Raw genomic sequence first — 72,089 nt, 5'->3', positions numbered from 1 at the left:
GAATGTCGTAAAAATCACCTTGTAACCAAAAAAATTGAAAATTTTAGGTTTGTGGAAGCCCCCCTTGGACATAGATTTTACTAACAATTTGTTGTTTGTGCAGGTTTAAAACTCACCATAAAAAAATCACAAACTTGTCTTTTTGGTGCTTTTAAAACTTGAACAAAAACAAATCTTCCTTGTTTTCTAGTTAGGGTCACTCGTCTTTTGGTGCATTAAAAATTGAACAAAAGAAACATTTGCTTTCATTGCAAGTTAGGACTCATTTTCTTTTGGGGCTTAAAATCAACAATTTGATTTCCTTGCATCAAACTAAAGAATTTACAAGCCACACTTAAAATTTTGGTGCAATTAAAAACTTACAATCCACTTGTTCCAATTCTTGCAAGCGATTTACTTCAAGCAAAACGTGCTTTTTGTTAAGTTGACTAGGACTTCCCATTTCTAGATTACAACATATTGCCTTTGAAGTTAAAAAGAACATCATGATTGTTGGAGCAATATCTCCAAATAGTTAGACCACAGTTGCGATGATGGGTTAAAAAGAACAAGTGTTTTTCGTGTTTGGCACGCTTGTGCAAAAAGTCGGTCGAGTGGTCCTACCTCTAACACACACTATCCTCTCCCTTGGCTTTCGTGGTCCTAGGTGCAAGAGAAAAGTGTTAGTAACACTCAAAATTTTTCTCTTTTTAAGAGAGGCCTGCCAAGGGATCAATACTCTTGGGAAGGACCTCGAGCGGTAAATCCTTCGAGCCGCTATAGAAATCAGGTGAGAGCGAAAGCTGTAGCCTTGGGTATAGTTGTTCCTACAGTGTAACTGGCCGAAAGGACAAATGGGCCCCACCACTAGTTACAAGGCTCTTAAGTGAGTCACTGCAAAATGAACTTATGTCCAAAAACATCGAACATGACTAAACACCTTTAATAGTATCCCACCCATTCTATTGATTGAGGATATTTGCGATATAATTTAGTGCAAGAGCATAGATGGTTTTTCTCCCAAGATACTCACCATACATATTTCCTTGAGTAGAGACATAGCTTTTTGAAAAGTCACTTGTGGCTTGATAAAAGTGGTGACTCCCCCATCATAGGGATCATCTATTTGTTATGCTCTTGCAAGACTTAGTATATCACATCCTTACTTGCCACGATGGGATTCATAAGGTATGTAGTACCAAAGTCGAAGAAATATCAAGATGTGGGCTAAATTTATCACAACTGGCCATTTGACCTTAGGGATAAAAAGTGTTTGAAGTGTGTTCGTTTAGTCAAGACCAAGTGCAAATTGAGCCGACTTCAGGCTTTGGAAATACACCTTAAAATACATCTAAAGGAAGGGTCATTTACAAGTCCAAGGATTGGGTTGATCTAGACCCATACTCATTTGTGCCTTTGAGGCTACATTCTTATGTTTGTGTGTTTGCTTTGTTTTCTTGTCAAAGAAAAATAAAAAATCACTTTCAAAACAAAGTATTCATCCAGCCAAACATTTTTCAAAACAAACAAACACATCAAAAACAAAGTGCAAACAACAAAGATTCAAATTTTATGACCATTCTTCACATCTTGCGAAAGAAGAAGCGTCATCAGAATATCAACTTGAAAAGAAGACCATTAAGCTTAAAGGCTTTGATCAAAAGGAGGAAATTCTTCTATATTAATAGACAAATCCTTGTCTCCCATAGAGTTTTTCTGCATCACATGCGTCTCTACCTTCAAGGCAAAACAAACGAATTTGATTCAGAGACATTGAACCGCAGAGCTTTTATGCAATATAGAGCTCTGAGTTATCACAAAAACTAAGGAGATAAGATTAATCCCAACTTTTTCCCAAACATCTGTATCACATACAATACAGCTCGAGAAATACCACCAACACCTGAAAGGGAAGAGATAGAGTTTGTTCCATTTGTGACACAAAGTTTTTATTGAAGTTGAAAACATTTTCATCCATCATCTTATTCATACATCATCACTTCATCATCAATTCATTCCAAACTCTCAAAACATTAAGAGGTTCTTGTCCCAAAGTTCTCTTTTAGATATTGCTTGAATCAAACACTTCACATCACTTTTTAGATTGTTTCTACATCTAGGATAAGCTTATCCTAAGAGACACATCTATGCAGGTTAAAACTAGTTTATGAGTGAATCCTCTCATTACTAGGTAGTTCAATCTGTAACACATCTCAGATTTCTCTACACCTTATCACATCCAAACTTATCAAACAAGCAAGCAATTCAAAGAAGGAATTTCAGTTACATCTACCTTAAAAGTGCTAGAGATCCACATGCAACACAATTCACCAACCATCAATCTTTCATTTCATCAAAAACTCATCATCATTTTCACACAACTTCAACAAAAGCTTGTAAACAAAATGGCTCAAACCCGATCACAGTCAAGGGAACGAGAAATAGAAATGGAAGAAGAAGAAGAGGAAAATCTCAATGAATTTCAAGAATCACTTGGAGGAAATGCAAATGATGAAAACCCAAGTACTCCCACTCCTGCAACAATAGAAAGGGCCCAGCATAACCCTCTCTTTAACAGACTTTTTGACGAAATACTCAGGAGCAATGCGGATGCTCACTTTTTAAAGCTCGCTCAAGAAGGAGCAAAACTCCCCTCTGACTTTGATCTTGCCCAATTAAGACACGCATCCAAAAGACAAAGTCACCATGAAGAGGAAAGAGGTAGAGATCCCATCAGATATAACATTCCTCGAGGTAACCCACCACCTCCTCCTCCAAATGAAATGGAGATGTTGTGGCAACAAGTCGAGAATCTCGCCCAACAACTTCATAGTGGTGTCAAAACTAACCAATTCTCACTCAATGACATCTGTCCCTATCCTTTTGATAGGAATATTTATATGCCACCCTTTCCACGAGGATTCGAAACACCCAAATTTGAAAAATATAGAGGAAAGGGAGATCCCTGTGATCATGTCAGAGAATTTCATTCCGCTTGTCTTGAAGTGGCATATGAAGACACATACCTCATGTGCCTTTTTCCCCAAAGCCTGGGAGGAACAACCACATCATGGTTTTCCCGACTACCAGGTGGCATTAGAACATTTGAGGAACTCATCCAGAAGTTTCTAGCTCATTACTCTCATAACATTGAACGCGACATTACCATGGCTGATCTGTGCAACACTAAACAAAAACCAGGTGAACTATTCTTAGTATTCCTGCAACGATGGTGCCAAATGTCTAGCAGACGTTCTCTTCAGTTACCTGATCGAGAACTAGTGGAAATATTCATTTCCAACTTAAACGAAGAAATGGAATTTCACCTGGATGTTAAAGACACAGACTCTTTTAGTGATATGATCACCAAGGGTTTGAAATGTGAAAGGGCACTTATCAAGAAAGGACTCATCAAAATCTTTAATGAACCAAAAGATGGTCCTCGCCCATGCTTCAATAGCGATAAACCAAACTTCTGGAATAAAAATAAGAATATCGTCAATGATGGGGTTATGGATGCTCGAACTATCCAAAATGCACAACCTGTGGTTCAGTTTGCAGGGCAAAATCCTCCACCTCAGAATAACACAAATGTTCCTTCCAATCAAGGTCGCATCACATCTCATGATGAACCTAGACCTCGTCAGCAAAAACAGAAATGAACATACACTCCCTTAGGGGAACCCATTGAAATAGTATTGCGACAACTCATTTCTCAAAATTTGGTCACTCTAACTAAACTATCAAACTATGAGCCTCAGGTCAAACCCGCATGGTGGAGAGATACTGAACACTGTGAATTCCATCAAGGAAGAGGACACAAGACAAGTAATTGTCATCGATTGAAAGATCTTATTCAGGATCTTATTGACCGAGGAGAAATTGAAATTGAAGGACATGACCCAAAAACAACAAATAATGATCATCTAATGTTCAAAAATCCACTTCCATCACAAGATCAAAGGGGTCCTTCCACTTCTAGGCGAGGCACTGATACCACAGATTATACGTAGGCTGTGTATAATTACACTGTAAATCATCTGTATGATGCTAGTGAACAAGTTGCAACCATAACCTTCAAAAATCCCAACTCAAATTGCAATGTTGTTACACGTCGCGGTAAGGTTACCATAAAGGCAGCTCCACAAGGCACCACCTCCATCCCAAAGTAGTACAATCTTGTGGAACAATTAGATAAAACACCTGCGCTTATATCCATTTTAGAGCTATTGCGCCTATCGCCCTCTCATAAAACTATCTTGGATCAAGCACTCCGAGAGGCGTCAGTCCTTGCAAATCTGAATACAGACCAATTTCAAGCCATGGTTGGAAGTCTAAAGTCATCACCTTGTCTCACTTTTTCCGAAAGTGACAACTCTTCCTTCCAGCAACCTCATAACGCCTCACTCCACATCGAAGGATTTATTAACCAGCATAGGATCAAACGAGTCTTGATAGATAATGGAGCAGACCTAAATATTTGTACACTACAGTTGGTCACAACTTTGGGATATGCAGTAGAATCAGTGGATCCTCGTAAGAAGATCACAATCAAAGCCTATGATGATGCAGAGCGTTCTTCCAAAGGAGCTGTGGTACTACCAATCCGAGTGGGCCCTATGGTAAAACACATCATTTGTCAGGTTTTGGACCTTCCTTTGCCATACAATCTGTTGTTAGGAAGACCCTGGATACATTCCATGCAAGCCGTTCCATCTACCTACCATCAATGTATCAAGTTCCCACATAACGGTGTAGAGATCACAATCCTGGGCGACGCAAATCCCTTTGCATATTGCCATAATATCAGCCATCAACCAGAGATTACCATTCCTAATAATAGAGAAGCCATTTCCTCCACATCATATATAAGTCCCGCCTCTCTTGCTAGTTTGAACACCACTATACCAAAGCAAGAAAAGCTTAAAATGAAGATAGCAGAGGAAGGTCCTGGGGAATACAACTTGAGTCAACTCTTTTGTGTGGGACAAATGCCCACTTCTCCTAGAACACATGGTAAACCATAGTAGTTACTCCAGCAACCACTAATCACACCAGCATGTGCTTTGATGCCTTTTATCCTTGGAAAGAGTCAAGAAGAAGAAACCCAAGATGAGGACTTAGCAGACTGGATCTATAAAGATCCCATCACCACTGATATACCGCAAGTAAAACTTCCTGTAGATCAGTATGGCAAAGGTCTCCTCATTATGCAAATAATGGGGTATGATGGTCAGAGTGCTTTGGGATATTGCAAACAAGGACGACATGAACCTCTGCTACCGGAATTAAAGCCCAAAGGTAATACAGGCCTAGGCTTTGAAAAAGAGATCTTTCCTAAACTCAAATTCAAAGGAAAACCCAGCAAACCATTATGTTAGCCTACTACAAAAAGGACACCTTTCATTATCAAAGTAGCATCAAGCACCATCCCAACTGCCCCACCGAGGCTCAAAACCCCAACACAACCATCACTAATGACACTCATTCCACCAATCAAACCAATAATCCCATCCGCAGCAGCCATTACATCCATAGTACCATTAGCAGCAGGAACTATATCAAAGCCCGTAGCATCATCTATGGCACCAGCAGTTCTAGCAGAAGCAACTGAGTCAACACTATCGATACTCCTTGTACCATATTCTTTTATCCCCATCAATCTTCCTGCAGCACCGATCACTACAAAGGTACATCAACCAATCACACCTACAGTATTTAACTCAAAAGATATCCCAGTATGGTATAGTAATCGGATGCTGGAAAGTGACTCAGAGACCGACTCACATGAGTGGGAATTTGATTCTGTATAGCTTAACACTTCAGATGAGGAAGACACATCACCACCTCCACCACGCAAAGACATCCCTATTTACGAAGAAGCACAGATAAAGACTTCTTGGGTTCCTGAGCTGGAAACATCTTCCATAGACCCTACGTCTCATCCTACGCCTGATTTTGATAGGGAGAGTACCATTAATGACCTTCACCATAACATCTTAACCCTCACTGATACATCTAACGCACTTAACCTAATCGATGAAGTAATGCCCATTATCCACCCTGAACTCATCGAATGGAACCAACCAAATCCCCCATGTCTTGACTTCTTCCAAAATGATGAGGCCATCATTGACTTTTTGGAATTAAGGGATAACCTACCAAGCAGGGATCACAAAGTTGGATTCGCCATTGAACTTAATAGCGCAACATACTTCGGGGTGGATGCCAAACCTTTCAGCTGCAAAAATATAACAATAAAACATGGATCTTCCAGTGAAAACCACACTGTGGCACTGTTTGATCCAACAAAAGTAAAAAGAAAGAGTGTATCCAATGGTGAAAACCTCTCTGAGGTGCCTGAGGATGAAGGGTTTGACATTCTCCCTGATAATACACAATAGGAACGATCAACGATTCTCATCAAGGAAACCAAAGAATACAATGTGGGGACTCATGAAAATCCTCACCTCATACATCTGGCATCTCTTCTCACTCTAGAAGAACAGCCTAAGTTTATAGAGTTCTTCCAGAAGCGTCAGATCAACTTTGCATGGTCATATGCGGACATGCCTGGGATTGATCCTGATTTAGTCATGCATCACCTTACCATAGCAGAAGGAGAAAAACCTATCAAGCAAAAACTTCGTAAGATGCATCCTCAGATTGCAGTGCTAGTCAAAACAGAACTCAAGAAACTCCTAGATGTTGGTTTCATTAGACCAATTGATTATGCAGAATGGATCTCCAATATTGTGCCTGTCAGCAAACCAAAAGGGGGCATCCACATTTGTACCAACTTCAGGGATCTAAATAAAGCCTATCCTAAGGATGACTTCCCCCTTCCAAATATTGACATCATAGTGGATCTGACAGCAGGACATGCCATGCTTTCACTTATGGATGGCTTTTCAGGATACAATCAGATAAAGATCACACCAGAAGATCAACATAAGACAACCTTCACCTGTCCATAGGGCACATATTGCTGGAATGTAATGCCTTTTGGTCTAAAGAATGCAGGAGCGACCTATCAACGAGCAATGACCACCATCTTCCATGACATGATGCATACTATAATGGAAGATTATGTTGATGACTTACTAGAAAAATCACTCACCAGAGAAGGGCATCTCCACATCTTAGATAAAATCTTTGATAGACTGGAACAATACCATGTTCAACTTAACCCAAAGAAATGTGTCTTTGGAGTAACCTTCGGGAAGCTTCTAGGATACATTGTCTCAAGCAAAGGCATTGAGGTCGATCCAGCAAAGGTTAAGGCAATCATGGACATGCCACCTCCAAAGAATATCAGTCAGCTAAGGACATTACAAGGGCGACTTCAATCCATCCGAAGAGTCATTGCACAATTGGCTGATAAGTGTCACCCATTCACACACCTGCTACACAAGAACATCCGCTTTCAGTGGGATGCCCAATTCCAGCAAGCATTTTAGATGCTTAAAGACTATCTCATGAATCCACCATTGCTGATGCCACCAGATCCAAGTAGATCGTTGTTACTCTATATCTCAGCAACAAGTACAACATTGGGTGTACTACTGGCACAACATAATGTAGAAGGAAAAGAGTGTGCTGTTTACTACATCTCTCACACACTGGTGGGCTATGAACTCAATTATACACCTATTGAGCGAGCTTGCCTAACAGTAATCTTAGCAGCCACTAAACTAAGGCACTATCTGTTAACACATAAGGTACAACTCATCACAAAGATTGATCCACTCAAGTATTTACTCAGCAAAGCAGCATTGACAGGTCGCTTGGCCAAATGGGTAATGATTCTAAGTGAATTTGACATCGAGTACGTGGACCGTAAAGCTATAAAAGGTCAAGTTATTACAGATCAGTTGGCCGATGCACCTCTCATAGGTGATCATCCTCTCATTTCCAATTTTCCAGATGAAGAGATATTCATGATCACAACAACACAACCATGGAAACTTTACTTTGATGGTTCATACACTAGGCATGGCTCGGGGGCAAGCATTCTATTTATCACACCCCAAGGTGACAGCATCCCGAAGTCTTACAGGCTCACATTTCCATGCACCAACAACATCGCAGAGTATGAGGCCTTGATCACAGGACTCAGGTTAGCCGTACAATGGAAATTACAAGAACTACAAGTATATGGTGACTCCCAATTGGTCATTCGACAAGCAACCGATGAATATCAGACCAAGGATGATAAACTCATGCCATATAAGCAAATGGTGGACACTCTAAAGACATCATTTACTACTATCACTTTTGAGCAGATATCAAGAGATCAGAATCGAGCTGCTGACGCCATGGCTACCATCGCATCTCTACTAGATCTTCCACAGAATTCAACACGCTACGAGTTCTTGGTCGAACAGCTTTGGATTCCCGCTTATGATATCCCCGAATCCGAAATGATATGTTGCCTTGTCGGTTCTGAATCCCTATGGTATGGTGAATTTTACACCTATCTCCGCGATCACACCCTTCCTCCCAACCAATCGAATAACCAACGTAAAACCTTCATTTGCCAAACTGCTCGATATACCATTATTGCCGAAACCCTATACCGATGCGGTCTTGATGGTACTCTCCTTCGATGTCTAGAACAAGGTGAGATAACAAAGGCTTTAGAAGAAGTCCATGAGGGAATTTGTGGGACTCACTCGAGTGGTCCGTCACTAGCCAAGAAACTCCTGCACAATGGATACTATTGGCCATCTATGGAAAAGGATTCCTACTACTTTGTCAGAAAATGCAAGAAATGTCAAGTTCATGGTGACCTGATACATGTACCAGCTGAGGAACTACAACCAATCACAACACCATGGCCTTTTTGTCAATGGGGCCTTGACCTTGTGGGTAAGATTCATCCATCTTCATCCAATGGCCATAAATTCATTATTACCGCCATTGAATATTTCACAAAGTGGATCGAAGCTGTTCCACTTACCCAAGTCACCGACAAGTAGATCGCCTCCTTCATCCTCAACTACATCATCTGCCGGTATGGTGTGCCCATGTCCATCATCACAGATAACGGTCTTCCTTTCAAAAATCAGGATGTCCGTGAACTTTGTGAGAAATTTCATATCCAACACCGCTTTTCCACTCCCTATTACCCATAAGGCAATGGTCAGGCCGAAGCATCGAATAAAAACATATTATGGATCCTAAAGAAGACAGTTAATGATGCCGGTCGTGATTGGCACGTTCAATTGAATCCAGCACTATGGGCATATCGAACTAGCATTCGGACCCCTACAGGCGCAACTCCTTATTCGTTGGTCTATGGTGTAGAAGCTATCTTGCCTATTGAGGTTGAGATACCATCATTACGGGTTTCCTTGCACAATCTCATCGATGATGAAGCATACAGAGCCTCACGCCTCCAAGACTTAGAATTACTTGATGAGAAGCGACAAGCTGCATACAATCATCTCAAAGCTTATCAGTAGCGCATGAGTAGAAGCTATCATCAACGAGTTAGATCTCGTACATTTGAGGTAGGTGATCTTGTTCTACGAGAGAATCCTCGCAACAAACCAAACAAAGAACATCAGGGCAAGTTTGAATCAAACTGGCTGAGCCCATATGTTGTCATTGCTATGTTCGGGTCTGGGGCATATCAGTTGGCTACATCAGAAGGAGAACCGCTTGCAGATCCAATCAACAACATGCACCTAAAACGGTTTTATACCTAAGCTGTACAGAGCATCAGGCTCCCCTGCATACCAGAAAATACTAAAAAAACATTCGGAAAAATGTCCTGAAGAAAATACAAAAACATTCAAAAAAGTAAAGAAAAATCATGCATCCAAACAGTGAACAACCACTCCGATGGCACCTTGGGTAAGTACGATGGTGAAAACCTGGCAAACAGGTGCCACTCGTAAAGGCTATGGATCCATTGTCTTTTAGACTTGTTGCGATCACATCTACTTCATACATACATTCATCCATCCAAAACCATGGCTTGTTATTCATCTGCAATTATGATAGTACTCCATACATCTTGCATCTCGCTTTTTCATAGTCATGTCTAAAACCGGGGGCAATGCCCTTAACCTATTGATGGAAGTGGATTCTACATTGTCTTATGATTCATTAAGTTCTTCATTCAGATAATCATCAAAATACCAAAAACATTGGAAAATGTCTCATTCAAAATCCAAAAACATTCAAAACAACACAAAATCCAAAAACATTCAAAACAACACAAAATCCAAAAACATTCAAAACAATTCAAAATCCAAAAACATTGAAAAAACCATTGAAAAATCACACAAAAACATGGCAACACTTTGTACATACTCATCCATGCAGATACCAAAGCAAACATTGACATAATACTCACACGATGACCATTTATCAATCAAACCACACAATCAACATCAACACTCAAAAACTGTCTTCAACAAGGATGCATCCTTCCTTACCAAAACAAAGACAAAAGTGACGTTTTATTTGACAAGAAAATTATGTTAAGCTATCAAATACTTGGTTGATTTGTGAGTACAATCATTCATTTCTCTGTATCGGGATCTTTCAGCATTGTTTTCTATCGTTTGCGCATTATTTTCGATGAAGTTCTGGGGCATGTACTAATGGTGTCTACGTGGGAAGTTCACCAAGCTATGTGATCTTATGCAAAATGCAATCATAGATCATTACGGCTTGCTGACTACAGCGTATACCTCGACCATATGAGCATGAACCATTACCAAGGATCGATATTCTTTATTCTTTATGTATATACTGTTTGTTTGCAGGTACAACGCTCATTCTTTGGTTCCTCCTCATCCAAATTGGATAAAGGTTTTTATCTCTTAGTACGGTATGCACTTGTCTCAGGATATGATCAGCCTAAGATCAAGGAGGACGATCCAAGTCATGCATGAATAGAGATAATCCTTGTCTGTTCCGCAAGCAATACTCTGGTCGACTTGACCCTTATATCAAGTCCTTTGTATTAACTTGCTATATAAAATCCATGAAAGGAATACTTAGGTCATCTTGAATCATTATGTCAAGATGCTTGTATTCTCTTCCAACATTTTAAAGCTCAATGATGAAAATGGAGCACTATGGATCGTCATTTCATCTCATTTGTTTATATATTGCATTCTGTTGCATATCACCCATCCATTCATTTATTCATATATAGGCTTTTTATGCAAAAAGTGACCATTAAAACTGGTCTTGGATACAATCACGACCGAGTACTTTGATACATCATCAATGCATCATGCAAAGTCTTACAAACCTTGCATTCCTCATGGTCATCTCATCATCGCATTTAGTTGCATCTCGCATTAAGAACATTCATGTCATTTTTAACTTAACATTGCATATAGTTCATTTTGGACATTAGTTTTCATTAAAACATTTGCATCATTGCATCAATCATAAATAATTAGATTCATTCATGGGATCAAATTGTCTTTGATTGTTTTAAGCCATTTACTATGCATTCATTTAATGTCAATTATCCATCCTCATTTCATTATCCTTTATCATTTATTATTGTATACATTCATTTATCCATTCATTTAGTGAAAAAGTGCATTCATTTCATCCATTAACTAAGTATCTTATTATGCTCATTTTAGGATTCATTCACATTGCATTCATTATCCTCTTTTTTTAATTGCATTAAGGTGCAGTTATTAAAACCATAAGTTATAATATCATCACATTATCATTTTTACTTAAACGTCATATTTCAAGCATTTAGAATTATAAAATCCACTTGTTTATAAAACATTGGTTCATAACATTTTATATCCATTATACATATGCATTCGTTTAAAGGCATTATCATATAAACATTTGTACTTTACATTTTGTTTATCCATATTACATTCATCTAAAAACATCTAGATGCATATTCATACATAACATCATTCATTCGACCATTGCATTAACACCATTACATAAATCATCTCATCATTATCATTACATAGAAAACAACACCATCCTGTTCATTAAATCATCATAAGCATACATCCTCATCATGGCATTACATACATAACGCATTACATCAAAAATCAAACAAATCATACATATATAAACCTGCATTCATATGTCAGTATCCCACATCATAAATCATCATAAAAACATGCATATAAGAAACATCTCATCAAATGCATACATGTACACATATCCATCTAAGCAATAACTCATCATCCTGCATAAACATTCATACATAATCAACTGCATATCATCAAAATATGGGATCTTCTCATATATCTCATCTCATATATCAGAGTACAATGAAGTCTACAAAATCAGCTACCAAGAGCCATCCAAGATACAGTCCAAAAAATAGACAATGATACAATACATATATGCAAAAAATGCTCTCTCAAATGCCACTCTAACTAGATGCTGTACCACCACCACCATCGCCACCTGCTCTCCCACTGGTGCCTGCACCACCTGATCCATCTCTCCGTGGAGGCCTCATCGAACCACCACTCACTTCTGCATCTCCTGATCTCTCCCTCCGCAGTGGACCCATCACACCCCCACTGCTCTGCACCCTCTGCGATCGCTCTGATCTAGCCTGCCGCATCTGCGAATAGCTAAGAGCTCGCTAACTAATTGGCACCACCTGCTCATATAAACCCTGCCAGTAGTCTATCTTCGCCTATGCTCACCGCATCTCCCTCATCACCTCTCCCGTAGGCCCCTGTGCTCCTACTCCAACCCGCACTCTCTCCTGCAGCTCTGCCAATCTCTCCACTGCTCTATCCCTCTCCCGCAGCACCACTGCTCTGACTCCCATGCAAATAGCTACACATCCCTAGCTGCCACCTCCGCCTCCAAATCCTCTATTCGAGTCTGCAAACGTACTATCATTTGATCTCGTAGATCTCTAGTAGCTCCCTCCCCGGTATCCATGGCTGCCTCACCTGCACCACCCTCTCCAGTAGTCCCCTCCCCTCTGTCCATTGGGATCTCCCTCTCCATCCCCCTCCCACTCAGCTAAACTCCTCCCTGTATCAATGGTCCCTGTGATATCTGTAGAGGTAGTCCACCTCTCCCTCTCCACTGACTCCGCATCCCCAACCCTCCTCCTCCTCCTCCTCCACCTCCTCCTCCTCCATCTCCTCCACCTACCCTCGGTCCTCGACCTCCTGCCCTCCTCCATCTCCATCCCCTCTCATCCTCAAAAGCTGGGATCGGCTCTGCTAGATCAGAGATTCATAAGATCAGGTGCGCTGCCCGATACTGTGTGTACTCATCTGTAACACCTGCATCCACGACCCTCGGTCATATGTCCCACGGTCTCGCCTGCAGTGTCCGAAACTCTGCCAGTGCCTGATCATATGGTAGCACTGGCCCCCATGCATACCTCTCCCAAATAACTCAAACATACTCTCCTGATCCACTAGGCAGTCCCTGCTGATGCCCAAACTGTCTCAGCACTCTCCCAGGCACCTGTCTCTCCACAAGGTATGCGGTCCTCCCAATGAGAAATCGGGTCATAAAAATTTAAGGCAGTGCCTCTGCATCATCATCCCATGGCTCACACTCCAAGTATGGCCGCCATATAACTGCCTCCAGATCATCTAATGTCCGTCGCCACCACTCAAACTTCCCCAGGTGGGGCTGACTCATCATGCCGCTATACATAAACATGTACAGCTGATCTACTGCCCGAAATCTCAAACTCACCGGTCGAGTCACAGGTAGGTGCTCCCAAGCCCAAATATGCAGTAGCATCATGCCCACTACTAAGGAACCCCTCCCCCGGTAAACCACCTCATGGAGCTCCTGGTACAGGTGCGCCAGCACGCATGGCCCCCACACAAATTGGGTCCCCTCGGTCATCATCATCTCGATAACCTGTCCCCATCCGACGGCCAAACCATGTGATCGCCTATCTGGACAAAGAAGTCCTCCCACAATACCTGATAAAACTGCTGGAAGAGGCTCATATAATGCCGCTATCTCCTCCCAGTCAATGGAACCATCATCAATGAAAACGTCCTCATCAAAAATCCTCTGCACTATAAGAGTCCCCCAGGATTTGTCATGTGTGACCAGCTCCCCCCGAATTGAAATCCGTAGTATGCGCCACACATCCTCTAGGGTCATTGTCATCTCCCCCTGTGCCAGATGGAAGGTGCACGTCTCGCTGTGCCACCGCTCTACTAACGCTGTGATCAATCCGTGATTCATACAAATCACGGGCATGTGCATCACCTCATATAGTCTCGTCGCGGCAATACAGTCTATCTCCGCCTATGTCAATCGATCCCGCAACCCCTGTGTCGTAAGATGTCACTCACGTAACTGCAACACGCCCAGCTCCTCCTGCACATGGACATTCATCAATCACCATCAGTTGTTTTATTTTCAAACTTTCTTAAGTTTAAATCTAGACTATCAACAGATACTTTGATCAAGTATCTTCGGGTCTCAACAGGTAAGCAATCATGGCCACCTAGACTTCAACGGGAATTTATCCTAACAAATGACCTAAGTCTCATCAGGCTGCTGTGGTTCAAAACAACTCCCACTTCACCTCGCCATCCATCAATCATTGGCATCGAGAGATTTTCTTCATCCAAACTGGGGCATCTCTTTATCCTAAAGCAAAAGTGCTATTTTACCATCACAAGTGCTAGTTTCCCAACAATAGCGCTACAACCCTAGCAAAAGTGCTCAATCAGCTATCCCATAGTGCTCAAACTACAAATGTGCTCAAACAACTACACAGTAGCGCTAATAAAGTTCCATAGCGCTCACACATGCCCTCAATAGCGCTTATTAATCAACAGCGCTTAAACTTGCATACAATAGCGCTACAACAAAACAAACGTGCTCAAACAATGGGGCAATAGCGCCATTGCAGCGCAGTAGCGCTAGTTCATGAAGCAAAAGTGCCAAAACCGTAGTTCCAACGCTCTTGCTCCGACTTGACTTGGACTCAGCTAAAAACCTATCAAAAATGCATAAAAATTAACTTTTCGAATTTGCGTACCGCTGGTTCATAGTCGTCTGGACGCTGGAATCGTCGAACTTGCTCAAATCTGTGCTCGGTAATCGGTATTGGCATCCCGACTGCTGCTCGCTCCTCCAAAAGGTCACTATTAGAGCTCTGGTTTCCAACTAGTCGCGGTCACAAATGATCCTCTTTTCATCCCTTTCACCCCATTTATACCCTTCGCCGTCACCGTAACTTCTCCCCGCTCACCGCCGTGGTCCCTGTGAACTTCCCGAGCCCCCCCATTTCTCCATTTATCCCCTGTTTTCTTCTATTTTTCACCCATATGGCTAACTTCTTCTCTTCTACCACCTCGCCAATTTTCATTCTTTTTCGAGAGATCGCCCGATTTTTCAAAATTTTTCGACCCATCTCTCGAGGGGGCATACCACCCATTAAATTTACATTTTATGGGGCATTTCTTCACACCAGTTTTTCTTTCTTTGAAACGATGCGATAAATTGCACCGTCTCAAAGAAGGGCAAATGTAGTCACACAAATCTGTCCAGCCAAATTAAATAAATATTCGCTATTTATTTGATTAAAAATCCACTAGCCATCAGTTAATTAAATAAATATTTAATTAATTCATCCCCAAACATTCTTCTATTAATTAAATAAATTAGTTAATTTATTTTAATTAATTCATTAAACCAAATACAATTCAATTAAATAAATAAAATCTATTTATTTAATTAAATCCCCCTTTTCCTCTTTTAAATAACTTAAAATAAACATTTATTTAAATCATTTACCCCCCCCCACTTGCATTTTCCTACAAATGCAACTTGCACATATTTATTGAAATAAATAAATTTTTATTTTAATAAAATCCTATTTTCCCTCACCCACCAAATCCACTTGCAAAATCTAATCCCCTTCTAGATTCTTCTAACCCCTTCCTAATTAGCCTAATCCATCCCCTAATTATTGTCACATTCCTAAGCAAAATGGAGTCACTTCTCAAAGACTCCAAAGTCTTTGAAAAACATTTAATGCTTTGTGTGTTCAACAAATTAACTCCCAAAGTCCTCCAAGACCACTAATGGCTCTTACATGACCATTTATGGCTCTTACATAACCATTTATGGTTATTTCAAACTTGTATCCCCAAACATTTATTGTTTTGACCATATTCTTCCATTTCACATTTGCACAAGAGTTTATCCATTGGATAAAAGTTTTATTCTTTGAATAAAGAGTTTATTCATTCAACCAACCTTGACTTTAACTTCCAAAGTCATATCAAGCATTTAATGCTTATTTCCTCCCCTTTCAACCTATCTCACATTGACACTTGTCATCCTGGGATTGGGTTGAAAGCCCTCACATGGATTTGAAATCATTCAATCCTGACCCTTGTTGAGATTGCTCAATCTCAACCATCCATTGCTCCATTTTTCCTATAAATAGAGCCCATTTCTTCATAATCCAGATCCTGAAAACTTGTATGCATTGAAGCTATAGGCATTTGAAGCTAATATCTTGTCATTTTGGATAAAATCAATCATTTTAGTATCAATAGCTTAATATTAGCTTTTCATTTTACATTTAGAGCAATATTTCAATCTCAAACCTCCATAAGCATCCATAGTGCAAAAAAGCTACTAAGAGCTACACTATTTTGGAACTTGGAGAGGAGAGGAACAAGGGAGAAGGAGCTAAGACCATGCTAAGAGGCATTTGGAGATGCCTCATTATCTTTGTTTCATTAGTTAGATATATTAACATGATTTTAGTGTCTCTCTTGATATGCCTGTTTAGATTAGTCTTTGATTAAATAACACTAACGGTTTCTTGTGTATTTTGTGTTGTTTCTCTTAGACTAACCTTGTCCATTTTGCAGGGCATCAATTAGTTTAACTGCTATTCTAGTATCTGGTTTAAGAATTTCAGTATTAAAGTTTTAATTTGCTTAAGGTTGTGGTAATCTGTGACAACTAATTCACCCCCCCCTCTCAGTTGTCTTCCAGTTATTTGAACTATCTAGCAAGTTTCATTGTGGATTTCCCTTCAATCACCTCACACACATTACATTTAAAAGAGGGGGGGGAGGGGGGATTTACTACATACAATCTTTGAGGAAAAGGATTGAATACTAAATGAATTGATAATGAGGTAGAAATGACAAGCTAACCCCTCTTTTAGAATGAGTAATGGTTGAATTATGCATTTTGAGACTAAGTGTAAAAGTAGCAAATAACTGATTATAACTTGAAATGGAAGCATGGGATGGAGCTGTGCACCTGGATCTGGCTATAATATGTCGAGGAAAAGCTACCTTGCAAATTTGAGGAAAAGTTGCCAGGACCATGTTGAAAGTGCACACGGTCCTCCGAAAAATCCGCGAAATGAAAAGGGTTTTTTCCACGTCTGCAAAATGGACCCCAAATCTACAAATATAGTTGTGCACCTACAATGTAAACGCAAAAAAGAGAGGAAAAGGGGTTGGGATTGGGGGTTTGCCTTCAGGTCAAACCCCAGTTTTGGAATTAACCAAATGATGAAAGAAAGTACTTGCAAGTAAATGTAAATGGAAGACTGAGATGTAATTCACCTCAAGGGAGGCTGTAGATAGAATTGCTTGTGTGAAATTGAATGTTGAAAGGGATCTCCTCTTCAATGGTTGAATCCTCAACTTGAATGCAACACCTAGCCTTGAAGGGAGAATTGAGAATGCTCAATGCTTGAAAGGGATGCTTGAATGCTTTAATGCGTGATCTCATGTATTCAAACCTATGCAAATGGGAGGGAAACCGCAACTTATATATTTATCAATTAGGGTTAATTGGACCGATTTTTGTCATAGGCCAAGACAAGGATAGTTTTCCCTCTTTAAGTGCAAATATCAATGCAAAGATAGGACAAAGGGGGACCCAAAATAGGGTAGGGACAAGGGTGCCACGCCCCTGTCCTAGGGGGGACAGGGGTGCCACTTTTGGAATCCAAGAACACTGAGAGGGGGGGGGGGGGTGAATCGGTGTTCTATTGGTATAATCAATTTTAACCTTATTAACAATGCAATTCAATAACCGGTAAACATAAAGGAATATAACAACAAATAGAAATGAAGCAACCATAAGAGCATACACCATAACACAAATATTTATACGTGGAAAATCTCAAAGAGGAAAAACCATAGTGGGATTGGTGACCCACAATATCTATTCAATGGCCAAATGAGTAAATATTACGATAGGGGCCTGCACATGTAGGAAGGCCAACAACCTAGAGCACACTACTCATCACAAGAGGAGCCTCACTGACTACAAACATCAACTATAAGAGTTACAAACAAAATTCAAAACTCTGAAAGTGCATCTGCTATGCTGGATGAGTTCTGGTTAAAGCACAGTCTGTATTGGTTTTCACTGTCCTCCCTGGTATCTTGCTTTGCTTACCAAACCTCTAAACCAATATCCAAGACCAACTACAAAATATTACATTTGCATTCTGTCAATGAAGATTGCTCACACAATATCACATCACTATATTCCATTCATATATCAAAATAACCTAATCAAATTGACTTAAATACCCTTCCCAAACAAAAAACATAAATGCCTTATGTCGGCTTATAGTGATATTACAATTTATTTAGATGTCATCCTAGACAAAAATAAATTCATTAAACTTTGAGACTGATGCCTTTGATCATTGCCGTGTAGACCTGCTAGATCAATCTCCTATGTTGGCCTCATATATTGGTTCCTAGTTTGCCGGTTTCCCTTGTCTGCCGGTGCCGGTTCCTTGTGTGTCAGTTAATTGAATGCTAGTTGCCAAACAATGAGTACCGATGAGTACTGATTAAGTGACCAACCCAAAATGGTGTGTGTTACCATCAATGACAACACAACTAAACAGGATGAGTGTCAATTGACAACAATCTCCCCCTTTGGCATTGATGGCAACACTCATGTGAAAAATGGATCGCTAAAGTGTTGTTCCGGTTCCCTACCAAAAACTCCAAAACTGATCTAAAAAACTATTGGAAGACTGCTCCCCCTGAGCTATACATTACTTCTTATGCCCCAATCATTTTTCACATCAACCTCTCCCCCTTTGACAACAATGCCAAAGTCGGGGCAAATGAATGAAATAATGAGAGCAAAAATGTGATTACCAGATCTAGATGAACTTGAAAATATCCGAGTATGCATTCTTCAAAAATCCTAAGCATACATCCCAACTTGTCTTCAATGTGCTCAAAATGGATACAAAACCATTAAGAATATATGCATGAAGCTCTTCTTCGGATAGGTCTGCTGGAGTAGGTTAATTCAGTAACTCTATGCTTTCACTCTTGTGAAGTATCAGAGTGTTCAATCAGGGACTCACCAAACCTCTTAATTCCCTTGCACACTGGATTAACCTATCCATGTCCATATCTAGTGCAGAAATCTCAGACTTTGTTATCAAAATCTGACCATCAAAGGTACTGGTTAGTGTCTGAGTACCATCAAACTATTAGCCAAATGTTCTAACCAGGCCTTTGTCGCCTTCAATTTCACCTCAAGATCCGCTGTTAATTTTCTGGTGTTAGTACATGACCTATATATAGTGATACACTCATTTAGAGCCACATCTATCTTTGTTATCTCATCTGTCAGCTTAGCCTTGTCAGATGAAATCATGTTGTCACAAGTCACCTTCTGGGCTGCATTATACCGCTCAACCAATTGCCAGTTTGATACTTGTTGAAGAGTTTTAAACTCTTTGGAAATATGCTCTGTCAAACCTTTCAGTTTGCTGGATGGGATTCCAATCTGATCTACCTTATATTCCAGTGCAAGCTACTACAAAACTAGAATGACCTGCTCAATAACTTGCTTGTCTTCAGTCCCTTCCTTCCTTAACTTCTGAGCTCCAACATACATCAATTTAAAATTGCTCAGCTGCTCAATTTTCTTCTATACAAAATCAACTTGACTGGATGAGTCAAGTGTCAACAATGAAGGACTATCCAAAATATTCCCAGAGGATTCAACCTTATGACTTGCACCCGTGGCTTCGCCGCTTGGTGTAGTAACCCGTTGAACCTGAATCTCTTTAGTATGTACATTTGGTGCTAGAGGTTCAATATCCTCAACCTGCTTATTTTCTGTATCTGCATCTATAACCTCTATATCTAGAATTATTTGTTCTGGTGTATCCTTCTTATCCTATACAGTTTCAATATTATTTACCGGTATCTCTACATTTTGTATAGGTGGTTCTACCGGAGGAATATCCTCTGTTAGTTTCTGATCCAAAACTGGTGTATCGATTCCCAATATGCCTTTCCCCTTATCATCTACCAAGATGTCTGGAGTGTTAGACTTTTGAGGTACTTTCGGTGATGTAAAGAATCCAGGTTTATCTACAAAGAATTTTACCCATGCCTCATGTGTCTCCTTAACTATCTCATTTAATCTACCTACCATGAGACTCACATCTTGGTGTTTGCTCTGGAAAATTATTTTATTTGCAAACTCTAAACACTGCTGCATCTCCTCATCTATTATGGCTCCACAAACAGTTAACAACTCCTGTACCTTTATGTGTCTATCCTCTTCAACTGTAGATAACCTTCTAGAATCTAGTTTATTGTACAAGTCTGCTGGTATCTATTTTTCATCTCCAAAAGTGCTTTCTTATATATATCTAAGTGCAACAAAATTGATTCCTCTATTTCCATTTGTTCCTTATCGTCCATACTTACATAGTAATGTTGTATGTTACTCAAAATTCTATCTTTAGTTATTTGATCAATTAACTCAACAACTGAAAGAGGAGGAATGACTTCAATACTCTTACCGGATTTGAGAGATATATCTACATATTTTTTCTTCTTCTTTCCGGGAGTAGAAGTAGACTCCTTAACTGATTTTCTCTTCTCTATGGGCTTCCTCTCCTTCAAAATTTTATTTGGGGGTGCCGAAGGGGTGACCTTCACTCTTTTCTTCTTTACTTCCTTAGCGTTCTTACTTAGTATCCTGATGAAAGTCTTGGGAATCTTCGAGGGCACAACATCAGTATCAAAACCGGATGTAATAGGGGCAATATAAGTCTCTGGTTTCTTCCTCTTTACTACACCCTTGCTTGTTGCTACTGCCAGTGAGGCCTGAACTACTGCCATAGAAGATCCTTCAGCCAATCCAATGATCTATTTGATTTCAAAAGACATCTTCTGCACAACTTCCCCAACCTTCTTGATCTTTCCTTCCTTTTTCTTCTTACTGAATCCAATTTCAACTTCAGTTTATTTTTGCTTTGCAGTCCCAAAGGCTTTCTCTGCTTCATCAACTGGGGTATCAATAAGAGTCTTGGCATACAAGTCTAAGATCTGTGCATCTACCTCATAGCCCATCTTAGTTATCCATATCTTCCTTGGTTTCATTGCCTCCATCAATGTTTCATCCTTCTTTACCATAAAATAGATTTCAGTTGAATATTTATCTACAATATGCTTTGGAGCCCTTTCTCTCTTCCTCTTTGCTTTCTAGAATGATTTGAAATAACCCCATAGAATGGAGTCTCTCTCCTTTTTGTGTCCCGTATTCCGTATAGAATCTTTGATTTGTTTTGCTACTGGTATATCAAATGCCCATTGGGTCTTACCGGTTCTGGGTAACTCATTCAAAAAGAAAAGCATTAAACAAACAACAAGGTTGCCATACCAGAAAACACCCTTTTTTGCACCCTTAATCTTTCCTAAGTTTATTATCAATTCATCACACATCCATTGACATAGATCTAGCCTTTCGTCCTCCTTAATCATTTTGTGAGCACAAAAAAATTATGAACTGGAAATAGAGTTCAATCGGTTTGATTGGGTTAACTTGTAACCGATGATCATGCTTGCAAATTGAACTTCTTTGTCTCTGATAGTGCTAATTCTCATTGACGGATTGTCAGATGTTGCACTAGTTAACTTCTCCACCTCATTATTAGATATCTTCTTCTTTCAAGGGGTCAGATCGGTCTGGGGTAAACTAGTGATCGCACAAATAGCCTCCTTGGTGATCTTGTAAGGCCGATCAAGCCATATGAATTCCCCGTGGACTCAACTCAACACATACATGATCATATCATCTTTGAATTTAGACATCTCCAAAATGTCCGTGAAACCTTGATCCTTTAGAATTTGGAATTCTGGTTTCATCGACCCATCCTGGTTCAGCAAGGTGCCAATATACATGTTCTTGATCTCAACAGAACAAAAATCCTCCAAAGTGCAGTGAATATATGCTCGAACATCTTCGACATACAAAACTCCTTTAGGAACCCTAGAAAATGCTCCAACTAAATCATTGACCTTCGCAATTGGAGGGCAATGCTTGAAAACAAGGCTTGGATGGTCAAGAACAATAGGGGTAGCCACACCTATTGGAGTGAAAGATGATCCAGAAGCCATTGCAAACAAAAGATAGCTCGAAAATTGATAAAATACCTCAAAACCTTCACCGATGAAAAGCTCTTGAAAATCCGCTCTAAATGCATTGGAATTCGCTTGAAATGCTTTTGATTTCCTTAAATTGCCTTGAAATTGCTCTGCTTCTCTCTGAATGTAGTGTGAATGAAAATGAACCAACATTTCCCTTTTATTTTGTGAAACCTTAATTTTTCATTGATATTAATGCATGCCGACATATCATATCGGAGACAAAATCCATTGTCTTAGCACCGATGAATCTCCAGACTGACTTCTCCAAGATCTGAAATAGGCTTTTAGACCTCTACTAGGGGTAATGCAAGATTCATCATTAATTTGCCTCCCCCTAAGGCTAATGCCTTAGTTACTGGATGAGTTTCCTGCCAGTGCAGGAACATTCTGCTCTGTCGGTTGAGTGACTAGGTTGATTGTCTCTGCCAGTTGATCTTTTGATTTCCCACTAACTCATTTGGGTGCATTTTCCGATGAATATTTTGGACAAACTATGAGATTTCTGCTTTGTCGGATTTTACAATGCAATTTGTGTCAAATTTCCCTTTTTTTGAAACCTTGCTCGTGTTCGTCGAAATTCTGAGGACAATGGTGTTCGTTAGAAGTCCTCATCGAAATTCCGACTAAAATGGGATATGTTTAAAAAAAGAGTAATGTACGCGCCTACATTATATGCGGGAACGGTGCAAAAATTGGGAGGAAGCGGGCACATGGTGAGAATATGATGAGTGTTTTTGAAAGTTTTTGAGATTGGGTAAGTTATGATCTCTTTCCATTGCCATTGTGTTATCTATTTTTTCCCTGCAAATTTGATTTACATTTTGCATTTTTTTACATTTACATTTTGCAGGTTGAGGCAATTCCAAGTGTCAACCTGGGTTTGATTCAAGTTTTAGAAAGTTCACCGTTGTTTTTCTCTGGCTTGCATTGCATGTATACATTCTCAAATTATTTAATACATATTAAAAATCCCAAATACTTCTTGCACAAAATAGTATGAGCATTGAGAGGGCTTTTTCCTGTACACGATTGAGCTCTGAATGGTCTGTAATCCTTGATTTGCAATATTCTTATATAATCCTAAAAGAGTAAAATAATGAAAGAGATTACATTGAAAACTACCAACTCATGGCAGACTATACCATAGACCATTAGCCCCACAATCCCATCAAGCAGCACCAACATAACTATCAAATAACCCGAAGAACCTTAGCAACACCAAAAATCTATATACCCCCCATCCTAATACATACACGGACCATACATAATTCAAATGTAATTACATAAGATAGAGGATGGTAGTCGCTCAATTACCCAGATCTACCAATTTTTCTATACTTGCATCTGACAACCAATTTTCCTCAGTATTCATCATCCTCCTAAAGGGAGCCAAGTCACAGTTGATTACCTCAATTTGGAATACCTCCCAAGACTCGGCCATGAATTTTTCCTTCCTCTTTCTCTCCACATTCAACCTTTCTATCTCCTCTTCCTAAGCTTCAGGATCTTCTTCTTCGTTTGAAAAGAAAATTGTAGGGTTAAAGTAGACCCTCATAATACTAGACCATTCCTCCTCTAGTTCCATAAAAGCACTACCAACAATGTCTACATTGACTTCTCTAACAAATCCAACAAGTCGCTCAACGCATTTTTCCTTCAAGGAGAGGATGTTCACCAAAATTGTGAGCACTACTTCATACACATAACCGTCACACCAATGCCTGTTTCCACTTAGTACCTCCACCACCAACCCCCTAATCACATCCTTTCTCTCTACATCAATGTTGAAAATCCTTTCGCATTGTTCCTCCAACATTTCCTCCTTGCACATACAACTCAAACCAAAATATTGACCCATTCTAATGCCAACTCCGTTGACCTCCACAATCAAGAAAAATTCCCCCACGTGCCTTCAATAGCCTTTCTTACCACTAAAAGTTTCCCAGGAAATTCAAAGATATCTAATCCTTATTTAAATCCGACCCCTCCTCCAAGAAACCATGATCTATGTCTAGATCGGGTTGATTTCACCACGTAGCCAAAGAATCCACTTTAGTCTCATCCTCATACTTTCTTAGGATCTTCTTACAACAAATCTAATTGTTGTACATTCCAGTCGATACACATTGTACTACTCTCTTTGGAAATTCATCTCTTCTAGTTGTAAGAGATGACAACACCAATGCATGGGATAGACAAGTCACCCGTTCTGACACAAGATGCTACCTATATCTTATCCCAACAAAGCCCTTTGGTACCATTACTTCTATAAAGGCCAAGATGCTATCAATCTTTCTTGCTTTGAAAGGAATCTCGATGCACACTTGATTACCCAATTCCTTTATTGACTGCATTCTCTGCATCCCTAAGAAGAATATCCGTGAAAGATTGATCCCAATCGATGCTATTGTCAATTGTCTGATCCAAAACTGCTTCGACCCCCTTATTTGCAAGCCAATCTGTCACCCTGTTGCCTTCTCTATATGTGTGTTGCATCCTATAATCCATTAAAGAACTCAATAGCTGTTCAATCTTGTGAGTCCACATCTGAAGTCTCCAATTAGGAAAATGTCCTTTTGAAATCAGATTTCAATTACATTTATTTATAGGTAAATGCTCATCATATGAACTGCATCTAGAAAATTCTAGACTCTCAATAAACTCTCTCTTGGAGGGGATAAAAACAACAGTTGATAGAGAATATGACTAGATTCCTATCTCCATATACATGGATGTTCACTCCACTGTAAACAATGCAGACTAATATAAATTTGTCAATCATTGAATATATTTTCTTGCATGAGAAGTTACAACTTCAAGATCAATTTCTAACTATAATTTTCGTGATGTAGATTTTACAAACAAGAGAAAGGATAATCACATTAGTTTCAATGAATATACCTACATAACTATAAACATATATATGCATGTGTTGTTACACAACTTTTGAATAGTAGTAAAAGAACATCTTTGGGGAATACCAAGGAACTTTAATGTTGTATTTGAAATGTTTAAGACATCTATAATATCAAAATTTGTAGAAGTGCTTATAATATCTTCTTCTTGTCTCTTTTACCCATAATAATTAATCTCCCTTTATAGAGAGTGAAACAGTTTAACATTGAAGGGATATGCCCTTTCAAAAACACAACTAACTAACTGACAAACAACTATTGAATTCTTAACAGAGTAAAATTAAATAAACCAAGATGATGGATGTAATCTTCACTATAGTAATATTAGAATTCCTTGGTCCATTTCCTCATGGCATTCTCCAGCACATAAGACCGACCAACCACGTATCTCACAAAGGGATGTCTCCATTTTCATCAACTCGCACCTTTGACATGTCTAGGAATCCAATAAAATTTCCTCGATGGGTATTTTTCTTTTGAGTTGGATCAACATTAAACCCTTTTTACAAAAATATTTATTTTGGTGTGAGCAAGGAGGGTTTCTCAGGCACTTTCTGTCATGTGATTTTGGTAAGAAAACTTATGTAGCTTTATTCCAAGGGTGATAAAAAGGCTTAGTGATGAAAAATTTAGGTGGTGAAAACTTTGGTCATAACAGGACCATCTGTGGGTCCTTATTGGATTAAACAAGTGACAAAGGTGCCCCAACACCGCCTAGTTCAGACACTCCTATTTATAAGAATTTCCTATGATTGAAAAATAAAATTGGAATGAAGATCTATCATCTTGTCATTGACTCATTTCTCTAGCTTGTAATAAAAAAAGGGAAGGTTACTGAATTCATTTCTACATGGCCTTATTAGGTTACCTATTACATCTTTTAAGTGGCCTTATTAGGACCTTACAAACATATTTCATTCTGAAACCCTTAATTAACCTTTAAACCCCAATAATGTAAAATAATGATATAAAAATGTCTACAAAGATAAAAAATGGAATGGTGAGTCGATGTAACCAGTTTTGATATCAATATAACATGGTTTTCTGCTCATTTTCCATGTTTTTGATAGTATAACAGTCTGATCACTTGAGTTTTTTGTGTTAATACCTTGAAGTTTTGGTTTATCTTCTATTGGATTTGATGTGACACTTAACAAGATTCAATTTGGTTTTTATTCTATTCAAATCCATCATTGTTTAGGCAAGATATTCAAGTTTTTGTCCAAATTACAGACCCTCGGTCTAGGGTATCTAGTGACTGGTAAAAACGTAATAAATTTTGTTTTCAAATACATAAAGTCCTAAAACTTGGTAGTATAGAGGGGAAGGATGTGCACAATATCTGTTTAAGGCTTCAAGAGACCATGTATGGATTGTCATGTGTGTTGGTGGATGAAGATGACTGAATATCTATATCAGACTGAGACAAAGTAGTGAAGTAGTAGTTTGATAAAGGTTTTGTGCATGCAGGTTGCTTGGAAGGGAAAGTGGTGGTTTGGAGAGATGTAATAGTGACTGTTGAATGTGTCCAACTGTTTAAAAGGGTAAGGGACACTTGTCTAGGGTTGTGTTGGGTGATTGTCTCAGATAAAGGTATGACTGTCACAACTGACAATGAATTCTTGTGTTGGAACTTAAGTTGCAGTCAAAGGTTGGATTGTTAGGTTGCATTGGGGAATAGTATTGAGTTGTGTTGAAGGTCTCTTAATATGTGTGAGGAGTCAAGAGTCCTAAGGTGTAAGGGTTTGTTTCAAACCAAGAGTTGTTAAGGGTTGTTGAATGCTTAAGGGGAAAGTTTATGGGATAGTCACAACCATATAAGCTGTTTAATGTGTTGAAAAAGGTTTGAAGTTATTAATAAGCCATTGTGAGTGCTTTGGAGTATGGGGATGGTTTGGTCATGTGTAGGTGAGTCTAGGTTGTCACCACAAGAAGCAGAGCCTAGTTGTCAATACAAGGGTTGTTGAGTTGTCAATATGAAGGATGCTGTCATAGGAATGTGTATGCATTCAAACAAAAGTTATAGACCAGAGTATGTTATGACCAATAAGAGAATTGTTTGTGAGATCAAGATTGGAGTGAAAGGTTGGCTAAAGGTGTTGAGGCCTATTGCATTAATTCTTGGCCATAGTGGTCATTTGGAGAAGCAAAGAGATTGTGAGTGATTCATGAAAGATGGTGGATCTTGGAGATAGGTCTTGATTGTGAGTTTGAAGGTGTTGTTACCAAACAAAGTTGGAACCATGAAGTATTTCATTGTAATTGTTAAGAGGGCCATGATGGCTCCTCATCGTCACATGAACCTCCTTGTGTTCCTTTGGGGTTCAGGTGCTCCTGCACCACTTGTGACCTCTCTTTCAAGAGTACAAGTTCTCCACCACTAGGCCAACTCAGGCTGTCTTCGAACCCATGCATTGCCACTACATTGTAGGAATTGATATCACTATTTCATAGCATAGTAAACTATCAATATATATGCATCCACATTATCTTGGTTTATTTCTAACTTTGGGAGTCATGGTGTTAAGTATTAATGGTGTCACTGTCCTCATACTACAGTGGTTACTACTTTGATCTTATCAGAGTGCTTTGACATTATTGTAATATAGCTGTTGCTCTTGTGATTTGTCAATGATAGTGATGCCTCCTATTCTGGTCATGCCTAGGACAAAATATATACCTATGCTTTAAGTTTTCTTATTAGCCTGAAAATGGTGTTATGTTGATCTCCACAAAACCTTGAATTACTCATCCTCGGGATGTCCCCACACCGGGTACTTGGAGTACCCGAGTACTATGTTAGTATGTTGAATGTTCAATGGTTTTGGTTTGTTTTGGAACTTTTCTATGTTTAAGTATTTCAATTTGGTATATTATACTGAAACATTATTTCATAACTAACATTTCAAGTTCTTTATAACTAGTTCTAAGAAGACTTCCGTACTTGCGACATCGTTTTTCTTAGTTTGTGAAGGTTATAGACCGAAGTTTCCATAGCCCTATTTTTTTGCCTATGAAGAAAGATCATGTCAGATAATATCAGCAAAAAACAAAATAAGGAGACAATTGCTAGATTGTGGTCTATCTTGAAAATAAAAGGTGATGGAAAATGTTATTGAACGTGGAAAAAATGTAAGGGCTTAAAGACTAGAAGACTTCTAATAACAACAGTTGAGAAACATTGTAGGTAGCATGGTCACATTGAAGGGGGGCATGATTATCTTCCATTGGTAAGTTGTTCATTATATTGTTTTAACAATTTATTTACAAAAGAAATCACTTGATGATGAGATCATGATCATGGTTTATTTATGTCGATCATTTTTATATAGGTGGAGCGCCCTAGGGCACATGATATGGACTTCCACAATTTGAAGAATGTGGTTTGTCAAGTGGAGGAACATGGAGGTGTGAATATCGAAGCTAAAGATAATGATCCTATGGAAGAAGATGATCATGCGCCATAAATATAATTGAAGATGATGGTACAAATACATTGATCCATGACACATTTAGTGATAGCGCAACTGATCATGATGATCAAGATGACTTTGATGTTGTTCATGATGTACCTCTACTTGAGAAGGCATACGAGTCCCTTTACGAAGGCTCCCAAACAACTCTTCTCTCTGTTGTATTGTTGTTGGTGAACTTGAAGGTTATGAACAATTTATCCAATATAACAATCTCACATATTTTAAGGTATGTCATATATGTCATCTTTTTTCATCTATTTTTATTGTTATTTTATTATAGTTAATAAAGGGTGAAACATGCACCATTAAGATTCTTTATATTAATAAATTATATTTTTGTTTGTAGATTTATAGGTGAGTTTTTGTTACCACCATAAAATATTCTACCTCGCTCATACCGAGAATTATTAGCCATTATTAAAGATATTGGAATGGAGTATCAAGCAATAGATGCATGTCCCAATGATCATATTATATGTCATAAACAACATGAATTTGCAAGATAATGCCTTCAATGTCATATGAGTAGATATCAAAAAGATCAACTAACAAAAAAGGTGCCTCACAAGGTTGTTCGTTATATTCCCATTATTCTACGTTTGCAACAATTATTTAGGTGCAAAAGCTTGGCACAATTTATGGATTACCATGCATGCAATAGAAGTCGAGATGACACTATTCGAATGCTTGCAGATGGTCCTGCATTTATGGACATAGACGAAAAGTGGCCACACTTTAAAGAAGAACCTCGTAATCTCAGGCTTTCATTGGCAGTGGACAGTGTCAATCCATTTGGAGAGCTAAGATCTACTTACTCGGTGCAGCCTATTTTTGTTATCAACAATAACATTACTCCATGGATGTCAGTAAAGAGGGAGCACATAATGTTGGCAATGATTGTTCCAGGTATTTTTTCATTTAATAGTCATCTACATTAAATTATAAATATTGCAGCAAAATGGTCATAATAATTATGTAATATTTTTGTTCATTCAACTAGGCAAGTACGAAGTTAAAGATAGAACGTATATATTGAGCCTCTTATCGACGAGTTGCTGGATTTATGGAATGGTGTCACTATGTATGACGTCTCTAGACCAATAGAACAAAGACAATTCATGATCTCCCAAGGCTAACACATTTTTGTGGTATGTTATAGTGTTCAACTTGTGCATAATTATAAATATAAAAATTATCATATTTAATCCAATTATACATGATCTTGTAGGTTTTCAAGCAAAGGGAAAATTTGCATGTCTAGTTTGTGGTCCAAAGATGAAATCTTGTGATTTAAAAAGTTTAGGAAAGCAGGTGTTTGATGAGTATAGGCACTTCCTCCACAAAAATCATAAGTATCGAAATACTGAAAAACATCTTTTTAATGGGAAAGAAGAGACTACATCAAAGCCACAAAGAATGACACCTTCCCTATGGAAGTTAGAATATAATATAATTAATCATCAAGGTAATATAATTCCATCTAATGGTTTATGTTTGGAATTTATATTTTTATATTGTGTTTTGTTTACTGATGATGTAATTGATGATGATTTTCATTGTTAACTTTTAAAACTTATATGCCTCGTGAAGGTCGTCAAGGCATTAATGGCCACCTTCCAAAGGGACTAAAAAATTATCCCAAACAATTTAGTAGGTTGCCCTACTAAGAGCAACTACAAATTGTGCGTTTGTTTGATACTATGCATATTGGAAAGAATATAATAGAGACATTATGGAAAATATTGGATGGAAGGCGTGACAAAGAAAAAAATGTCAAAATTTGTAGTGACATTTAGGAATCCAATCATGCAATAAAAATGTCATTCAATCAAATAGTGATGGAGACCAGATTAATATAAGTGACCTTCCTTGGTTATTAACAGAGAAACAATGCAATGCTATAAAAGAAGTCATACGAAAAATTCGATTTCCCACGAGATTTGCTACGAACATAAATAATCTCATAACAAAGAAAAGTGAAATTGGGCTAGGGATGAAAATGCATGATTGACATGCCTTCATTAAGGTAATTAATGTTCTTGTGTATTTACTATATATTTGTATACTGCATGTACTTTTTATTGTATTATGTTAGAAAATAATGAAAAACATCATTTTATAATTGTTGTAGTATGTTCTACCTCTATCTCTCCCAAACCAATTCAACAATAATGCCAAGCAAGTTATATATGATCTTGGAAATTACATGAGGTAAGTAGTGATATTTGTTCAATTTGTTGTATAGATATTATATTTTCTATTTGTTTTACTTGTTATGTAATATATTGTATATTATTTTATAAATTCTTGTTAATATATTTGCGTCTTGAATATCTTGTAGGTGGTTGTCATCTAAAAAAATTCATAAAGAAGACATAAAATATTGGAAGAGAAAACTTCCTCGTCTAATGTGTGAAATGCAAAAGTGTCTACCTTCAACTTTTTTCAATGCACAAGAACACTACCTCATACACCAAGTTGAGGAGATTGAATTGTGTGGACCTATACACACAAGGTCAATGTGGATGGTTGGGAGACACTTGAAATTTTTGAAGTCTTTCATTCGACAAAGAGCACATCTTGAGGGTTCTATGGTGGAGGGATATATGGTATACCAGACTATGGTGTACATTACTAAATACCTTCCTAAGTTCATGACAAAGATCTGTGTAGATCATATTTGGGATCCCAACTCCATTAATAAATTTGAAGGGGATTACCTGATGGGGAAAGGTATAATGAGGAAAGTGAGAGGTAATATTCGATATTGCAGTTATTTTATATATATTGTAGTTGATTTATTTGTAATCTTCAATATACTTCAGTTGTAAATTTCTAGTTATTTTTTGTACAGTTGCTCGAGAGTCGGATGCACTACATTTGTATGTTGCAAACAATATTGATTGGATGATGGTATGGAATCAACAATGTCAACAATCTAGTCGCACATTAACATGGGAAGGTGTGACTTCATTGGTTAAAGAAGCTCATCAGAATGGAGATTCCAGTGTTACACAAAGGGAAATTGATTTATCATATGGTTTAAGAGATAAAAAGGTACCTATAAATATATTTATCACCAATATTATTATTTTTTTTCAATTGTAATGTACATATTATATATGTTTGACATTTTTCAAGTGAAACACGACAAGGCTATGTGGTGCAATGGTCATAAATTTCGCATCAAAAAGTTGGATGACATGAAGAAAACTTGTTATTCTGGAATAAGTGCAGTATTTCAGGTGACTAACGTTTCATCTAGAAGTGACATACATCCTCGAGTCTCAGAAAATCAATACTATGGGATTTTGGATGATATACTTGAGTGTGACTTTAGGTCCTTCAAATTAGTTCTTTTCATCGTCAAATGGTATAGGCTACGATTGAATGAAAATGTGTTGGCAAATACACACTCCAATGAGAAATTGTAGGTGATTGAAGGTATTGTCATTGATGGCAACCTTACAATCATGTGATACCGATAGGAAAACACAGGCACTGACACTGATAGACTCTACATTGGCATACAGATCACCGGAACCAAAAGAAAGATTACAGGCACCTTGGCCGACAAGAATTTTGAATAAATATATTTTGTATTTAATTGTAAAATCTTTTGTAAGCCGACTTGGTGGATTGTAACATGACTCATATATGTATGAGATAATTGTAGATCATTTAGAATGAGAAGAAGATGGAAGGAATAATGCATACCTAATATGCGAATTGTAAGGCAGATATTGGATAAGGGTTTATGTATGTAGCAGAGCTTAAACCGGTACTGAATCTAGCATAGTAGATGCTAATCTAAAGCAGTACAAGACATTGGATTAGTATAATCCATTTTATAAGTCAGTGTGACTTCTTTGTAATTGAGCAGTGAGATCTAGGCACTTGGCCTTCCTGCATGTGCAGGCCCCTATTGTAAGCAGTAATATTCTCTTATTGGCCGGTAAGTGAATATTGTGGGTCACAAATCCCACCAAGGTTTTTCCCACACCAGGTTTCCTCATTAAAATATTGTGTTATGGTGTGTCTCTTATGTTGTGGTTGCTATTCTTATTTACTGCATTATTTTTGGTTTACCTGTACACAGTTTTGATATGATTTTCATGTTATAAGTTAAGAAAATTATTATACCGGTTAGATACTGATTCACCCCCCCTCTCAGTATCTTTGGGAATCCTAACAATTGGTATCAGAGCCTAGTCCTCTATTTTCAAAATCCTAACAGCTTGAGAAAGATCTTGACACCAGTAGAGATGGAAAATTTGAGAAAGTAATTGGAAACAACTCTTTCAGACTATGATGCAGAAAAGATGAAGAATATCAAACTTGAGGATGATCTGAAGGGTACACATGATATTATTCGAGGACTTCAAGAAAATTTCACTATAGCAAGGAATAAAAGAAGAGAACTTTGTGAAAAGATGCATAATGATGAAGATGAAAAAGAAACTCTTAATGATCTGGTAAACAAACAGAGACAAGAGAACAGTACAATGAAGAATGAGATGCAAGATATGACTATGATATTTTGTAAAGAAATTGAAGACATAAAGAAGAATGAAGATGATTTAGCTAGAAGACTAAATGATGCTAGAAATGAAAACACAAGACTCAGTCATGAAAATGATATGTTAAAGACAGATTTGATGCATACACAAAATGACAGAACTGAACTCATGAGACAAAAAAGAATCTTGGAAAATGAACCGACTGCTGCAAATCAACACAAGGAGAAATTCAAGAAAAGTTCAGAAGAACTTGTTGACATGCTGAAGAATCAGAAACCTAATGGTGATACAAATGGCCTTGGATTTGAAATTGGTGAAAGCTCCGGTACTGCAAACAATCATGATCATAGTAAACCAGTAAGACAACCTAATGTTTACAAATTAAATGGAAAATTCTTTAACTGTAACAAGTATGGTCATAGAGAAAATCAGTGTAGATCTAGAAATTATTAGAACACTAATACACCCACCGGTCAATGTTCTAAATGCAACAAAATTGGTCATAATTCAGAAAACTGCAGAATGAATGTAAGATGTTATGTTTGTGGAAGATTTGGACACTTATCTAATCAATGTAGAACACATACCGGCATAGGATATGGGAAAGCTATTCAGAAAAAAAAATGTGACTTGTTATAATTGTAACAAGATTGGACATATTGCTAAATTTTGTAGAAGCAAGACAACACCGACAAATAACAAAGGACCCAGCCTGAAAGGTAAAGAAAAATTTGAAGAGGTAAAGGAAGAATTCTCAAAATAATGGATTGGAAAGTCAGATCAGAATGTTGATGGAAATACTCCTCCATAGGTAGAACAAAGTATCACTCCACCAGCAAGAGACTCTTCATCTAACTGAAGGAAAATCCTTTGGGGGTTTAGCAACAAACTGAAAAAAACATGCTAACATACCCTCGGTTGATGGTGAGAAGTTGAATTACTTCTTTACCGAAAGATGAGTTAAGTTGTGACTTAACCGACAAGCATTAAATGTGGTAGTTGGAGAAAATAACATTATAAAGCAAGTGTTTTGGCTCCTTTTTCATTCATCAAGCATTCAAATCTTTGAGAGCGCAAAAATTCCCGAGTGAAGGCATCCTTAGTGAAGAAGTGAAGCAGTTCATCCAAGCACTCATCCTAAAGGTAGATTGAGGTATTTATAACTATGGCTTCCTCATCCACTCCTAATTTTATTGCAAACCCTACTATGATTGAAGTTATCAAGCGCCCTAGACCCGTATTCAAAATTGTTCGCAAAATAGCAAAGAAAGATGATACCCTAGGTGCATTTTCTCAAATTCCTAAAGGAGTAGTATATGCTGAAGATCCTAGGATATAAATACATTGTCATATAGAGGAATTAGGAGATGATGAAATCAAGAACATGTATCGGACTATGATTTGTGATGAATCTAGAAATATCAAACCGGAACATAAGATAGTGGAAACCCTAGGTTTTACTGAAATCCTTAGTGTCTCGGATTTTCTCAAGGATGTTATAAGGATTGTGATAAGCAAAGTGCATGACAAATTCTTTTGGTTGGATTCAATTCATAAGATCACAAAAGAAGCGGTTAAGGCAGTAACAAGGTTACCTTCCACCGGTAGTAGGCCTGACAGAACTAAAAAGGTCTCTAATGACACAGTAATGGACCTAACCAGTGCAATATTTGACAAAAGGTCTCTAAGGGTAAATGATGTAAAGGATATCAATGTCAGATTTGTCAGTATGATTTTAGGCTACAAGGCTACACATGCAAATAGGCTAAACTCAGTAACAAGCCTATGTATCAAAAGTTCATATGATATGGTTAACAACAATGCTAGAATAGATGTGTGTGAATGGCTCAAAGATGAATTAATAGACAATCTGAAGAAGATAAAGGGAGATAAGAAAGGAAATTTTAGATTTGGAAATTTGTTTGTATGTTTAATGCTGTATATTACTAAGCAAGTACCCGGTATTGGTAGGAGAGATTTTGGTTTTGACATACCGGTAGGAAAGCAACTTTTGGATACACTAAACAACATGGGAGATAATAGGGAGAAAAACATAAATGAACATTTTCAGGCACTAAAAGCTTGATTGAAGACTAGAACAAGACTATCACAGCCAATTGTGGATAAATATCAAAAGGCAATATGTTTTGTAATTAAGAAAGATGAAATTTGGATGGAGGCAGTTGTCCCTAGGACTATCTGGGTAACTAAAATGGGCTATGAAACAGATGATAACATCATAGAAACTTATGCAAAATCCCTCCTTGAAGCACCAAAGGAACCCACTGAGAAAGTCTTTGGAAATGCAGAAACAATTGAAAGTGGAATATAATCAAGGAAAAGGGTTAAGAAAGTTGAACAAACTGTGAAGAAGGGAACTCGACAGGCAAAGGCTATTAAGGAAGATGTTTTGAAACAAACTGGTATAAAGGAAAGTGAGCTGGAAGGACTTCAACCGGAAGGTCATCTTTCACCCGTTGGAACTTCTTCTGAGAGTGATATACCGATGGTATTCAAAAGGGTATAAAGGAAAAGAAAACCCTCACCGATACCCTCACCCACACCCAGGAGAACCAGACAAAAGCAACAGGCAATGAGGCCTCTAGTAAAGAAGTTGACTCCTAAGAAGAAAAAGGTAAAACAAGACATTTCTCCACTAGATAAGCTCCTTAGTGAAATAACAGAGGATGGAAAGTTGAAGAACATTAGCCAACTATACAATACACTTTCCACTGATGACAGAGAGAGCATAGAAAATAGTGTAATTTTACACTTGGATATTTACAAGAAACTTTTGATGGAAATTGTTGATGAAATACCCACTGATCTTTACAGAAGACTTGAAGCTAGAAGGGTAGCTATTGTTGAGCTGGATAAGAAAATAAAAATTGAGAAATTACTTGCAGTTCACCTAGTGAAATCACCTGAAGAAATTGATCAATTAATTAGTGATGCCAACTAGACTGTATTCTCAACCGGTCATCGACATGTAGCACCGATGGTAGGAGAATGAATGAAATTTTAGAAGAGACTGCGGATCAATGGGACATATTCTTTGTTGCAAAAGAGGAATAGGAAGAGCTCAAAAGACCCAAGACTATTAGAGTATATCAAAAAGACAAGGATAAGGGGAAAGGTAAGGTAGGTGGACCTCCAAACCTTAAGATAACTGATAACTTACCCCCACCTCTTTCTGATACTCCACCGGTAGAAACAGTTGACACTCAACCCACTACTGAGAGTATGGAGACTCCTCTAGAGGATAAAAATCTTGAGTCTGAAGTTTTGTATACCATGAATATTGATACACAACAGGTGAATATTGTGGTAGATAAAGAAACCACTGAGGATAAGAAGAAAGATGTGGCTACTGAGCCACCGACTGTAGATGTGGAAATTAATGTTAGCACAGAGACAGAGAAACCGACAGAGGACTCTACTAAGAAATAATCAGAGAAACCGTGAATGAATAGTGCAAAAGAAAATACACAAAAACTAGAAGTACATTCAGAGACTACATCTGAGAAACTGATAGTTGAGAGCTTAGAAAAATCATCTGAGGCACTGGAACAGAAATAGGTTGATGTATAAGTTCAAACTGAGACAGTGCCACCGGCAACAGCTGAAAAGCCTAAACCTTTGCTAATAGAAATGCATACCCAAAAAGATCCTCCTGAGAAAGAGGAAAGCAAGGTTATTACTACAACCGGCAGCATGGAAATTGTAAAAACAGTTGGACAGACATCTAGTACTTCTATAGCAGAATTCCAACCTACAAATGTAACAGAGGTCTTATTGGACTCAATAAAGAAAATCACAGAGTGTAATGCACAAGCCTATAAGGATATTGATGATACAATCCCCATTCTTAAATTGATAACACCCAAGTGCATTGTGGATAATAAAGATTCTTTAGGTCAACTAGACACATTGTCTGAATACATCACTGACAACATTTTGACAGTTGATCAAATAAATGAGGACACAATTAAGGAGAAAATGAATAAAGAGAAAGAGAAATTATTTGATGAAACAATAAAGAAGTGCATGGGACACATTGACACCCTTTTACCAGCACTAAACAAAACAATAATGGATTTTAAGGAACTCTATAGAGATACATGCAAGACAAATGTTCTGACAACAGATATAGACAAGGAAATAAGTAAGGTACAAAAGGAGATTGACAATATAGCTAATAACCTCATCGGTTCATCTGAACCATTATCAGTTACAAAGTAGAAGATATAAAGTCTTGAAGAAAAACTTGAGAAATTTGAAAATGAGAAAGACAAAATAAAAGGGAAGGCAAAAGACCTTAAATGCAAACTCAGCCCCAAATTGGAGTACCTCATCTCTTTGAGTAAAGAGATCTCTGAGGCACTTGTTCAAGGACTGAAGACACCGAAGGAACAAATGCATCACCTCACCGGTACTATTCAAAGGATAGAGGCTACACTAAAAGACAGTGAAAAGTTCACTGAGAGTCTAAATTTGGTATTAGCAGAACTCTTTCAGATTGTAACCCATAGGATACAAGGATCCAGATAGGAAACACACTCCACTGATAGTGAATGACAATCTTTATCATTGATGTCAAAGGGGGAGTAGTGAGATGAGAAAAATGATCAGAACAGGACATCTTCAACTCAGGGGGAGCATGGATTTTTGACAACACCATTTTGGTAAGAAATTCTTTTTGGACAACATTTTTTGGACACTTTTTGATTTTTCTCATGAGTGTTGCCATCGATGCCAAAGGGGGAGATTGTTGGCAAATGCACACTCCAATGAGAAATTGTAGGTGATTAAAGGTATTGTCATTGATGGCAACCTTACAATCATGTGATACCGGCAGGTAGACATAGGCACCGATATTGGCAGACTCTACACCGACATACAAATCACCGACACCAAAAGAAAGATTACCGACACATTGGCCGACAAGAATTTTGTATAAATATATTTTATAATTAATTGTAAAATATTTTGTAACCCGACTTGGCGGATTGTAACATGACTCATATATGTATGAGATCATTGTAGATCATTTAGAATGAGAAGAAGATGGAAGGATTAATGCAGACCTAATATGCGAATCGTAAGGTAGATATTGGATAAGGGTTTATGTATGTAGCAGAGCTTAAACCGGTACTGAATCTAGCATAGTAGATGCTAATCTAAAGCAGTACAAGACATTGGATTAGTATAATCCATTTTGTAAGTCAGCGTGACTTCTTTGTAATTGAGTAGTGAGCTCTAGGCACTTGGCCTTCCTACATGTGCAGGCCCCTATTTTAAGCAGTAATATTCTCTTATTGGCCAGTAAGTGAATATTGTGGGTCACAAATCCCACCGAGGTTTTTCCCACATTGGGTTTCCTCGTTAAAATATTATGTTATGGTGTGTCTCTTATGTTGTGGTTGCTATTCTTATTTACTGCATTATTTTTGGTTTACCGGTACACAGTTTTGATATGCTTTTCATGTTATAAGTTAATAAAATTATTATACCGGTCAGATACTGATTCACCCCCCCCTCTTAGTATCTTTGGGAATCCTAACAAAATGATCCCGACAGAACTATTATTGAACATGATAATAGATTTACTAATTAATACAAGGTCGTTTGAGCGAGCTGGAAATGAGCCCTATGTTCTTCCAAGCCAATGTGAGCAGGTATTTTACTCAGAGGTTCCTCATAAACCGGGTTGGTCATTTGCTGTTAGACATGATCCAAGAGGAAGGATGGTAAAGTATAATGTGATGGAAGAAGAAGATACTGAAGAAGTAGAACATGATGTAGATGATGATCACGATCGACAGTTAGTTGATGATGTTCCTAACGGAAATGGTCATGAAGAAGAAGAAGAAGAAGAAGATGATGATGATGATACTATTGCTGCTGCTACTGATGATGATGATGGTGATGATGATGGTGATGGTGATGGTGATGGTGATGATGATGATGATGATTATGATGATGATGATGATGATGATGATGATGGTGATGATGATGATGATGATGATGATGATGATGATGATGATGATGATGATGATGATGATGATGATGATGATGATGATGATGATGATGATGATGGCGATGATGATGATGATGGCCATGATGATGAGTTGGATGGAGAAGAAGATCAATGACATGAATGAAATGTATCGGTATGAAATTTTTATATTATCTAATGCCACCTGTAGGAAATGGAGATAGATAGAGTGTCGGGTAGCCCTCATTTTGTGTGACATTTTTTGAAGTTTTTGTTTATTTATTGAATGTGGACTGTTTATTAGCTATGTGATGGATGGTGATTTATGATACATATGTGATGGATTACAACATGTTTATGATGATACACATGTGATTTATGATACATATGTTTCTCTTATTACTCATATATCTAATGTATATTGTTTATCAAATTTCAAATGTAATTCTTATGATGATCAATTGTTGGTGTTGATTACATGTATATATTTTGTGTGATTCTATCATCCTTGGTGGAAAAAGGTAATTGAATACAGACATTGTCAACCCTTTTGTTGAGGATCCTACACTTTCTAGATAAAGGAAAGGTAAGGAATTAAAAAATATACAATGATTATGATGTCTACATATTGTTCATGTTGTCTACTATGTAATTTTTAGCATACGTATCACGTAATGCTTATGGTGCTCAATTGTTGGGGCTGATTACATGTATACATTTTGTGTGATTCTATCATCCTTGGTGGAAACAGGTAATTGACTACAAACATCATCAACCCTTTTGTTGAGGACCCTGCACTTTCTAGATAAACAAAAGGTAAGGAAAAAAAATACAATGATTATGATGTCTGCATATTGTTCATGTTGTCTACTATGTAATTTTTAGCATACGTATCATGTAATTTTTAGCTAACATAAGATAAATGAATTACATATGCAGGAACCTGAACCCCTTTTATGAGGATCCTGCACAGTGTCATGGATCGATAGGAATAAGTCACTACACCCTATAGAAACCATTTATTAATTGCTTGCTTTCTCTTTAATAACCGCCTTTTGTCTCAAATGCAGTTTATATTCTTCTAACTTGTAATTATAATAAAAAATTTTCACACAAGGATTTAAGATAACAAACCCTTACTTTAAATGGTTATAACAAAGAATTGATTTGAAAATAAAGAATCCACAACACAATTGAAAATAAGAAAACTAGTTTTCTTTGTATTATCTTGATAATAAAGTCTTTTGACTTGAAACAAAGAGATATACTTTAAAACTTTTTTTTGTAGCTATCTATTTCTATCTTCTAAAACTTTTTCTCATCAAATGATTAAATTCAATATTATATAATATGCCAAAGGGTCATGCCCTTTGATTGAAGTCTTTTGAGAATAGATGAAACCTACAACTAATCATCTAGTTAAGAATAAATGCAAATTAGTTAAATGTGCTAGATACTTCTCATTGTATCCAGTATCACAATAATGGATTGTGTCTTAGGCTTCCACCTCCATCAGGACCATGCTTTCCATGAAGTCCACCACCTTATCAATGTTATGGTCTTCAACCACTTTCAATGCACTTTTGAGTATATGTTGACATTCACAAATCCAGGCTATTTTCTCATTCTACGCTCCATCTTTGTTGAGTAGGGATGAAATATTATCTGTGCTATTATGGAGGAAGGCTACTCTTTCTGCTCTTAACTCTCTCAGGTATTCTTTGTGAGATTTCATCAAATCCTCATAGTTCTACATTGCATCAGGCTATGCTTCATCTCCATTATGTAACTCCTGGGATCTCTCATGTAATCGCTTATCCAACCGTTCATATTCTTCAATAACATTGCTGTTCTTGTTGTATATGTCCTAGTACTTATCCATCCATGTCATCATATTAGTGAACCTTCTCTGAATCAGGACTTACATGGTTTCATTTTTTGCTATTTTCAATTGAGAGTGCTGCTAATAGTTTTCTTCTTTCAATTTACTAGTCTTGGTCTGGGGCTGTGAGCTCTCACCTTGTATCAATAATCTCTGTGGATCCTTTTGTTTTAACATTTCTTTCAAATGATCAACCTCTATTCTCATCTTGACAATTTCAATCTTGTTTGATTGATTCTCCTTCACCAAGAATTGAATCTGCACCTTGTTCAGTTTGGGTATATTTACTCCCAAATCTGCTTTCATTATGGGACCTGTCTCACCAACTTGTAAGGTCATGATGTGTTCGAAATATTTTTGAGTATAAATAACCATAGGCTTCTTACTTGGGGGATACAATGACTATATTCACATATAAATTTTGTCAGGGTTATATAGTGATCCTATGTACATTTGTGTCACACCCTCAAGAGACAACTTGTGCTTGGCATCAATATCATGAAGAAAACTATCAAACATTAGGACTGAATTCATATCCCATCCAGGAAAGGTCAAAACACCTACATCTTTGAGAAGCTTCCTTCCTCTTTCAGGGGTCATCAAGGCCATTTCTTGTCCTACTTCATTTTATAAGGTGGCTGATAATTGTTTTTCATTTGAGGTATTGACCTCATCAACACTCTCCGTGATTGCTTTTCCTTTTATTCTATAGAAGAATGACATAAATTTAGGAGACGTTATAAAATCATCATCAGATATAAAAGTATCACATGTCAATTGCCTTGGATCATCGTCTACTGGGATTCCTTCATTAGGATCCCTAATAGGTGACACATGTTCTTCAATCAGTATCTTGGAGAATTGTTCAAATGAAAGCTCATCTTCTTCTAATGACTCCTTTGAAGATGAAATATCTATAGTCTATTTCTCCCTAGCCTTTCCTTCAACATCTCTGTTATGATCATCAATAGCCTTTTCAACGCCCCCCTCATACAAATTCCTTATTAGATCATCCCTTAAATATGAGATGTGTTCATAATCACCCAATCTTTGCTTCTTCCTTACTAAATGAATATACCCTTTCGGGTCAAAGTTTTTCCTTGGAGCACCCAATTTCATGCTATAATGGAATAATTTATTCCATGTGAGCTCCTTTCCTTCTCTCTCATTCACAACAAACTTGGCAACACATAGAGTCCCAGGAAGAAATGATTTCTTATCATGTGAAGCTAAATGCATATAATTTGATTCCCCCATTTGCCTTGTGATCTCTAGATAAGCTATTCTGTTAGGAACTATTTTAGGCAGCAATAGTGGGGCACCCTCAAATCCGTAAACCTTTATCATGGTTACATCGGAGAAGCAGTACCAATCTCCCCATTTGTGTTTAACAGTCTCTGGTCCTCCAAAATCTACATGCCTTAAGAATCTTTTTATATCTTCTGAAAGTGCAAAGTTGCAAGGGTAATTATAAAACCTGTAAAGTGTTTTAACAAAAAATGCTTCAAAATGATTGTAATTTGACTTGACAAATCTGCAATCCCATAATGAAGTCCATAATTGGACTAGCAGAGAATGGTTGTCATCATAATATCTTCTTATCCTCATTTCGTTAGGCCATAGATCCATCTCTGGCCCATAGAACAACACCATATGCATGAGCATGAAATAGTGTGCAAAATGAATCTTTGAAGAGTCCTTCTAGATGGCTATAAGTCCCATTACAAGTTGCTCTACTACGAATGTGGCAAAATCAAACTCTCTAGCCTTTTGGGATTGAATGTCCACCACAATAATCATGGATTCGAATCTCATAAAGTCTGAAGTATTCAACCCTAATACCTGACCAATTGAGTAATGTGTATTTAAAATAGTCCTTAAACAACTTTACATGAAATGCCAAACCTTCCCCTCTTTCCAATGGTACCTCAGGATTTAGCAAATGAAAGGGTAACCTCCACCCGATATAATTGGTATCCAATGTTTTGTATTCTTCTAGCAAATTCCCAAGGATGATCGTAAACTCCAAGAAAATCAAAAAGATCAAAAATTTCCTCTCATGACATGAAGAAGCAGGGGTTCCTATTTTGATCGCATATTGCCCTTTTGTTTGGATCAAAGTTCCATGCCAACAACTTCAGGAGATCAACATTAACATACACATTTGGAACCACAAGTTTTGCCATGGATTTCAAATGGGCTCTGGTTTTTCATGTCTGTGATAGTGAAAAAAAAAACTCATATCCCCTAACAATCATGTATACATCTCCTACATCAGCATAATTATCTTCTAATTTCCACTTTGTGGACCTCTTAGGTTTAGGGGTGGAACCTGGCAATTGATCCAATAGGTCTGGATTTAGTTTTCTGTTCTCCCCCTTGGTTTTTGGACTTGTTTCATCTATTTTTAATTTATTTCCTTTACCCTTGCTTGTTTCCCCTCTTTCTCTCTTTGAAGAACCACTAGAGCTTTCCATTTTGCAAGCAATTCAATAGATTATTTAAAACAATCATCAGGGAATCGATCGGAGCACTTACTTGCCGCCTTCTACTATATCTTCAACCTGCCTTAATGTCATTTCCAAGCTCCTATAATTCTAGGTGAAACATCCTTTTGGATATATTTCTTAGAGAATGTCATTCCTGTAACAATAAATGTGTCTTAATTCTGCAAATCAATATGCCATCTCTTCGAAATTTGAATTTTTCTGATGATGTCTGACATTGGCTTAACTCCTTCCATTACTGTTCTAAATTTGGCACCTTCCTGACAATTTGGTCTCTATAGATAAATATGGCTACATTAGTAACTGTCTACCTTTTGCGTCATTATGGCTTGAGCTATACCAACAAGTAACTGTTAACTTTTTTTTTTATCTTCATCTAGTTAAGTCGATAATGTCTTAGACGATGCCCATCGATATTACTTTTAGTATCGGAATATCTAAATATTTCTTTCCCAACTTTATAAGTCATTCAGATAAGGGTCTTATTGTTAGGATTCCCAAAGATACTGAGAGGGGGAGGGGGTGAATCAGTATCTAACCAGTTTACAGATTTTCTGATCTTATTAAACAAATTGCATTCCAAAACAGTGTACTGGTAAACTATAATTAATGCAGTATATAAGAACAATAAGCACAACATAGAAAGCACACCATAACACAATATTTTAACGAGGAAACCTGGTGTGGGAAAAACCTCGATGGGATTTGTGACCCACAATATTCACTTACTGGCTAATAAATGAATATTACTTACAATAGGGGCCTGCACATGCAGGAAGGCCAACTGCCTAAAGCTCACTGCTTAATTACAAAAGGAAGTCTCACTGACTTACAAAATGGATTATGCAAATCCAATATAATGTACTGCTTCAATTCAACATCTTCTATGCTAGGTTCAGTACTGGTTTAAGCTCATACAATAACCATAAACCTTACTCCAAAATCTGCCTTTATATTCACATATTACTTCTGCAATAATCTAACCATGTTCACATCTTAAATGATCTACAAGATCTCATACTAATATATGAGTCCTATTACAATTCACCTTGTTGGCTTACAAAAAGATATTACAATTAAATACAAAATGTAATAAACAAAATCTTGTCGACTGTGGTGCTGGTAATCATCTTTGCCACTGCCGGTAAACTATTTGCTGGTGTAGAGTCTGTTGGTGCCAGTGCCATAGGATTGCAAGGTTGCCATCAATAACAATACCTTCAATCACCTACAATTTCTCATTGGAGTGTGCATATGCCAACACTTAATTATTTTCTCCCCATCGTAGATCTCTTGCTAAATCAGGATATTTCTCCTGAAATCACTCCATTGATTGGGATAACTTCATCTATCAGGACATTGCTAATGCGTGATTTTGACTTTGCAAGCTATCCCGAACATCTCCTAGATTATGTTCATCGACATTATTTTTATTATCGATGAAGCAAAAAGGTGTTCTCCTGTCTTCATAAGTTATACTGATAGAGGCTTTATCCTTGAATTCATCATAAGTCACCCTGACATGTGTATCCCAATTCATGGTATGTTCTCAGAGTAACTAATCCAACTAAGCTTCTTCAATGTTTTTGTTTTCGGTTTGTAGACTCCTTTCTCGAAATAGTTTTCCTGATATTACTTTATTCCCTAACTATTAGAATAGTTTCACTAGTCGAGATGTGATTGATAGGTTACTTCAACCTAATAATTTATTTCGATGAGCTTCAAAACTTTCTTCCATCGAGATAGTTTACACTCTTGATAGCCTTCCGCTCCTACCCCGATCTTACATGTTATTCCGATGGGCCCTGTATTGTTATAAGTGATCCCTAGATGTGTATGGGGATAACCCTACTCTGTCGGTATTATAAAATATTGCTAGTCTACCCTTAGTAATTATTCCAATATATACATCAATGTTTGCACTTGATATAGCTATGCTGATAACTATGTCCAACATTGACTTATCAGATCGGGTTAGCTATCCCGATATAAAATGCTGCTTAATGTGGGTTATTTTGCTGATCTTTCTTAGGTCTATTAGGGATGATTTTAGGACATTGTGGTTACAGTATGTGAGGTTTTGTATTGAGTAAAAGAAAACTTCTGTAGCTTCAACCTTTTGCCATGTTAAATACAAAAGCTTAGTGATGACAGACATGCTAGGGGTATTAGGTGTTATTATTGGATTTTATTATTAATTTTGTTTTGCTAAGTCTATTGGTTTCATTTCGCTAATGTTTTTTTTATATTTAATCTTTGTTATAGGGCAACATTCATCCGACACATAGCACAGATAGGGATGTAGCTCCTAGACCTTCTACCCAGCAGGTAAACCTCATTGTAATTGTACAAATTAGATAGAAACAAAATGTTATATTATTATATTATTTTCTTTAGGGTTTTGGATTAATTTTGATAATGTTATTAATATTCTTGTCATAGACGGATGTTCGAGGAAAGGCACCTGCATTACTTGATGACAACTATACAGAGTTGGATTCACTATTATGTGATGATGACATCGCATATTCCACAAACTCTGTCGACATGATGAGATAGATCCAAAAAAGATTAATAGAGAAATTATTTCTTTGGCATACCGAGTCCCTTAAATTGATGCAATAAAAGAGAGGGTGCAACAATTGATGCAAAGAGCACAAAAATTGGAAGTCACTAGTACATTTGGGGCTCAATTCTGATGGTTGTGTGCCAGAATTCCAACTATTTTTTGTCGGACTGTTGACAAATGCAGCTGTCAAAAACTTGTAGTCAGAGATTTTGATGACACCCATGACCGCTCATCCAGTGAGAGAATGTCATTGGGCATACATCATCCTCATCAGATGTTTCCTGAGTGGACGCCAAAATTCCAATGTCTATCTGACGAGAGAATGCCGTCGGACATACAACATCCTTGTTGGATGTTTCATTGATTGACATCAAAATTTTAACGACACCCGAGACTCTTTTAACGATGGTCATGACCGCTCATCCAGCAAGAGAATGATGGCAGTCATGACTATGTTTTGATTATACCCTTACTATATTCTTAATTGTTCTAATGCAAAGTCCATATTAACTCTTCCCAAAGTTTCTTCAATATTGGTAATGGCTAATACATATTACAAACCAACATTTCAAATACTTTCTTTTTCAAACTATCAAGTCCTGCAAATTTGATCAAATTTCTTGACATCCTCGTATATTTGCAGCAAAAAACAATTGTTGCTCACCAATGCAATTGCCTTGTCTACTCCAAAGTGCCTTCCTAAACTGCCATGCTTTTCCTTAATTAGAATTTATCTCATTGAACTTCTTGGTATGCACATTTGACTTAAACATCTCATTTTGAATCAAATAATCTAACTACTTATATCAATTCTTATTGATTCCTTACATGCCTTCCGTGCCTCTACAAAATTAGGATTGACTTCATACAAATACTACTATTACCCTGAAGTCCACCCATTAGACCTAGTGACAACATCCCTCCCTGTGGGTTTGAAGTAGTCAAAAGCCAAATTGAACCCACAAGCTGCCACCAAATCTAACAGGATGAATACTTATGTAAAAAGCAACATGGTTTAAATAGAGCATATAGAACATCACCATCGATGATAATTCATTTGTTAAGCTACTTAAGAAAGGTAGAAAATATGGCTAAGCATCGCTGGCCCCAAATGGTTGTGGAGGAGGAATTAAACTATAGGAAGAAGACTTGGAAGAAGTAAAAAAACAAATGGATGGACAAATGCAACATTAATTTGCAAGAACGTCCTAATACTAATGAGGAGATAAAAAAGTTGGTGTTAAAAAAATTCAGTGATGTAATGCTGACAAAGCAGATTGGACAAAAAGGTACACTATGTCAAGAATTCAACCCTAGGTGGAAGCATAAGGAAAAAGTCTATTTGATGGGTGCAACTAAATAAATGGTCAAAATTTTAATCATGTAGTTGAATACTAGTTCTCATCATCTTAGATGCGAAATAGGTAGATGGACAGTCCCCATGGAAGATTGGGAAAAAGAACTTGCACCTTTTGTAACAAAGGGTTGGTTGAAATCAAATGGCACTTCATCATTGAGTGTGTTGCTTAAGAGGATATTCTTATTTGGTTCAAAAATAATTTGAAGGTGGACAATTTGAACTAGCTATTTGATAAGAAAAGACTTCACAAAACAATGTGTTTCTTGGTCAAAATTCATAATGAAAAAGCCAACATCCAAAAAGAATTTAAAAATGTATTAAATTTGTGTCTCTTGCTCCCTTAAATCTCTAGTAGACATCATTAAAAATATTTCATTGATTAGTGCTTACCTCACATGGATTTAAAAGCCTCCCAAACAATTAAATTAAAATTGGGAATAAACATGAAAATAAAATAACTATTCCGTTTCATAAAAAAAAGACCAGATATAAAATCAAGTTCAAGAATTACTCTTTATCAGTGATGTGAATAGCAACTACCAAATCAACCTGCAGATAAATGAAAACCATATTAGGGCTGCTAGAAAATTTTAATTATAAAAATTTCAGATATATAAAAATAAAAAAGAAATTATATTTTCACTATGAGCTGAAAAGACAAATTATATTTTCAAATATGAAAATCAAACTAATTTTATTTTAAAATCAAGAATGATAATTCTTTAACCTAGAATCTGGGTTGACGAATCGACCACAATAATTTATTGTGATAAGTAACAACCGTAGTCTGCAAATCCTCTCCACCGATTTCATTTTTACGGAGCTTGGTAAAATCTGCCAAAGAATTAAATTCTAGATTTTTTTCGATGTAAATATCTTTCCCATTTTTATCTTCAGTTGATTCAAACCAATTTAAAAATGCTCTTACCGCAAGCAATTTGATCAACTAGAAGAGCAATAATGTAAAGAAAGGAGCAACTAGAAGAACCTAACTTTTCAACTCACAAAGCAAACAAGCTTACATTTATCAGACCAGTCTTTTTGTCCAGTTCATAACCTTTGAATATCAATATCAATATCAATTTCTTAATGAATATTTGCAATGAAAGTATGGTGCTAAAGCTCAATTATTTAATTCAATCCTAAGAATCATTTTATAGGTCAAGAAGTATGCAAATAATTGTGGCTACCGCCAAGATCAAGTAACAACTTAAACATTGAATGATGGGAAGGTTCTCCAGCCAAAAAAAACATGTTTGTGGAGCATATTTTCAAGTAGATTTATTTAGACAATCATTTATTCAAGAATAACATTTGCCAGAGAATTTTAACAACAATAAGGCAGACAACCCCAAAGAGTAAAGAAAGAAAGAATGAAGTTATACAATGCAATATGTACTTAAACAATTAAAACCTGTAGGAGCTCTAGGTCCTGCATCCAGATGTTCAACATAAAGGGGTTAAAATGATGTATCCAAATATAAAAACAAAGCAAAATTATGAATTACCAATAATTCCCGTCTTACAGGTACATGAGAAACAACATTAAAATGCACTTCCTTCCTGGTCTGAAAACAATACGTGAAGATACCACAAGACAAAGAACACCCATATTTTTTTAAACTAGACAATTATTGGAAATCGAGGGATAACATAAGGGGGTTATATTCTAGGAATCCCATACAGATTTGCAATAAAAGTTGTTTATTGGCAACCAAAGTGTTTACCATTAGAAGATAATGGTACACATGCAGTGTAAATACTCCCAACCTTCAACTTATTCATACACATGAATTATAGCAGGCAAACATTGAGTTATCATTAGCATAGACAACTGTGACATTATCCACACTATCCAACATCACCCTATAATTGAATTCTACTAAAATAAAACAGTATATGCAAACATATTAATGTGCAAATGCTAGAGTATTAATTAGATGTTCGTATAAATAGAAATGAGCAAAAAGAAAATGGACCTTGCCAATCTCAAGATCATGCCAAGGATGTGCAACAACAGACCTCCGAGACATGGATGCAAGAATTATTTCATTCAAAGATGGATGAGGAGGGTGCGAATCCTTAGTTCCTTTGCTTGCAACATTGGTACTGGGGGTAGTCATAGTTGAATCCTATGACATGAGCTTCTTTGTTTCACCTATTTTGGGTTTGAAGAAAGACGCTTAAGAAGATTCCCTATTCAACCAATGGAAAGGGAAACAAGTAAACCCAAGCCTCTGATTACACTTTTGATTAACAACAATCAACCAATGATTGAGCTTAAATTTAAACAGATCCTGCATGGAATAATATTATTTCATATATGTCATTACCTGGTGATTGATACAAGAAGCATATTCTAAGTATTTACTTTCAATAAATAGTGAGTAATAAGGAAAATGATGTAACTAATTGAGCTGAAACTTTGTAACTGCCAAGCAAGAGGGGAAACAAGTAGGTCTAGGTCATAATTATGCACAAAACAATTAAACTTTCATGATCCAATTAAATATATGGTACACGCCATTACCTGCTGAGATGCTAATTTGTTCATACACAAAACAAGATCTAAATATATATTTTAAGTTCAAACAAACAGGGCAGAAAACAAGTAAAAATAAATAAATTGTAACTAATTTAGCTGAAAATGAATATATTTCATAATTGAAAAGCAACTAAATAAACATGCATGTCCAGGTCCTAATTACATGCAAAACAATTAAAGTTCCATTTCAAATTTCTAACTACCAATGCCAAGAAGATCGACGATTATAAATTATAATGACTTTACTATTTGGAAAACTCTTCAATATAAATATAAAATATGATCCTCTTTCAAAAAGATTTGATTTTACAAAATGATTTGTTGAATAATAAAGAAGCTACATGTATATGATCTAGATGGAAAAAGTGCAACAAGAGAGATAATGGATCTAGATTGAAGGGTTGAGATTCAAGGATTGGTTAGAGGATAAGAACAAAATCACTATCAAACAACAATAAAGACAAAGAAACACTATGCATTCAACATCAAAAGAGTATCTTTAAGTATGATTTTGGACCTCAAGAACACCTATTGAAAATCACACACAAAAAAATGGCAAGGTTGCATTCATAAGGACCCAAGGAATAGTAAGAAACAACCTTGCATCTTTTGAGACTTCTATTACAGTGAGTTGATAGAATAAAGTACAACACCTTCAACAAACATCTTCAAGCTTTCAGTTTCAAGGCACAAACACAATCTAGAATCCGTCACAAAATACTGTACAAGCTATCAAATAGGAAAAAAGAATAGTCTCTGCTGAAGACAAAACACTAAAAATGAAAGACTATGTTAGAATAGTAACAATACTATTACCAAAAGAGATCAAATGGTACAACCTAATAAGCCATATCACAAAGACAATCACTATATAATGAGAATTCTCAGAGAAACAAATGAACATGGGGGTTGTTAATAGGGTAGTTCAATGATAGGAAGTGAAAGGTCAGGCAAAAGATGCCATAAACCCATAAATACAATCATTTGAAAGATTTTAAAAAAAGTAGTGAGCTGGAAATAAGGTTGCATGAGGAAAAAACAATGATATTTGTGCCTAATGAAGATAGAGCATTTACATTCATACACAATGATCAAGGAGTAGTTGCAGGCTTTCCTTGGATTATTATAGTAGTCATAGTAGAATGATAACAGTAGCTCAAGATTTGTCTGAAATCTCATTTGGACAAAGGCCATGACAATGATTAACAAGAGAAGCAAAATAAATAGAGCAAGCTTTAATGACGAGGAAGCACAATGAGAAAATAAGTCATAGTATGATGAAGGATAAGCAAAATGACCTTGTAGCAGCCAATATTCCCACCCAAAGCAAGTATAAAATAGAGTGATAGTGGGATCCAACAATTTTGATAAGTCAATAGCCTAGTTGAAGGTATACTAGAAAACTCAGTGATCAATCAAAATATCATGCAAATACTTTAATGCTTAGTTGCATCATCATGAATCAATTCAAAGGCATAAGAGGGGCTTGAAATTTATTTATGTAGCAGTCATATCACTATCATGAGCCATCAAAGAGTATTCTTAGAATCTCTAATGATATATTAATATGAGTTGAAAGTGCCAAATAGGTAAACAAGTTTTGTTTACTTAAAATCAGTTCCAACCATGTTTACTTCTTGAAGTTAATTTGAATAGTTAGACTCTATCATGCATACAGTAAAGGGGTTTAATTCATCACTTTATTGAATAATGTAAACATCACTTCAAGGAGTAACAAAGTGGAGGGATTTTGAAGTAGTTCTAGCAGTCTTAGTGCAGTTATGAACCCTTCAAGAGTTAGTTATGACTTGAGATAACTATCTGAGAAATGCCATTAAATAGAGAAGGTTCATATTCTATAGGAGACTCTTCAAGCCAAACTCAGAGGAACACAAGTACCATGAAAGACAATGCTTCTTCAAGACATCCAATAAGGAAGGTTACCACTAAATATTATGGCAAAAAAAATCAAAGAATGGCATTAAAAATGATAGTGAGATGCTAAAATGCAATGAAAATACAGACAAGGAGTATTTAGAACATACAAAAGGAACTATGAATTTACTACCATTGTTATAATAGTGAGATGCTAAAATGCAATAAAAAATATAGACAAGGATTATTTAGAACATACAAAAGGCACTATGAATTTACTTCCAATGTTATAGAATTTTAGAGCATAGGACAGTCAATAAGCTCCCTAGTCTTAAATCACAATTCCAAGGATAGAAGGATCAACCATGGCAGTGAGGATCTTATCTAGATAGATAGTCCCAAAAAGCTTAAGAGTTTGCAAATACAAGGATAGAGTTTTAAGGAGGTTAGGAAACTGCTAAACTATAATATGAAAAGAAATCATGAATGAGCTTATACTGGTCATGATCAGCAACATAATGAGTAGATCAAGAGGAGTCATGATAAGTAGATGTTATGTTGAAGAAGGTGGATAATCATTTACACTGTTAAGACATCCATTAAGAAGAAACAAGTTTTTTTGTTCACTGTCATGAAGGCAAAACATAGATACGAAAACAAAGGATTTAAGTGTCAAATGTCCATAAATGCTGAACCATCCATAGACATTCAAATAATGTCATGTTGACTTCTATTGCATGCATGGTAATCCATAAATTGTGCCAAGCTAGTGCACTTGAATAATCGTTGCATACATGGAATAATGAGAATATAAAAAAGAACCTTATGAGGCACCTTTTTTGTTATTTGATCTGTTCGATATCTACTGATATGACATTCAGGGCATTCTATTCCAAATTCATGTTGTTTATGATATATAATATGATAATTGGGACAAGCATCTATTGCTTGATACTCCATTCCAATATCTTTCATAATGGCAGATAATTCTCGGTATGAGCGAGGTAGAATATTTTATGGTGGAAAGAAAACCTCACCTATCAATCTACAACAAAAAATATAATTTATTAATATAAAGAATATCAATGGTACATGATTCACCATTTATTAACTATAAATATAATTTGTTAATATAAAGAATATTAATGGTACATGATTCACCATTTATTAACTATAATGACATATATGACATATACGCGAGATTGTTATGCTGGATAAACCATTCATAACCTTCAAATTCACAAACAATAATACAACGAAGAGAAGAGTTGTTTGGGAGCCTTCGTAAAGGGCCTCATATACCTTCTCAAGTAGAGGTAGATCATGAACAACATCAAGGTCATCTTGATCATCATGATCAACTGTGCTAGTACTAAATGTGTCATGGATCAATGTATTTGTACCATCATCTTCAATTGTTTTTTCTAGCGCATGATTGTCATCTTCCATGGGATCATTATCTTTAGCTTCGATATTCACACCTCCATGTTCCTCCACTTCAAAAACTATATTCTCTGGGTTGTGTTGGTCCATATCATGTGCCCTAGGGTGCTCGACCTATATAAAAGTGATCAAAATAAACCATGATCATGATCTCATCATCAAGTGATTTTTTATGTATATAAATTGTTAAAACTATATAATGAACAACTTACCAATGGATGATAATCATGTCCCCCTTCAATGTGACCATGCTGCCTACAATGTTTCTTAGCTATTTTGATTAGAATTCTTCTATTCTTTAAGCTCTTACTAATTTTGCAAGGACAATAACATTTTCCATCACCTTTTCTTTTCAAGTTAGACCACAATCTAGAAATTGTCTCCTTATTTTGTTCTTCACTAATATTATCTGACATGGTCTTTCTTCATAGGCAAAAACATCAGGCTATGGAAAATTCGGTGCATAATATTCACAAACTATGCAAATGGATATCACAAGTACGAAAGTCTTCTTAGAACTAGTTATATAGAACTTGAAATATTAGTTATGAAATGATTTTTCAGTATAATATACCAAATTAAAATACTTAAACATAGAAAAATTGCAAATCGAACCAAAACCATTTAACTCTTCTTTTTCATCTTAAAACATTGAACTCAATAGAGAACGTATTTAATGTAGCTAGTGGTCACAAGTTATTTTGAGATAGATGTTCAACATAAATTGTTTTTCCTCTCCCACCAACTCTTCCTCCCTCCCTCTTTCTCTCCCTCCTAGCAAAAGATTTTGAGTGCAGATGCTAAATTGTATCAATAGAATTGCCCTCATCATGTTATCTAAAAAGATACTTAAGGAGGTAAACAGTTGGAGTGAGATGATACATTTAAATTGCATGGATAGACCATAATGAGGAGTTGAGGAATATGTTGAGGCCCAATAACTGTATAATGGACCACATACTCTTGTTGAAGAAGGAAATTGTCATAGGCATCCCTCTACCTTGTTTAATTCTTCATTCTACTCACTCCCTTCTGCAATTGCATGTTTGTTGGATGCATTGTTTTCTATATGCTTCTCTTTCCATGTATTAGTCTAGGTTATCCTTTGCTAAACCTACAACACAAATGGTCATATTTGACCTTATTTACATATTTGAAACTTCAAAAAACAAAACTTTCATATTTTGCCTCATAGAGGCTTGAAGTCCAATTAGGTTCTCCTACACCAATTGACTATGCAAATTATATGAAATGCTCCAACCATTGGTCCACTCTCATGTCTTTTGGTCATCCAAGACTCTTTTTTATTGTTAGGACAATCATTCATTCCCTTTTGGACTGTGGCATGCTTTTACAACTGACTTGTGAACTCCTTGACTATTAGGACAATCATTTTTCTTTGTCCTTTACTATAGCTTTCCGTTCTTTTCCGTGATAGTGGTCATGCAATATTAGTATGACTATCTTATGTGATTCCTAAGTGACTACAACCTTATTGTATTTGCACCTTTGACTCTTTTCATTTTCCATCTTGTGATTGATATGACACATTGAATGTCCAAAGACCTCTCTAACAATTGAAGATAAACACAAGAACAATTACTAATGAGTAGTGACATGATTGTGCTCACTGTTTTGTTGTCTTCTTGGGTTAAGTATACATTGTAATAGCATCTATGACCTACAAATAGTTGTATTAAATCCCATAGCTATGAAAGTGATCCTCACACTTGTAATTTTGATCTTGATATGTTGTTTCGATCTTTTACTATGGAAATGACCTTTGCACTTTTGATCTTTAAGAATTTGCTCACCTTTGTTATCTCGGCTTAGTAGTATTAAGAGACATTGGAAGAGTTTGTTGTGCTTGGTTTGGGTATCAACTTGCTCTTTTTCTTCTCAAGAAAACTATTGAGCCAAACAATTGTTTTGGAGATTTCAAGTGGCCATGCAAATTCCTATGTTGTCCTAATGATATCAAATTCTAATGCAATGAATGCATGGGATAGATATAATTGGATGTTATATTCAATGAATTGGAATTTATTTGTATGTACAACACCCTAGCTTGCAAAATGAATATTTTACATTTAATTCAATAAGTAACAAGTAGTTAGAATAGTGATGTAGAAAAAGGCCTTCCCAGTGCCCTAGTATTGTGGGTGTAATTATGAACATAATTCAAACTACCCTTATATTAATGGCTATAAAGAAAGCATATAGTTATTGTGTATGATGATTTACAAGAGCTTATAAGTAGCTTGTATTTTAAGAGGATTGGTGGCATAGATCTCTTCTACTTGTGCATTGTATGTACAATACCTATACTAGTGCCTACCCTCGATTGGTAATCATAAGGTCCACTTTTTTATACAGGGATGCATTAAGTTTTAGTCTGCAAATTATCCTTCTATGTTATCAATCTTTTCATAATCAAAGTAATGAAAACAAGTAGAATTTAGGTAATGGAAGACAAACACTAATTAACTAGAGGGTGAATCTCTCTCACAAAATTTTCACATCCACAAACATTTAACGAGCAAAATTTTTCAAAAGGTTTTAGTTCCAATCATTCATACTTTAGTTGCTAATTTCATATTTGCAAACTAAGGAAAATGTATCTTGAAGCAACGTTAACATCAATCCACATGCAATTCCCTTTTATATTATAATTAATTCTAAACAAAGGAATTGCATGGATGAATAGAAAGAAGACAACTTTATTACCTTAGAAAGATTTTCCTTAAAGGAGATGACATTAGATTTTATTTGTGCAAAGGAAAAACAAAGGTTTAAAAAAGTTTTAGTATAACCAAGAAGTAGATCAAATCTATGGTGACTATGTATATCTTTGCTCTATTTGTTGTTGCTCTACTCTTTTGTGATACTTTGCTTTCTACCAATTACTATGCAAATTTCAACAAAAACATGGACAATGTCGTGCCCAAACTTTAGGGCACAAAAACGGAACAACAAATTTTTTTTTTGACGTCATGAACTCGCTATAAATCCTAATATATAACAACTGTATTTAAGGTTTTGTCTTTTCTAGGATGTAAATAAACTTACTTACCAAGGTTAAGTTAAATACCCAACTCGAGCGAGCGACTTGTTTGGTTGAGATTAATTTGCATTGCGGATTAGTTAGCTAGCTCAATTACCTAAGACAAGTTGTCGCTAATTAATTCAAGGGATAATTGGTTATCTTAATGTATTAAATCATTCCAGGTCATATAATGATATTGTTATTGATTAACTGATGCTCAAATAAAATTTATTATACACATCCACCCGATGAGGGTTTTCGAATTTCTACAATGTCATTTGCCCACTAAAATCTGACAATAAACTAGGGCCAATTCTAATTTTCCCTAAATCCCCTGATTTTGTCAATTAATTTTTAATCCGACCAAAAAGTCGGTCTCAAGGGCTTAAGGTTCATAAATTTACAAATTCCTCCTTTTTAAATTTTCCTGACGTCGAATTACATGGGGGGGGTAAGTCCATTGATTAATTAAATATATTGCTGGATTAAACGTATAGTTTATCCAACTATAATAGTCCTTTATTATTAACCCCCTTTAATTAATTGAAATCTAAATTTCTAAGGAATGGGAACTTATAATCGTTCAATTATTAAATTAACCCCATATTTATATATATTAAAATCAAAAGTCTAAAATCCCATAATAATTCAATTATTAAAATCAAGGTCTAAATTTCCATAATATTTCAATTATAAACTTAACCCCAAATTATATACTAAAATCTAACTTTAAAATTCCAATTTAAATTCCTTATATATCTATATATCTATATATATATATATATATATTATTATTAAAATGCTAACCCTAACCCGAAATTGGGTTAGGGTTGCATTTTTATATATATTACTCTTATTTTATTTTATTCATCATTTCATACCCTAACCCGAAATGGGTTAGGGTTTATTAAACCCCTTTATTTTATTGTTTGTCCCTTTTTTTTTGGTTTGGAGATCGCAGGTACGACGAAGCTAGGGCACGGCGGAGGGTTTCACAGAGGGGGGAATGAGGGGAGGAGGCGGCGCGGGGCTCTCCCGATCACCACTGTGTTTATACACAGTGACGACGGTGCCGTCCATTGTGTATAAGCACAGTGGCGGCCGTGGACCATCCACTGTGCTTACACACAGTGGCGGCACCCTCCGTGCCGTCCACTGTGGGTAAGCACAGTGGCGCGGCCCAAGCACCGCCCACTGTGTTTACACACAGTGGCTCGGCTTTCCCATGCTGTCCACTGTGGGTAAACACAGTGGCGCGGCCCGAGAGCCGTCCACTGTGTTTCCACACAGTGGTTCGGCCAGCATTATTATTACTAAATTTTTTTTTTGTTTTTATTTAAGTATTTCGTGGGTTGATAAAAAAAAAAAGGTTATAAGATGTGGATTTTTGAATATGTCAAATATATATTTTATATATATATATATATATATATATATATATATATATATATATATATAATATGCACAATATCATTTATGAATATGAAAATATTTTCTTCTACAGGCATTCATAGAACATGACTTTAGATTGCAGAATATATATATATATATATATATATATATATATATATATATATATATATATATATATATATATATATATATATATATATATATATATATATATATATGATTAAAGGGTTATTTCTGCATTCTATTTTATATGTTTGAAACAGAGATGCACAAGTTCAAAATGCATCCTTTATTTTGTTGTTACAGGAGTATGCACATACAGGAAGCTTATATATATATATATTTTATATCTATATAGGTATATATTTTCAATATATATACTTATATACATATAGAGATATATATGACTAAATGTTGAAGTAATAGGGTTAAAACCCTTATATTGATTTGGGATTTTCAACTATTTATATACTATTTTTTTTTGTCTTCTAACAGTATTTAGAATAGGTCTAATTTTTTTTCTTTTCTTTTATTTAAACTTTCTACAGCAATAAAGCAATACTGGTTCTCCTTTCTTTCTAACAGACATAAAATAACAGAATTTAAAACTATGCAAGTAAATAATAACCCTACTGCATTTCTTTTTCTTTCTATAACATTTGCAGTAAATAAACTAGTAAATAGTAAATAAGGAATCCTAATGCATTTTTCTGTTTCTTTTCTTTAATATTGCAGTAAATAAACATGTTACAGACCAGATTTAAATGTAGTCTACTACAACACAATAGGCATCAAAACATAAAATTAAATTTACATTGTTTTTCCAGAATGATAATTACAATAGCCCATATATAAAAATGGGTAAATAATCCAAACAGTCATCTTTCTCTAATTTTTACACAGTAAATAAAGAGTACATTAATTTAAACAGAAACAGAATCATTTTAAGCCCTATATTTACATATGCACTTTCTCTCTCTCTTTTTTTTTTGCTACAAAACATAAGGTTACATTTCTTTCTTCCTTTTTGCATTTAAATAAAAATAAGAGATCTGAATAGAAGTCTGCAACACAACAATCTGCAACTCCTAGTCTTTTTCCCCAAGCCACCTGCAAGTAAAGTTTAGGACTGTGACCATGGGATGCTCACCTCCCAGCCTAGGCTTACCAAAAGCCACCCCCGAGCTAGGAGAATCAAGACCTAGACGGGTTACAACCAAGCAATACAACACAACAATAGGGAAATCACACAAACATTCACTTTCCCATCCCAAGCTACACTTTCACCACACTTTGTGATGATCAATCTACGGGTGGAAGTGGACCAAGTACCATTGGGGAGACTGCAGCCAAAAATATAACACAAGCCACCTCATGGCAACACAAAATACTCAACAGAATTCATCCCACACACCTTATGCCCCCCCAAAGGCTCAAAGCCATTTCTCTCCCCTTATGACCCCCAAATGCATACACAAGGCTATGCAGCAAGGGTCACAAAGGACACCCTTGAGATCACTCTCCTTAAGGGAAAGCCTCTCACCCAAGGCTGTCATGCTTCTTCCACCCCAAGATCATCCTACTCTCCCAAGAGTAGAAGATCTTGGACACTCCCAAAGCAAGAAACACAAAACAGAAAAAAAAACATAGAAAAGGACTACACATTATTTTCTTCAACAACATTATACATACACACTTTCTTTACAAGCATTTCTTTCCTTCAACAAAACAACATAACTAACATAGACAACATAAACAAGAGGAGGTAACCACCAACCTTATTCTGCCAATAGGTATGCTAAATTTAGTTGGAGATGAGCTGCCCAATCCCCACAACTTTCTGCAATCCTTGGCCCCCAAATTCCTCTAATTCCTAAAACTGGTTTTTTTTTTTCTTCCAAGTTTTTCCAAAAATCTCCAAGAATGGAGAGTGGGTGATTAGCTCACTAAGCTTCCATTCTTAGCCTAAGAAGGCCTCTCTCACTCCTTCCAACCTCTTGGATAGAGTGAGTGATCTCCCATTGGGTTGGTCTTCCCTAGGTCTTACACACTCCCTAACCTAGGTGCCTAGAGAAGGGAAATGGAATGGGGAAGAGGGATTACTATCTCCAAGAAGGTTCTCCTTCCAAGGATGGCACTCCTATAGATGGAATTCGTCCATCTTGGGAAAACCACTTTTTTGGGTGGTTAAACAAGTCCTAAGGGAAAGACACATGGCCAATTTTGGCCTTCACCCATAGGTACCCCATGAGGCCTAATAGAAAAGCTCTAAAATTGACTCTAGGAGTTGATTTGACCTTCAGAAAGTCCACCTGAAGTTAACCTACGGGTCAACTCTGAGTTGACCTTCCTTGTGGCTCTCTAACCTAGATTTCTTGGTTCCTTCAAGGATAATTAGGGGATATAACAATTAACAAAAATAAAACTTTCAAAAAGGTGACATGACAATTGCCAACACAACATACTACATAGGTGTCAAGTGACACTACAAAATAATTCCACATCACAATAAACACATGGCAATTGTCCCTTAAACAATTTAATCAATCCAATAAGTACAAATTACACTCATGCAACATTTTACATTTACGAATAAAATACAGTACATACGGGGTGTTGTCTCTCCAAATAGACAACCCCTGGTTTTACTAACGCACATTGGCCTAGGCTTGATTCTCCATAATATTTCCATGGTCACATGGATATTTTCCTGCACATCTCAATTTAAACATTAGTACTTCCCAAATAGCCTCATATAATATATAATCACATAATCATAATACAATACATTCATTCTGCAAAGACTTGACATTATAAAATACGATTTGTCACAAATCAAAGCAATTTCCTCATAATCCTCAAAATTTGATCCATCTAAAAGATATGCAAACATTTTCCTAACATTATATCAAATCCTGAAATTCAGATAATAACCTGCATCATCACAATATTACCCTAATCTAGAATCATATAATATTCTATAATCCACAAGGCATAGAAAGGAAGCATCCACATATATCAATGTTACCAAAATCGCGGAATCATGAAAAGTTCTATATCCATAGTGTGTCCAAACTAGCATCCAAAATAGTTCCAAAATGAAAATAACTGAAGAGATAGGATGGGTCGGGGTAGGGCCTCACAGACAAGCCCATGAACTATTTCTCCACAATTGATGCAAAAAATAGTTCCATTGAAATGGCTATAGAAACTTCGAAACAAGTGTCCTCTGACACATAATAGTTGATTCAAGTCCTATAGCACACATAAGCTGTGGAATGTCAAATAACTCTGCACCCTCTAATATCTAAAGGAGCTTAAATGATTTTTTTTATATATACATGCCTATTCATGGTGAATAGTGCCTTCAATTGTGCGTGCAACATGGTATGTTCTTATGCATTTTTCCTTCATTACATACAACGTACTCCTTGAAATGCAATTTTTTATCAAACACTTTAACATTATTGAGCTGTTTGAGAAATTGAGTGGATTTTGGATTTTTTGAAACTATTCATAGCCTCTAAGCTTAAAGAAAACAAGAAGCCTATATAGTAAAAGGGAAAAAAAACAAACAAGAAAATAGTTTGCTACATTTTGGTGTTGTAGGAGTCAATGGATGGCATATGCATGTCCCCTTTCTTTGTGCTCAAAGGTCTTGCCTTAGAAATTTTAGGTTTTAGATTCTATCCTTGCGTAAACTATATGGTCTTGGTCAACTATATTGTACAACCACTTGGACAATGTATGGTGGGATGGAAATGCTTAGATATAACTATTTGATGCCCTCTTCGCTTGTTGATATGAATTTTACCATCGCAAAAAATAGTTAGCAATCACAACCTTGAAGGGATATAACAAGATATTCGAGAATGACCGTTGATGAAATAGGATAGTCATCATTTGTGTTTTCAAGATAAGGATAGTTTTCTCTCAAGCAAGGGTAATCATTGTGTGTGTGTGAAAAGTGGAAAAGTCTGCAAGCTGTAAGACACAACACTTCAATTAAGTCATTGCATGCATGGTTAGACAGATATAATCATGAGTATGAAAACCATAACAAATCGACCTATTGCCTTCTAAAAGATGCGAGTATAGACTTTCTCTTAGATTTGTCTAAGCAATACCAGTGACTAGACTACACCAAGACGAAGGATTTAATATATATGAGCACAAGAATTAAGCTAGATGGATGCAAGATTAAGCTAGATGAATGATAGCAATAATGATTAAACTAAGTATGCAAAAAGCTAAACTAAGATGCAATAATCTCAAAGCACAATATCTTCAATGACTCCAGAGAAAAAAATGCATAATAACAATAAATCTCCAGGGTGTTTTGAATGAGATATGAAGGCTGAATTTATAGAGACTCAAAAGAGAGACCAACAATCAAGATCAATTAACAATGAGCGGTTGAAATTATTCAAGAAAAAGCACAATCCTGGTTAATTGAAATAATTGAGAGATCAGATTAAGTTAATCTTGAGATAGGTTCCAATTATAGCTTTATCGAATGCATTCAAATTATAAGTTTGAGTTTGCATTGGAGATAAATATAGTTGATTCCATGCACTTGAGATAAAAAGAGTCGATTCCATGCACTTTTCTTTAATTTGCTCAAGATTTTTATTTAGAAAAAGCCTTTTCAATGTAATCGAATCTCTTTCCTCAAGAAAAGCTTTGAGTTTTATTTTTAGAGAAAATGATTAATTCAAATTTATTTTCTTTTCTGATTTCTCAAGTTATCTCAATTTTAGAAAAAGAAACATCTTAAGTTTGATTTCTTCTCTCAATTTAATTCTTTTCTTTTGTTTTCAACTTAACTCTTTCTTTTGCAGATTAATTCCTCTTTTTGTGATAAATCTCTTTTTGTAAATTAATTCCTCTTTTTGTGATTAATCTCTTTTTGTAAATTAATTCCTTTTTTTATGATTAAATGACAAATTTATTTATTAATTAAATATGCTAGGATATTTAATTAAATAAATAGGATAATTGATCAAAATGATTTACTTGGAATGATTTAATTAATTAAATAAATATTTAATTAATATAGAGTGATTAACTTGCCATGTAACATTAATGATTGAAGAATTAATTAATTAGGTGCTCAAGGTAGATTTAATTGCCTTTGGTTAGGACCTTGGTGATGTTGTTGAGATTAGGGGCCCATGGTTTAGGTGCCCATTTTTAGGGTATTACACATTGTATGAGAACATGGTGAACAAATATTGAATACACGTGCAAAAATGATAGTTAGAGTAGAGAGTAAGAACTTAAGAAATCCAAAATGATTTTCAATCATGAAGGACAAGAGGGTATTGAGAGGGATCACACATACTGATATCTTACCAATATCTATAAGAATAAGAGTTACAAAGAATAGAGATTTAGAGGCAATACAAAATAAAAAAAGACAAGAAGCTAGATAGTTGACATACATAACAATCATCATGATCATGTAATCAACAAAGTTCGGTTTGATAAACCCATGATCCTGAGAGATGACATGATGTTCATTGAAGATCAACAAAAACAATTATATAATCATAGGAGAAGCCATGAAAACTCAAATACGGGACATTCAACATTGGTGCAAGGTTCACAGTGATAGTCTATTTTTCAAAGGGACGATAATAGAAGATAACCAAAGATGACATATTTAAAGCCATTCACCTTTCATTCAATGAGAAGACTATAGTGATAAAAGGTCATTGTACAAGAAAGAAGACAATTAATAGTGAATAATAGTTGGAAATAAATAGATAGGACCTCACTGTCATAAAGGTCCAAGAAGCTTTATCATCATTAGTGAAATAAATAGTATGAGTTGATAATCACCATGATAGAGAGCAAGTTTCATGATCACGTTGAATGCAATAAATAACAAAAATAAAGAGAAAAACACTAAACTCAGTCATTTGAGAGTAGTGGACAAGAACCTTGTAATGTTTTGACAAGAGAACACACATTAAACAAATGGGAGATTATTAATGTGATATTTTCAGGACCCGATTGTTATTAAAAATACAAAAATTTAGCTTGCAACTATGATCAAAATCTATGACAAAGTGAATTGCAACTAACATTGACTTAGAGTTTAAGTTTTTCAAGCAATAAATTACATAATTTTGCAATATTTTTGTAAGTTCCAACAGTGTCTTCAGTTGGGGATCAATGACTATTGGACATTGTAAGAATCCAAAGACAATATCTAGGATGCAGACCAAAATTATAAAAAATAACTAAGACACATTGACACAAATAATTTTTTTTTGGAAAACATAATCTAATATGCATGGAATCAATATTCTTTAAGAAAAGAAGTGCATGCCCTTGATTGCAAAAAAAAACTTACATGAGGAGTGCACGGTTATGGAGAGATCGCTCCGGGGGGGGGGGAGGCAAGAGTAGTTTCAACTTTGGCAGATGACACTCCCGACCTATGCTTGGTTTCTTTTAAAATGAACCCGCGTTATATTTTTTTTTAATAATAATGCCCGAGTTTGTCGGACAAGAAAAGCATGGGCAACACAAACTCGGCTCGGGATAACTAGAAATTTGTTTTGGCGATGTGAATGACCTTCCCTGATGACTTTCTCATTAGTGTAAATCCATCTGATACATTAGGTCTACATCGGTGTATGTCTTACTGATAGCCTCATCAACTATTGACAAGACCAAATGTTCCCTTCGCTGCTAGTGTAAGTCCTGCCGATGGATTTCATTAGCATGTGCTACCCTGATCACAAGCTTCCATAGATACAAATAGCTTCAAAAGGTTGCGATGAAATTTTCCGATGGACAAGGCATATTGTGATCAAATTTGATTTTTTGTACAAAAATGCCTGAGTTTGTCGGAATTCCGACAAACATCAGGTCTATATTGGTGTATGTCTTACCGATAGCCTCATTGGCTATCGTCAAGACCAAATGTTGCCTTCACTGCTAGTGTAAGTCTCGCCGATGGATTTTGATTGGCATGTGCTACCCCAATCACAGGTTTCTATGCATACAAATAGCTTCAAAAGGTTCTGATGAAGGTTTTTGATGGACAAGGCCACAATATGCCTTGTCCATCAGAAACCTTCATCGGAATTTGAGGCCAAATATATTAGTGAGTAAGCAGTAATGAAATCTTTAATTATAACATAAGTTCAAAAATGGTTTATATTTTATACTCTTTTATGTCATGAACTAAAATATATACTTGGTGTTTTTACAGGAAATATTGCATCCTCATCGAGTTGGTGGCCATGATCAGGGTACTCTAGGTAGTTCAAGTGATGACCATGTTCCATACATTAAAACTACTTTGATGCTCTGATATATCCTTTATATATTCATAGGATCCTTGTTATTATCAAACATATGACTACTATCACTTGTGTTTTGATATCTTTTCAGACCATATGTTTCCTCTTTTACAGATCATAGAACTATTCATTCTTCATAACAACCCCAATACTTCTTTTTTAAGTAAGGTCTTTGTCTTGAATATCGATCTCTACTATTTTGATTGCATGAATCCTCTCACTAATGCAGAGACCAGAGATTTATCACTTGGATCCTAATATGATCCATTCAACCTTCCAATATAGGCTGCATTTCAGAGGCATTCCTAAACCAATATCATGGAACTACCAGCCTTCCAAAGATCCAAACTGATCCAATCTACCCTTTCAACATGTTCATCAATAATTTCAATATATATAAGAGGCATAATTCAAGTACAAACTCTTCTAGATACACCAAGTGGATGGGTTTGAGACATCTAACAAGATTAATATTTTGTATATTTAACATATTATATATTTAATGTATATTTAATATATTATTCTTCAAGTGATTTCCATGTTCCTGTGCAAACACCACCTCACTATAGGCCATCATCCCCACCTATATTGCCAACTGCAATGTCGGCAACATGCAAATATCCTCTAGTGCACATCAAACTGACCTCGGAGTTGGTAGATCCCTCTTTTTCTCTCTCTTTTGTTTATTTGTTTATTTCCATTGAAGTGTTCTTTCTTGGTGGCATTTCATAGTAGATTCATTTTCTATAGCAGGACATGTACATGATGATGTAGAGGCCACTAGTGGTGATACCATAGTAGCATTTCCTGGATCTTCCCGTATTGCTAGTATGGGAACTTTGCTGGTCACATTTGTGGTGATTGAAGATTTGCTTCCCATAATGATAGAGAAGGTATGGGAACTTTGCCGGTCACTTAGTAATCACTCATTTTGGACTAATCATCCCATGATTTGTTTGCAGGAAATGATATTTTTAATAAAAATCTTAATGAAATTACATTGCAGATCTTTGGGCCCACCATACGTAAACGGTGGAATGAGCAAGAAAAAAAGTTAAAAGATGAACTCATAAATCATTTGGTTGGGTTGTTTCAAATTTGACACATTCGAGAAAAGCAAGGTCCTTGACCAAGCTGACAAACATCTAAAGTATGTGAGGGACCAATATAGGACACATTTAGAGAGGAAAAAAAAGTATGAGCGTCCCCCCATGATTCCAGAGAGGGAGTGGAAGGACCTGATTTTGGATGCAAAGGAGAGAGTTGAAAGGGAAAAAAGAAATACACCACCAGGCAAAAGAAGGTATGTGATACTATTAAGAATGTAATTATGTACTAATTGTATATACATAAAAATGGCTATGAGCGATTAAATAAATATTTTATATTTATTTAATGTTTATTCTTCTATTAAATAGTTAATTTGAAAAGATTAATTTATTTAATTCATTTCATGTCTTTCTATTAATTAATTTAATTGAAACATTTTATTAATTCATCTATCCTATTCCTCTAATTAATTAAATATCTAATATTTAATTATTCTTCTGATCAATTAATTAAATATCTAAATATTTAATTATTTCCTCAAATCATTTGAATATCTAATATCTAATGGTTATTATTCTATCCTATAGTCTCAAATATTAAATAATTTCTAAATTATTTAATCCCATATCGAACTCACCTTCCATCTCCACTTCATCTTCCCTTTGCCAACTCATCAATTATGTGGCTAAAGAAATCAATATTTCTTAAATATTAATTCATCATTTATCTCCAACCTCCAAATTTAATGAAATATTGTGTACGTACACATATTTCATAACCTCCTTCTATATTCTCTCCAACATACCTACATCTTAGGAAGGACTTGAGTCCACTTGTCCTCTCATGCCTAAATATTCTGCAACCATCCCTAGATTCCCTCAGTCAGCAACCCAGTCAAGGTGAGATGATTGACAATTGTCTTCTCCTTCCCCCTTTCTCTCAACCTTCACCTTTTCTCACAACCATCCAAATCTACAGATCTGATCATGACCATTGATCCAGGCCACATCATCTTATCCTCTCAAAGTATATAAAATGAAGAGTTTTAGTTGAGAGAGAGTTAATTTTGAAGTTGGACTTTAAATGAATTTGTAGGTTAATCATTTGTGAAACTTATGCATCCATGAGTTTTAATCTTGAAGCAATTAGCATTTTAGCATAATCATTTTAGAATAGACATTTAGCATTGCATATCATAGCATTTGTGAACTATCAGTTATCAGTCCATTCTTCATATGCCATCTTGGAAGCTATCGGTTCTTGTTTGAGAGCACACCATTTGCAACCAGGAACAGTGGAGTTAGGACACAATGAGACATAAACCATGAAGGTAAAAATAGAATTTTTATTTCATATGTATTTCATGTAGTTTCATTGGTTGAGTTTGGATTTCTTGTAGCATTTCCATTGGTATTTTGTGAAACTAACTTGTTGCAGGCAGCATTCTGAGGATGAAATTCAAGTCGACACATTTTGGAACCCACTGTGGGGCTTCAAGAACTCGCATATACTTTTAATATTCTTAAAAAAAAGCAAATTTAATGCATTTGTAATGCAGATTCACGCATGTGTGAATTCTGACAGCACTTTTGTTTGATAGGTTAGCGCATATGTCCTTCAGGTTAGCGCATTTGTCATGTATGTTAGCATTTTTGTCTGAGAATCCACACATTTAATCTATAGGTTAGTGCATATGTCCTTCAAGTTAGAATTTTTGTCCTATAGGTTAGCGTATTTGCAGTTTAGTTAACGCTTATGTTAGAGAATTCTCGCTTCCTAGTCCACAGAGCAGCGCTTTTGTAGTCCAGGTTAACACTTTTGCATTCTAGATTAGCGCTTTTGAGGTGAAAGATAGAGCATTTGTTAAGATAACACTTTTATTTGCAACTGACAGAATTTCCCATCTTCTACAAAATAACATACCATTGCACATTGAATTTCCTGATGTGGACATTCTGATAGTAAGTACAAACTTTTAGGAATTATACTTTGATGGTTCTTATACACAATATGGATCAGGCACAGGAATATTTTTCATCACACCTCAGGGACACACAATTTCAAAATCATATAGACTGCAGTTTCCATGCACCAACAATACTGCAACATATGAAGTATTAACTATTGGGCTCAAAATGGCCATTGAAGGGAATGTCAAAGAATTACATGTCTATGGTGATTCACGGCTTATCATCAACCAAATAAATGATGATTATCAAACTAAGGATGATAAACTCATGCTATACATACATCTAGTAGAGGAGTTTAAAGATCACTTTAAAGAAACATCATTCACTCAGATTCCAAGAAATGAGAATAAAGAAGTAGATGCAATGGCTACAATAGCATCTCTCTTGCAAAATAAGGAGAATCAAAATCATTACGAATTTCTCATGGAATATATATTAACCCCTACCATTCAATCCAAGCATATCTACCAAATTTGCAATATATTAGGAACCAGTCAATCCTTATACAGTCAAACTTATCAGTACTTAAAAGAGAATATCCTTCCTCTTGACCTATCCCGCAATCAGAAAAGGAATTTTATCCGTCAGTCCTCTCGCTATACTATTATTGTAGATATCTTATATAGGCGAGGTCTAGATGGTACCTTGTTGAGATGTCTTGAACAAGAAGAATCTGAGAATGTTCTTAACAAAGTTCACACAGGTGTTTGTGGTACACACTCAAGTGGCTTAACATTGGCTAAGAAACTTCTTTGTATGGGTTACTATTGGCCTACTATGGAGAGAGATTCATTCACATATACTAGGAAATGCAAAAAATGTCAGATCCATGGGAATCTCATTCATGCACCAGCACAAGAATTATATCCTATGATAGGATCATGGCCATTTTCTCAATGGGGCCTTGATTTGGTAGGAAAGATAAATCCCTCATCTTCTCATGGACATAAGTTCATTCTGACTGCTGTTGAATATTTCACTAAATGGATTTAACCGGTGCCTCTAACAACAGTGACAGGAAAAAAAATATCATCATTCATTTTGAATTATATAATTTGTCGCTATGGAGCTCCTATAAACATTATCATGGATAATGGAAGACCATTCAAGAATCAAGATGTGAAGGAGCTATGCGAACAATTTCATATCCAACATAGGTTTTCTACTCCATATTATCCATAGGGAAATGGTCAATATGAGGCATCAAACAAAACTATCTTGAAAATTTTAAAGAAAACAGTCAATGAAGCTAGAAAAGATTGGCAGATTCAGCTAAATCCTGCTTTGTGGGCATACCGAACTAGCATCTGCACTCCAACGGGGGCAACTCCATATTGTTTGGTTTATGGATCAGAAGCCATATTACCTATAGAAGTAGAGATACCTTCTCTACGAGTATCCTTGAAAGGTCTTATACCAGAAGAAGAGAAATGAGTCTCTCTACTCCAAGAACTTGAACTGATTTAGGAATGTCGCCAAAATGAAACAGATCATTTGAAAGTATATCAACAAAGAATGGAAAGAAGTTATAACCATAGAGTCAAGCCACACATTTTTCAGATTGGAGATATAGTTCTAAGGGAGAATCCAAGAAATCAGCAAGACTGAGAAAAGAAGAGAAAATTTGAACAAAATTGGCTAGGACCTTTTGTCATAGTAGCAATATATGGATCAGGAGCATACAAGTTATCTACCCCTGAAGGTGATTGGTTTGATGAACCTATAAATTCTATTCATCTCAAGAAATTCTATTCTTGAGATATAAAGTCCTGGAAAAAATCAATAAAGAGCATATAAAGTCCTGAAGAAATTAGTAAAAATTAGAAAAGCAGAAAATCCCTAAAAAGCATAAAACAAAAAAAAAAAGAAAAAAAAAGAGAAAAGAGAGAAAAATGCAATAAATTTAGATGGTGAAAATGTGGTAAACAAGTGCTATCTAAAAAGTGAATTCCTCCATCTATGAGATCTCTTTGCACACCTATTTATTCCATCCTATCCACTTCTATCACATCTATTGCCTCCATCATATCCTATCTTATCTATTTCATCATTCGTATCCATTGCTCTGAACCATTGGCAAAAAATATGAAGCTTACCAACAATTATCAATCTTTGACACTCTTATCATAGTCATTGTCTTAGATTTTATCTGAATCAATCAATCTACATTTGTATCCCGCCATAGTTTGGATATTGATCAATTCATATATCCATAATAAACTTTTGTTTCCGCTGGGGGCAAAATCCTAATTCCTTTTTCTAAGGTGATATTTTGAATCTTTGAAAATCCAAAACATTCGGAAAACTTAGAAAAACCAAAAACATCTAGGGTTTTGAAACAGATAATGAGAAACAAAGCAACGAAGATCAATGCGTCTTATAACAACTGAATTGTGAAAATTAGAAAATGAAGGATCAACCAGCAAGTAATAAAGGATTATCAAAGATCATTCATCAAGATGATTATATCTGTTAATGACCATAAGAACATGTGAATGATATACAAGATTTAGTGTTTATATCTTGATTTTATTGCTAATCATGTACTTTATGCGACTCAATGATGTCCGTGACTAGAGAAGCTATGATGGGGCATGATTATTTTTATTTGATTGTTGTCTGTGGTTTATCTCTTATTAAGGTATGTACTTGTCTCAGGATATGATCGACAAAAGATCAAGGAGGACGTTCCAAGTCATACATGAAAGGAGATAATCCTTGTCTGTTCTGCAAGCAATACTCAGGTCAACTTGATTCATTATATCAAGTTGCTTGTATTAAATTTCTATATCAAAATCCATGTAAGAAATACTCAAGTCATCTTGGATCATTATGTCAAGTTGCTTGTATTTTCTTACAACATTTTAAAGCTCAATGATGAAATCAAGCACTGTTACAAGGCAAGCATATGAAGAATGACAATATAATTTTTAGTTGGATCATTGTAGATTATCTCATTATTCATCTGCATTATAAGCATTCAAAATCAGTTTCATTATAAGCATTTCATTTCATTCACAGATCAATGGTCATGAGCAAAGATTGAGTATGCTTGGACAAACAAAAAAAATAAGTTGCATTTGATCATTATAGGTGCATTCATTTTTTAGAATAATTTTAATCATCATCCATTTCATTTAGTTGCATTTTAATCATTGCATTAGTTTGCATTCAATTAAGTGCATTTCATTAATCATGTAGTGTATCATCATTATTATTTGCATTATCATTAAAGTTAATTAAAGATCATTTAGTTGAATCTTTGCACTTAGATTCATAATCATTATAAGCATTATATATAAAAATCAAAAGCATATCATGTAGATCATTTGCATTTTCACATCATTTTCAATTACATCCATGTGCATCAAAAACAAAAAAAACAAACCAATCATTCAATTGCATTCCCATATAGATCATTGAATTTGCATCATTTACATTAGTAATCATTTTCAATTTCAACCATGTGCATCAAAAACAAATCAATCATTTATTTGCATTTTCATATAGATCATAACATCATCCATATCATCACTGCATCCATATAACATGCATATAGAACATCATCATATAGAATAACATGCATAATAAAAGATCATCATCATATAAGGTCCATGTCTGCATATAGAACATCATCATATAGAATAACATGCATAATAAAAGATCATCATCATATAAGGTTCATGTCTACATATAAATCATCATAAAAACAATAAAAGTCCAAGTATACAATGAAATCAGATCAAAAGTACAAATGCCTCATCAATACAAAGTCAAGTCAAGGCTGTC

Source organism: Cryptomeria japonica, chromosome 3 (genome assembly GCF_030272615.1).
Source record: "Cryptomeria japonica chromosome 3, Sugi_1.0, whole genome shotgun sequence".
In the NCBI taxonomy this organism is placed as follows: domain Eukaryota; kingdom Viridiplantae; phylum Streptophyta; class Pinopsida; order Cupressales; family Cupressaceae; genus Cryptomeria; species Cryptomeria japonica.
The sequence above is the reverse complement of the archived record's forward strand: the minus strand, read 5'-3'. Positions refer to the sequence as shown.